The 72,089-nt window shown below is 43.8% G+C and overlaps 1 pseudogene; it reads right to left on the reverse strand.

The window, feature by feature from the left end:
• Positions 1-5,383: 5,383 nt before the first annotated feature.
• On the reverse strand, positions 5,384-38,712 carry LOC109900402 (polyphosphoinositide phosphatase-like; annotated as a pseudogene).
• Positions 38,713-72,089: the final 33,377 nt, after the last annotated feature.

Raw genomic sequence — 72,089 nt, forward strand, 5'->3', positions numbered from 1 at the left:
CCCTCCTGTTCTCCACTCATTACCTGTATTAACTGCACCTGTTTGAACTCGTTCCCTGTATAAAAGACACCTGTCCACACACAAACAGACTACAACCTCTCCACAATGGCCAAGACCAGAGAGGTAGTGTAAGGACATCAGGGATAAAATTGTAGACCTGCACAAGGCTGGGATGGGCTACAGGACAATAGGCAAGCAGCTTGGTGAAGAGGCAACAACTGTTGCCGCAATTATTAGAAAATGGAAGAAGTTCAAGATGACGGTCAATCACCCTCGGTCTGGGGCTCCATGCAAGATCTCACCTCGTGGGGCATCAATGACCATGAGGAAGGTGAGGGATCAGCCCAGAACTACATGGTAGGACATGGTCAATGACCTGAAGAGAGCTGGGACCACAGTCTCAAAGAAAACCACTACGCCGTCATGGATTAAAATCCTGCAGCGCACGCAAGGTCCCCCTGGTCAAGCCAGCGCATGTCCAGGCCCGTCTGAAGTTTGCCAATGACCATCTGGATGATCCAGAGGAGGAATGGGAGAAGGTCATGTGGTCTTATGAGACAAAAATAGAGCTTTTTGGTCTAAACTCCACTTGCCGTGTTTGGAGGAAGAAGGATGAGTACACCATCCCACCAAACACCAAGAACCCATCCCAACCGTGAAGCATGGAGGTGGAAACATCATTCTTTGGGGATGCTTTTCTGCAAAGGGGACAGGACGACTGCACCGTATTGAGGGGAGGATGGATGGGGCCATGTATAGCAAGAGTAAGAGCATTGAAGATGGGTCGTGGCTGGGTCTTCAAGTTCACACATCAAGTCTAAAAGCGCTTACAAACTGGCCGTGGTAAACGTAAAATTAGCTGTGACAAAATCCCCCTACTGCGTGTAGAGACCACTTGTCCTGGTTGTTGTCAGCTCCAATGTTAAAATATTGTTTGATCGGTTGACAAGATTAAGTCTGCTCCTTGGTCAACAATGCGCGGTGGCCACTCAAGACTAGTTTCATATTTTGTCGCCTCAAGCGCCAATCCATTGGCGCCACTCACGGCAGTGAGTACCTCGAACCGTGTCCCTTGCAAAACTGCTTGCTCTTTGCTGCATGCTGCTCTACTCCCATCGGTCCGTCTGCAAGCTCCTAAAAGTGTCCCTTTGTCTGCTCAGAAACAAACAAAAGCTCACGAACAGTGGTGGTGTGACAGCTTTCTACACAGCGGTAGACATGCACTTACGTGCGCATGTGTGCTCTCAGACATGCACACGTTCACACACACACACACACACACACACACACACACACACACACACACACACACACACACACACACACACACACACACACACACACACACACACACACACACACACACACACACACACACACACACTGCTGTGCTGCAGGAAAGTCCTTATAAGTCTCTGGTGTAAAAGCTGTTACAGAAACGCAGGTGCTGCTGGTAATCTTGTCTGAGTGATCTCCCACCAGGCCAGTAGAAAGAAACACACAGGAAGAAAAAAACATTCTAGGTGTGTGCCGCCGTGCCTCCGTGTGTGTGCGCGCGCGTCTACCGTATTGTGTGTGTACTCAAATGTCATACCTGAGTAAAAGTAAAGATACCTTAAAAAATACCTTTTTAAAATTGCTAACAAGCATCGTCAATACTGAAGCCACTTTTTCAAAACTCTTCTCACAGTCTGCATTACCAACATGCATCTTGGCCAAACAGTTCATCTCACCTCCAAAACTCATTCAATCCACCAAAACTCTTCATACATGTCTTAAAATAAGCTTGTTCGACCATAACACAGGTAACACCATTCTTACTCAGAAAGCATATATTGTCACTCATAACACACTGACCTAAAAAAAACACTAACAGGGAGCACTACATAAATGATTCACTTTTCTCTTTGAAGTTTAATGATTTTTCACAGTATTTCAGTATTTCATTTTCAGTATTTCATTTTAGAATAAGAATAACACCGTTTCACTTTATTGACTGTACTAAAGTATATGTCACAAGAATTAATCATAAATGCAGATATTTGCTTCAATAGCCTTTATTTTTTTCTCCTTTATAATTTACTTGTGAAAAATATAAAGTTTAAACAAAAAAACGAATCCTAAATTCTAGGGCTACAGTAATAATTACAAGAAAAACATCAACACGTATAGTATAATCACTCATACTGTACAGCACTGTGAGGGTTCTAGTTCTCCCTCTCTCCTGCATTTGGCCAGAAGTTCTCATCAACATCACATCTTATGTCTTCTCTAGTGATGCATCTTGGAAAGTATCTTCTGGAATGTCTAATCCAACCGTCAGGAGAAGTGTCTCCACACCCCGCATTCATGGCATCCAGTAAGGACATCTGGCCATGTGGATGGCGGTCATAAAACTTCCAGGAAGGGGAGTATAGAGGCAGGAACAGTACTGACATCCTGGGATGTGTAATAAACCAGTCTGTGACTGCAGCAGAGTAGTGGAATGTCACATTATCCCACACAACAACCAAGGTAGGGGAGTTTCTTGCCCCTCTCTCCTCTGCTGGCACAAGTCGATTATGCAGACTATGTGTGATCCTCTCCACAGCCAGGTAAGTTCAGTTCCAACGTGTTTGATATGTTTTTGGACATATAGAGGGACATTATCGAACAAAACAAACATTTATTGTCTAACATGGAGACCTGGGAGTGCCACCAGATGAAGATCATCAAAGGTAAGTGATTCATTTTAACGCTATTTCTGACTTGTGAGCCCTCTCCTTGGCTGGAAAATGGCTGTATGGTTTTCTGTGACTAGGCGCTGACCTAACATAATCGCATGGTGTGCTTTCTCCATAAAGCCTTTTTGAAATCGGACACTGTGGTCGGATTTACAAGAAGTTTATCTTTGAAATGGTGTATAATACTTGTATGTTTGAGGGATTTTAATAACGGGATTTCTGTTGTTTGAATTTGGCGCCCTGCAATTTCACTGGCTGTTGTCGAGGTGGGACGCTAGCGTGCTTGCAAGTTGAAGAGGTGTTTGATAGTTCCTTGGTTCGTTTGTTTGTGGTTGCAGAGGTGAGCATATTGTAGTTTGTCATCTTTAATGGATGTTTCCTCTGTGGATGAAATTATTGCATCAATCTGGGCAAAATGTATATAGCCTGACCAGTTCGGTTTTATACAAATTAACTTAAACCAGCAAAAAAGTGCAATCTGTAAGTGTTTGGGCAATGACAAAAAAATGGTTTTGGCTCTGTAGTCCAGCACATTGGATTTTAAAAGATATAATGACAATGTGGTTAAAGTGCAGACTGTAAGAATGTGTTTTTATTCATATCAAATGAAACATTTAGAAATTACAGCATGTTTTGAATAATGTCACTGTCCAAGTACATATGAATGTTGGGGAATATTGTTCTTTCCCGCAGTTACAAGAACTATAGTTTTAGCAAACATGATTTTTGGCTATTATTCGAAATTCAGTGATCCAACCATCCAACCAGCTAACGTAAACTCACCCCATTCCGTACAAATGTGCGCAACCGCGACATTCAAACGAGGCTGCAAAGAAAACTAATGGGACTGTAGCGACTGTGTTGACTTGAAAATATGAGGTGTGAACTACGTTTCTATTCAAGCGTTGATCGACATGGTAATGGCTCCATAGTATTGGAGAAAAGTTGAAAAAACTGACCCTCCATTACATCGTGACGTGTCATGCCGTAACGTACAGCACGCATAAGGCAACTATTTATGTCTTACAATCTCTCCACCAGGTGTAGCACTTCTCTCATCATTTAAAAACAAGAAATGGACAGTGACGGGGGTCATTTTTTGTGTCACGATCATGATTCTCAAAGCCGCTGTTTACTTCTAAGATCACTTTAGCACCGCCCTAAAAACCCGATTCATATTCGACACAAACCTTCAAATAGGTATGTAATGACACATTATATAAACTCTTTATAGTGTTTTATTTACATTTTAGAGGCGATAAGGTGATAAGTTGGACAGATCGAGTGAAAAAAAGCAGTTTTCCCACATGACATCTCTCCTTCTCACTACCACGCATTAGTTTCGCTTCCCCACCTGCCATTTTTTAGAAGACCCGACGGAGCTCATTGCCTTCTTGAATCATGCAGAGATGGGCATCATGAAGATCTCGGCATGAATTCTGTTGGAAAGGGGAGAAATTGTGCTTTACAATGGTATTGACATTACAGTTGATCTGGAAGTATTACGTTTTTGGGTGTTAAAATAAGGTCAATTGTATGGACCAAGGCAATGTACAAAAGTGAGTGAGTTTACGTTAGGTAATAAGCACGCAAAAAAACCATAATGCACATACCTAAAAATCCCAGGTCTCAAAATTTGTTATTTATTTTATCTTCCCAAGATCCTTAATTTAAATTTTAGCTATCCCCAACAACTTACCTTATGGGGATGGCTAGCTACTAGAGTCACCATAATGTAATTGCGGTAGTAGCCCACACTACAGCTTATAGTTCCTTCAGCTGTGTAAAGACTTTGGTCAGGGTTAGCTTCTATCTAGCTAGCAACAGTATGAGCTAGCTAAAGTTAGCATTATGCTACAGATTGAATGCAACTGGCTAGTAGCAACACTTTGTTAGCTACATTACATAACCTACACAACAAAATAACATATATATAAAACGTACTTTTCGTACCATTACATGCTTCCTCAAGTTTGACGCAGAGTTATTGTAGGCAGCCACCTCCACCCTCTTTGGTAAGCAGAGCTTACATTCCATAATTACACTGTCTCCTCTTCTCTGCTTGAAGCTGAAGTGTTCTTTGAGATGCGGCAAGGGATTTCCTTTGTCGTGGTCTTCAGAAGACCCGGCCACTCGCTCTGTCTCTGTGTGTCTGTATTGTCTGTATTGTCTCCTGAACCTGCTCAACCTCGTTAGGCTCCATTTATTTTCAAGTTGATTAGGAAACCTTTTTTGTCATGGCATGTAGCTACCTTTTTTTAACTTTTAGAAAATCCTGCTACGATGTGATTGGTCCGTTTTGGCACGATATGTGAAATTGAATTGTATTGGTCCATCTGGTCATGTTACTTGTCACTGACAAACAAGTGATCAGTTCTAGCTGCTACAAAAGGCTAACTTTATGTGCTTGCCATGATGATGCGTATCTGTTATGGTAAGGGGTTAGGGAAAATCGGATTTTGAATGGGACTGAATTCTGTGTTGCCACAAGGTTAGCTGTACAAAACTGTGTGTGTGTGCGTGTGTACTGTATGTGTGTGTGTGGCGTGTACCTGCGCCTGTCATGGGTGTTTCCCAAACCTGGTCCTCGAGTACCCACAACAGTACATGTTTTTTTGTATCCCTGGACAAGCACACCTGATTCAATTGTCAGCTAATCATCAAGCCCTCAATGAATTGAATGATGTGTGTTTGTCAAGGACTAGTTTGCCAACTAAACTGTGTCCTGTTGGGGGTACTCGAGGATCAGGGTTGGGAAACACTGCCATAGAGTTCCTCTGGTGCAGGTAGAAGTCAGTGGGCAGCTCTCAGAGGTGAGGCTTAGACTCTAATGGTTGGTACACCTGCAAAAACAGGTTGATGGCATCCTGCCGGTCTGAAACTGAAGGGGGGGGGGGGGGGGGGGGGGGGGTAGAGTGAGAGAGACAGAGGGAGAGAAAGAAAAGACAATATGCAGGGAGGTGTAACAGGGAGTCAAATTGGTCTATAGTGTTGGTCAGTTGAGCCTCTGCTGTGGTCAGTCATCTGAATGTCGATCTTATATCAGACCTTGGTCTGAGGTGCCAATGGAAGATGGGAAATGGAAGATGAGGCTAGAGAGAGAGAGACAAGGAAGATGTATAATCTAATCAAACTATATCTACATGAAAAGCTCCAGGGGCTCCTGAGATGAAAGCATCACTGAAAGGAAAACACAATTAAAACCAGACTACATCATGATGATGACTACACAGTTTGGGCATGTGGCAGGTGCGTGCTGTAGAGATAATAGTTTGGTTGGTGCAGGTGTGCATGTGTGTGTGCATTTAGCGTCTATGTGCCACATGTTGTATCATGTTGCGGTGGGGCGAGGTGTAATTGGTAAGATACACCTCCCTCTCTGCCCCGTAGCCATGTGGTAATGTACTAATGGCCATGGCGGGTAATTAGCCACTAAGCGAGGGTGTTTGGCTGCAATTACACACTCTCACTCTCTCTCCCTGGTAATTTCTACAGGCAATTTTCAGCTGAAGATTTGTTCAATAAATCAGTGGATAGGAATTAATGTCAAACAATAGAAGTACACACGCAGGCACACGAGTCCACATACGTCAATGAGAAGAAAATAAACATGTTTTTGTCATATTATTAGGGTGTGTCATCGATGTTTGTTAATTGTACATGGGAGACAGGTGAGGGAACTGTGTGTGTGTGTGTGTGTGTGTGTCAGCTTGTGTTCTTTTAATTAAACAATGCAGTTTCTCTGTTCTGTACATCCTCCACAGCTCCCAATGTAATTGATTACATGTGTACAGCACAATGTGATGTCAAGGCAATTTCTGTCCTTCTCCAAATAACATTTATTTAGGGTATAAAACTGAGAAATGGAGTGAAAGCTTCAAAGTTAGAAAACAGTTGCGGAGCTGGTGTGTGTGTGCGCGTACAGTCTCTATCACCGTCTCTAGACAGTTGCATTCATATTACGTTTTTTCTGCAAGAATATCGTCAAATCTGTATACTGGACTTTGATTTAGCTTTCCAGTATTAGTAGCCATATTATAAGTTCAACATTTGCAAAGCAATCAGTTTTCATAACTTCATAACTCTGAATATTCTGATAATTTTTGTGCAAAAGGAAAAGGCATGCTGTCGCAAAAGGTTAGCCCCTTCATTTTGCAACAGATACAGGGTTTCCAGATACTCCCATAAAGCCCAGCTCATTGGCTATCTAGCTAGCTTTGTTTGACACCGATTGGTGCTTATTTGATAAAGATACAGTCAATCAAATGAAGACCGGCCGCGTCATCGGCGTGCCAAGAAGGCGTCGCTCTCTGACCTAATTTGGTGTCCTATAGGATATACTACACCCCTAATTATATAGTGAAGTCTGGTTATGTTCTAGCATCTCTGAGGAATACATACAAATGTGATTTGACTGGTTGAAACAAAGTTTAGGGTTACATTTTCACAGATTCCTTTCTTTGCAAATTGAACGAGTGGAAATACAAAATCGATCGTGCATTCTATTTTTAGGATATGAAAAAGGATTTTATCTAACAAAACAACCCTTCATGTTATCTCTGGGACCCTTTGGATGATAAATCAGAGCAAGATTTCAGAATGTAAGTACACATTTGAACTTCAGAGGTGAATTTATCAAACCTATTTCTGTGAAAAAAAGTATTTTGTTGTTAGGAGCTCTCCTCAAACAATAGCATGGCATTTTCTCTGCAGTAATAGCTACTGTAAATTGGACAGTGCAGTTATATTAACAAGAGTTTAAGCTTTCAGCCAATAGAAGACACTTATATGTACCGACATTTGTTGTTTCTCTAAAATCTGCAATCGTGACAAAGCGCTGCATGTCCCATTGACGTGACACCAATCCTACTTTTTTGTCACTCTAAATTGAAAGAACTCAAGGAACATAATTATTTTCTGTGAAATAATCACTCGTCTTATATTTGAATCAAACCCAAATGGTTGTGCTCAATGGCTAGCGTTATAGTGGGTTTCTCTCTCCAGGGGACAGTGTGAGGTGTGGAACGTGCCAACACACACATAAAGACACACACACATGCAATGCACTAAGCTCACTAATGAAGACCTGGCCACCACACTGGGACATTGACCTGATTCCCACTCTCACTCAGCAGACAGTGAAGCTACAACATAGTGAGAATGCACTGAACTCAAGTGCATCACACTCTCAGGCCCCTGATCCACTCTTTTCTCTCACTCACTTCTCAAGCCCTATTTTTTTCTCCCACTCACTCCATACCAGCCAGGCCCCAGCAGAGCTCTTTGTGGATATCTTATATGACCCCTGGGGATCTAGTGCACGTCATTTCACTGAACCAAAGTTGCATTACCACCACAATCAGATAACTCACCTCCAAAGCCCTGTGTGTGTGTGTGTGTGTGTGTGTGTGTGTAGGGGCAGAGGGAGCAGATAGTGATGAGAAGACACAGCCAGACACTCAAACACACACAGACACACAGTGTGTATGTAGTCAACACACAAGGTCAATTACATCAACCTAGGGAGCCTCAAACGTTTTAATATGAAAAGACCATGATGCAATATCAACGATAATAATCTCATCTAAATAAACAATTCCCCCTATAATCCAATATTACCATCTCTCCCATCAGGCCTTTCTGTTGAGTGGATCAATCCCATTACTCACTAGGATTGAGATAAATCGATCAAGGCCCCCAGTAAAAAACTTCAGAGTCGCATTCCTCACTAAAGTCCTGAGTAGGAAATAATGTGTTGGTTAACGAGCTGAGAAGCCATTTTGTCATCTGTAAGATGGCAGTGTGACTGAAGGGAGATATGGGTTCTGTGGTAATGATAGAATGGGGGAGGTGGGGGAGGTGGGTGGGTGTACGCGTGTGTGTGAGAGAGTGAGAGTTTGTGTGTGAGAGTGTGAGAGTGTGAGAGTGTGTGTGTGTGTGTGTGTGTGTGTGTGTGTCTCCGCGCACATGTGCATGCGTGTGTGAATAAGTATTTTCACGTGGGAGTGTGTGAGGGTGATTCAGAAGAAAATTCTCTGGGAGACCCGGGGGAATTTCTACAGCTCTATTAAATCCTCCACTAAACAGGAGAGATATGAAACAGAGACAAGGGGAAGCTTTTCTAATCAACTCTGTGTCTACAATGTTCTACAATACCAGAGGTCTGTGAAGTAGGAAATAGAGCCATTGTGATTTGAAGGGATAAAGCCAGGAACATAACACTTAGTGCTCTGTATTGAAGATTTCCCCTGTGTTCTAGATTGGCTATTCTAAGGTACTCCAAGGCAACAACAATGGAGAGTTCTACCCCTCTGCTCTCTACTTTAACTCTTCCCTAGAATGTTGTTGGAAATGAGAATATGTCCTCAAACAACGGTGCCAGTAAATGCAATCAATAAATAAATGGACACATTTACAATGCATTGGAAAGTATTCAGACCCCTTGACTTCTTAAATGTAAGACGTTTATTTATTTAATCCATTTTAGAATAAGGCTGTAACATAACAAAATGTGGAAAAAGTCAAGGGATCTGAATACTTTCTGAATGCACTGTACATTTAGGGTTGATTTATGAGGATAATGTCCAGCTCTCTACAAAGTGTTTGTCTACCAGAATACTCTACAGCCATAGTATCCACTGTAATGCTAACAATGTGCCTTCACAGTGTGTGTGTGTGTGCATGCGTGTGTGTGTGCCAGGTCGTGGGAGAGAGTATGTACAATTCACTTGATGTATAATATTATTAAGAGGTCGCCACTCACCGTACACTGGGTCTACAAGCTCATCATTGATTTTCTTTGAAATGTAAAGCTTTGGGGAAATTAAAGATGATTGGAAAGGGAGGAGGGGGGAGAGCTGGATCTTGTTATGTAACAAGAGTTCAGGTCTGGATGACGAATCAGTGTTTCCATGGTAACGGGGAGAGGTTCATGGGGGGCAGGTGTGGGTGGAAGGACAGACAGATTAATTGGCAGGGCTCCCATTATCTGACAGAGAGAGCATGGAGGTAGTGGGAGCACTGGTTCAACAGTAGTGGGAGAAGGGGAGGGGAGTGAGGGGATGAGGATGGGGTGAAAGGAATTCACTAGTGGATAAGTTAAGCAGTGGTCTCATAATTACAGGGCAGGGGTGTGGTGTGTGGGCAGGGGTGTGTGTGTGTGTGGTGTCTACCTGAGAAAGCATTGCTGTCGTAGCAGGACAGGGTCTGCATGATGTCTTTCGAGTGCTGTGTCCAGGGGGTTATCTTGCGGTAGGTCTTGACCCTGTGGCCCAGCTGGGAGCCCCTGTACTGCAGAGACAGGGTGGCCCCCATGGTCCTCATACAGCTTCTCAAAAAGCCTACATGGGGGTAAAGGTCACACAGGGGGCACCGCAAGGTTAGAGGTTAGAGAACTGAAGTCAATGTATATTTGATGTACTGAATGCTTTAAGTTCTTATGTCAGCTTTCGGTAATGTTTAAATGAATCTCTGGCGAGAATAAGGAGTAGGGTAGGGTTTAACCTGACACAGTCCGTGTCAAACTGCAACCTTGGCTTGTCAATCATGCCCAGAGAGTAGAGCTGATAGACGAGAGCACACTTCCCCACTATGAACTGGGCGGAGTTAGTACGGTACAGACAGTCCACACAGTTATTCCTCAACACACCCGTCTGAGGTGAGGAGAGTGAATCTCAACAACAACAAAAAAACATCTCAAAGTAGGTGCTGATAAAAGTTGGGCATCATCTCCATCTTGAGGTTTCAATGTCAACAGCCACCATCGGTTCTGGTGTTCAATACCTTTCTAAAGCCCCTGACCCAGATCCACTGAAGATTCATTGGAAATAAACAAGACAACATACATGACAAGACAACATCTTTAATCCATCATTCCTCATTTATATAAGCTACAAAACAGTTTAGGGGAAAAAACAATCAATAATCAGGATAACTTGTTCTGAAACATTAAATGGATAAACATGCAAAACATTCTCAGCACTGCCTGGACTGCGCAAAAATGCAAATGCTTTCCGTTTGAGTTATATTAGGTTTTATTTTCATCGTCCTAGGAGCAGCCAAGCCACAGGAAAACAGTAAGTTGATATGTGCCCACTTGAGGTGAGACATCCAGCAAGGTCTCCCCATCCGAGGAGGGTATGTTTAGTATGTTTGTTGAACTTTTATACTCCAATTTTCTAGAGATGGCACAACTCTTAAGTTTCTGAATCTGAACACATTTAGGACAGGTGCATCAAGGAGTAATTCTCCAATTCCACAATGGCCTAAAGCACTGTATGATAACAACCAGAGGAACATAGGCTCTACTCATAGCATCTCTTTCATTACCATCCAGATTACCATCCAATCTTCTCTGCTTATCAATTTAGTCACTCTAGGCTTGCTTCATTGCCAAGTCCAGCCCGATGCTCTTATGCAAAGCATCATACGCTAATGTTTTTTCCATCCATGTCTTGATTTGATGGGGTTGAACTCAAGATGCAATCTAATCAAAGCTAGAGATACAGTATTAAGACCTAGCTGTACTAGCCTGATAACAGATTATATAAGCGGTCATGCTGACATCTCATACAGGAGACAAGGTTACAGGCCAACCAAGGCTGGCTGAGTAACCAGTATTGTCCTGCCTCTTCTCCAGCAGAGCCCAAAATCCTTTTCTTCCATTCTCTTTCCTGCTTGAATTTTTTTTTTGTGGTTGTCTTAGAAGGCTGGCCCTCCAGAGAGCAGCATGGTAGCCTCCAAGCGAGAAACCCCAGAGCTACTCAGAACGTCAGATGTCTGAAAGTAAGAAACAAATAGCAAATTAAGAAGTAAACAGAGGTCTCTTCATTTGAGAAGCACGTCCGCTCAGGAACTGAGACTAGAGTGGACTCAACAACCCCGCCGGAGACGAGAGTTTAACGGCTTTGTGTGTGTATGTGTGTGTGTGTGCATGCGTCTGCGTTTCTTAGGAGTGAGAGCTTGCATAAAAGCGAGGGAGTGGGAGGGTGTTTGATAATGTAACATAAGGCTAGTAAATACAGGCAGTATGGCTAGTAGGTTATGTAACCAGATGGAAATGTCAATGCATGTGATTAAGATATGCAGATATTGTGAGCAGAGCACCCCTCCACACCCTGATTCTGCATGAACTGTAATCTACTCAGAAAGTCAGGGAAACCCTGGCCATGAGCAAGACCAACTCCCATGTTACACACCCATCTACTCCCAGTACTGAATATAATTCATATTGGAAGGAAAGGTTCTACATTAAATTGCTATTAAAGCATGATTGTGAAATATGATTCGCTATCAAATGGAACTTTACAGCCCTCTGAGGAACTGTCTAACCTTAAAGTTCTCTCTTGTTATGTCAGTCAGCGACAGTCACTGAATTAGTCATGTCAGCTAAGACTTTTTAGATTGGTAATTTAGTCTAGCCAGCTATATAAACTGGTAATAATCTTGGCAGAATACCAGCCAGGCACGCAGGGCACGTACCCAGGTGCCCTGACCTCCATGGGACCCCCATTGATTTTGTTAGTCACTCTCGCTCAGATATCATATTAACATGGCAGCAACATTTTCTTTACACCCCATGGCAAAATGTGAAGAATTGCAGGAAATTAAATGTAAAACTAAAAATGTTCTCTCCGTCAAGTGCAGAGCAACTCTCACACAACCAAATCTTGCTTAGGGCCCCCAAAGGGAAGCACGTTTTCATGAGCTTGGGTCCCAGGAAACCCTGAATTTCTCATTTGGTTACCAGGCTGAAATTCTTTAAGAACTCTTGGTCTAACCCTTTAACCCTTTAAAACAAGCAATTATCACAACTGAAACCAATTATGACAATTTAACACCAACCCCGCCAACAAATCTAGAGGGTGGGTGAACATGTGAGTGTTAGGGGTGGTAGACATAGAGGTATAGGTTGTGTTTCCCCCTTAATTGGTTAAGGATAAAACTTGGGGAGGGAAAGCTGATCCAAGATCTGGGTTCCTCCATACCTCTTGCTGTACCGGGCCATGTCCCAGGCGATGTAGTCAATGTAATGTTCTGGAGAGAGGAACTGGTTGAGGTTGATGATGGCTGGGAAGAGCTCCTCAGGAAGGATCTTATCATGCTTCCTCTTCTCTCGTTTCTACATAAAAAATTAAAAAGATTATACATAAAAAAAAAAGAAAAAAAAAGAACAAGTTCTCATTTACAATTGCGACCTGGCCAAGATAAAGCAAAGTAGTTCGACAGATACAACGACACAGAGTTACACATGAAGTAAAACAAACATACAGTCAATAATACAGTATAAACAAGTCTATATACAATGTGAGCAAATGAGGTGAGAAGGGAGGTAAAGGCAAAAAAGGCCATGGTGGCAAAGTAAATACAATATAGCAAGTAAAACACTGGAATGGTAGTTTTGCAATGGAAGAATGTGCAAAGTAGAAATAAAAATAATGGGGTGCAAAGGAGCAAAATAAATAAATAAATAAAAATTAAATACAGTTGGGAAAGAGGTAGTTGTTTGGGCTAAATTATAGGTGGGCTATGTACAGGTGCAGTAATCTGTGAGCTGCTCTGACAGTTGCTGCTTAAAGCTAGTGAGGGAGATAAGTGTTTCCAGTTTCAGAGATTTTTGTAGTTCGTTCCAGTCATTGGCAGCAGAGAACTGGAAGGAGAGGCGGCCAAAGAAAGAATTGGTTTTGGGGGTGACTAGAGAGATATACCTGCTGGAGCGTGTGCTACAGGTGGGAGATGCTATGGTGACCAGCGAGCTGAGATAAGGGGGGACTTTACCTAGCAGGGTCTTGTAGATGACATGGAGCCAGTGGGTTTGGCGACGAGTATGAAGCGAGGGCCAGCCAACGAGAGCGTACAGGTCGCAATGGTGGGTAGTATATGGGGCTTTGGTGATAAAACGGATTGCACTGTGATAGACTGCATCCAATTGGTTGAGTAGGGTATTGGAGGCTATTTTGTAAATGACATCGCCAAAGTCGAGGATTGGTAGGATGGTCAGTTTTACAAGGGTATGTTTGGCAGCATGAGTGAAGGATGCTTTGTTGCGAAATAGGAAGCCAATTCTAGATTTAACTTTGGATTGGAGATGTTTGATATGGGTCTGGAAGGAGAGTTTACAGTCTAACCAGACACCTAAGTATTTGTAGTTGTCCACGTATTCTAAGTCAGAGCCGTCCAGAGTAGTGATGTTGGACAGGCGGGTAGGTGCAGGAAGCGATCGGTTGAAGAGCATGCATTTAGTTTTACTTGTATTTAAGAGCAATTGGAGGCCACGGAAGGAGAGTTGTATGGCATTGAAGCTTGCCTGGAGGGTTGTTAACACAGTGTCCAAAGAAGGGCCAGAAGTATACAGAATGGTGTCGTCTGCGTAGAGGTGGATCAGAGACTCACCAGCAGCAAGAGCGACCTCATTGATGTATACAGAGAAGAGAGTCGGTCCAAGAATTGAACCCTGTGGCACCCCCATAGAGACTGCCAGAGGTCCGGACAGCAGACCCTCCGATTTGACACACTGAACTCTATCAGAGAAGTAGTTGGTGAACCAGGCGAGGCAATCATTTGAGAAACCAAGGCTGTCGAGTCTGCCGAGGAGGGTGTGGTGATTGTCAGAGTCGAAAGCCTTGGCCAGATCAATGAATACGGCTGCACAGTAATGTTTCTTATCGATGGCGGTTAAGATATCGTTTAGGACCTTGAGCGTGGCTGAGGTGCACCCATGACCAGCTCTGAAACCAGATTGCATAGCAGAGAAGGTATGGTGAGATTCGAAATGGTCGGTAATCTGTTTGTTGACTTGGCTTTCGAGACCTTAGAAAGGCACAGTAGGATAGATATAGGTCTGTAGCAGTTTGGGTCAAGAGTGTCCCCCCCTTTGAAGAGGGGGATGACCGCAGCTGCTTTCCAATCTTTGGGAATCTCAGACGACACGAAAGAGAGGTTGAACAGGCTAGTAATAGGGGTGGCAACAATTTCGGAAAGAAAGGGTCCAGATTGTCTAGCCCGGCTGATTTGTAGGGGTCCAGATTTTGCAGCTCTTTCAGAACATCAGCTGAATGGATTTGGGAGAAGGAGAAATGGGGAAGGCTTGGGCGAGTTGCTGTTGGGGGTGCAGTGCTGTTGTCCGGGGTAGGAGTAGCCAGGTGGAAATCATGGCCAGCCTTAGAAAAATGCTTATTGAGATTTATCAGTGGTGACAGTGTTTCCTATCTTCAGTGCAGTGGGCAGCTGGGAGGAGGTGTTCTTATTCTCCATGGACTTTACAGTGTCCCAGAACTTTTTTGAGTTAGTGTTGCAGGAAGCAAATTTCTGCTTGAAAAAGCTAGCCTTGGCTTTTCTAACTGCCTGTGTATAATGGTTTCTAGCTTCCCTGAACAGCTGCATATCACGGGGGCTGTTCGATGCTAATGCAGAACGCCATAGGATGTTTTTGTGTTGGTTAAGGGCAGTCAGGTCTGGGGAGAACCAAGGGCTATATCTGTTCCTGGTTCTAAATTTCATACATACAGACACGGAGACACACACATCGTCAGCGTTACCCATTTAGACTGAAAGAAAAGTCTCTGATTTATCAAAAAAGGCATGAAAGTCTATGGCAATGTCTTACTTTTGTCTTTGGGCAAAATTGCTTCTGCTGCTAAACTAGGTTGTTTGAACATTTCGATCCATTAACTACCTAACTAAGTTCAGCTGGAGCTACGTTACAGAAGAGAAGAGGAGATGGGAGAACTGTGAATAAGGGGTGACCACCCTACCCTCCTCCCTCCCTAACACCACTCCTCAGTCCTCTGCCTGCACATGGCCAGAGCTTGTGCAAGCAATGGATGGTTGTGATAGGCTATTTCTGTCCTGCGCAGGACACCTGAGCTCAAGAGCAAGAAGGGGTGTGTGTGTGTGTGTGTGTGTGTGTGTAATGGCGTGTAATGGCGCCGGAGGGGATATGGCTGCCGTTTTACGTCTCCTAACCAACTGTGCTATTTTGTGTGTTTATTCACATTGTTTGTACATAATGTTTCTGCTATTGTGTTACTTTTCATTCAATGTCTTAGTTCAGCCTATTTAGTAAATATTTTCTTAACTCTATTTCTTGAAATTCATTTTTGGTTAGCTTGTAAGTAAGCATTTCACAGTAAGGTCTACTACACCTGTTGAATTCGGCGCATGTGACAAATAACATTTTATTTGATGTGTATTTAAGGTGGTTTTCAAACGGCTTATAACCACTAGCCCCTAACCAGTTTCATCCCTCCACAGTAACAGAGGCCTTTGAGTTTGAAGTCAGAGCAGCAACATATTGGCAACAAATAGGTGACCAAGAACAAAATGGTCACTCTGACAGAGCTCCAGAGTTTCTCTGTGGATGTGGGAGACCTTTCCAGAAGGACAATCACCTCTGCAGCATTATAAAACAGGCCTTAATAGTAGAATGGACAGATGGAAGCCAATCCTCAGTAAAAAGACAAGACAGCCCGCTTGGAGTTTGCCAAAAGGCACGTAAAGTCTCTCAAACCATGAGAAACAAGATTCTCTGGTCTGATGAAACCAAGATTGAACTCTTTGGCCTGAATGCCACGCGTCATGTCTGAAGGAAACCTGGCACCATTCCTGAAACCTGGCACCATTCCATCATGCTGTAGGCATGTTTTTCAGCAGCACTGGGAGACTAGTCAGGATCGAGGAAAAGATTAACAGAGCAAAGTACAGAGAGATCCTTGATGAAAACCTTCTCCAGAGTGCTCAGGATCTTAGACTGGGGCGAAGGTTCACCTTCCAACAGGACAGCCACCTTAAGCACACTGTCTCTGAATCTCCTTGAGTGGCCGGTATTTGGGAAATTTCTCCCATTCTTCTCTACAGATCCTCTCAAACTCTGTCAGGTTGGAAGTGGAGCATTGCTGCACAGCTATTTTCAGGTCTCTTCAGAGATATTCAATCGGGATCAACTCCGGGCTCTGGCTGGGCTAGAGGTTATTCAGAGACTTCTCCCGGAGCCACTCATGAAATTTGATTAACCACCTTCAAGTCCTAGGTGATGGCGATTCGATCAAATCGAATCAACCCCCCAAAGTATTTGTCACGTGCCGAATACAAAAGGTGTTCACCTTACAGTGAAATGCTTACTTATAAGCCCAACAATTTGGTTTTAAGAAGAATAAACTAAATATAAAAAGTAACACATTAAAATAACAATAATGAGGCTATATACAGGGGATAATGGTACCGAGTCAATGTGCAGGGGTACAGGTTAGTCGAGGTAATTTGTACATGTAGGTAGGGGTAACTATGCATAGATTAGTAACAGCGGGGGGGGGCAATGCAAATCAATGCAAATCAATGCAAATAGTCCAGGTGGCCACTTGATTAATTGTTCAGTAGTCTTATGGCTTGGGGGTAGAAGCTGTTAAGGAGCCTTTTGGACCTAGACATGGCACTCCGGTAATGCTTGCCCTGTGGTAGTAGAGAGAACAGACTTGGGTGACTGGAGTCTGACTTTTTTTTGGTCCTTCCTCTGACACCGCCTAGTATATAGGTCCTGGATGGCAGGGAGCTTGGCCCCAGTGATGTACAGGGCAGTACGCACTACCCTCTGTAGCGCCTTGTGGTCGGATGCCGAGCAGTTGCCATACGAGGTGGTGATGTACCCGGTCAGGATGCTCTGGATGGTGCAGCTGTATAACTTTTTGAGGATGTGGGGACCCATAACAAATCTTTTCAGTCTCCCGAGGGGGAAAAGGCATAGTCGTGCCCTCTTCACGACTATCTTTGTGTGTTTAGACCATGATTGTTTTTTGGTGATGTGGACACTAAGGAACTTGAAACTCTCGACCCGGTCCACTACAGCCCTGTTGATGCAAATAGGGGCATGTCCGGCCCTCCTTTTCCTGTAGTCCACGACCATCTCCTTTGTATTGCTCACATTGAGGGACAGGTTGTTGTCCTGGCACCACACTGCCAGGTCTTTGACCTCGTCCCTATAGGCTGTCTTACCATTGTTGGTGATAAGACCTATCCCCGTTGTCATTAGAAAACTTAATGATGTTGTTGGTGAGCCTCCCGACCTGTGGGGCGTTGTCTGGGTTAGGGGAGGATTTGACTGGCACACTCTATCGACTCCTGTGGAGGGCTGGGCACATGCACATTGACACGGTCGTCAGGTGTACGGTGTTTCCTCTGACACATTAGTGTGTCTGACTTCTGGTTTAAGTGGGCATTGTGTCAGTAGGTACACGTCTCTGTGTGTGGAGTAAAGGTGGTCTAGAGTTTTTTTCCCTCTGGTTGCATATGTGACATGCTGGTAGAAATGAGGGAAAACGGAATTAAGTTTGCCTACATTAAAGTCCCCGGCCACTAGGAGCACCTCCTCTGGATGAGCATTTTCTTGTTTGCTTATGACCATATATAGCTCTTTGAGTGCGGTCTTAGTGCCAGCATCGGTTTGTGGTGGTAAATAGACGGCTACGAAAATATAGATGAAAATTCTCTTGGTAGATAGTGTGGTCTACAGCTTGTCATGAGGTACTCTACCTCAGGTGAGCAATACCTCGAGACTACCTTAATATTATACATTGCATTCCAGCTGTTAATAACAAATAGACAATGCATGGAAAACACATGCAACTGTAAATGATCCGTGTCATCGTTCAGCCACGATGTTACATTTTTTTTATGTCCCATTGTTAGGATAGTCTCAAACAGCGTTCATCCAGTTTATTCTCCAGTGATTGCATGTTAGCCAATAGAATGGATGGTAGAGGCGGGTTACCCACTCACTGACGAATTCTCACAAGGCACCCTGATCTGCGTTCGACCAACCCTGCCAAGCTAAGCAGGCTCAGAATCTTGAGGGGGCTGTGCTGCTTTAGTCGGTCTCTGACCGCATTCACCTTTCTGATTTGGCTGCATATCGGCTACTTACAGAAGGCCCATAAAACAGATAAGGACTTCTCCTAAGTGTATGGGTCACTCAGGTGGGTGTCTAGGGTATAGGGTTGGGTACCGTTCCATCATGATAGGACAATAAATAAATAAACAATACTTATAATTTATTTTTAAATGTATATCCCATATCTGCACAAAATTGAAAGTTCTCTCTCACAACCCCTGCTCACAAACACACATGGGCTCTGGGATTTGCAACCTTTTTCCTTTTTTTCCTATTTTTAAACCATGTGAAGGAATGGCGTGATTAATGGTGAACCAACTACTTGTCTCCACAATGTCTGTGCGCCATTCACTCTCTCCTTTGGCCTTGAGGGAGATAAGGTCTGAAACAAGATGTGTGGGGTAGTATCTGGAACCATTGTATGTCATCTCTGATGTTGCACCTATCCTGGGATAGTGTATGACCTAGAGGCTCACTCCCCTCAGTGAGCTTGTCCAGGCGTGTGGTCAAGAAGGGGTTTTAATTGAGATGGGAGTATCTGGAGTTGACAATTGAGACGAGATTGGACCCTTGTCTTAGGGGCCAGACTCTGAACAATAAGAACAGTCTTCGTAGAAAATGATATCTGGCTGTGGGATATTTCTTTCTCATATATCAAGTTTCACCCTGTGACCCATTCCAATTTCAACATGCTTATAGGAAAGGACACTCAAGAAGCAAAGCACTTACACAAATGACTGATGATTGACTGAGAGAAATTGATGATAAAATGATTGGGGGGGCTGTCTTGTTAGTAGTAATCTGCTGCTGGAAATTGTATGTGTTATGGCTTTACAACCCCTGCTATAATGTGGATAGAGTTAATTGTCTACCAAAACACAAGAGGGCCTTCTTTAATGGAAGCCTCTCAAATATAATCCAGTTAGAATCAGGAATTCCCCAGGGTAGCCATTTAGGCCCATTGCTTTTTTCAATGTTTACTAATGACATGCCACTGACTTTGAATAAAGCCAGAGTGTCTATGTATGCAGATGACTCAACACTATACATGTCAGCTACTACAGTGACTGAAATGACTGCAACACTCAACAAAGAGCTGCAGTTATATGTTATATCGTATAGGTGGTTTAGGTATCATGATAGAGATAGAATATAGTAAAATAATGATACTGTAGTGTACATAGTAAATGTAATAACATTAATACAATAAATATCTTATGTCTTATGGGTGGTTGCGCATCATGGTGGAGATATCCGGGGACCAGTAGAGGGGTACGGAACCCCTGACCTGAAACGTACGAGGAGTAACTCCCCGCTGTGAATGACATCACCGACGCATCATGGATGATCTGCTCTGTCTCTACCTCATTGGCTACGTTGCCCTCTCCTCTGCATGATGAGCAAACCACCAATGTGACGTAAGATACTTATTGTACCACCTTAACCTCTGTTTGAAGAGCTCCTGATCTACATATGAGGGCAATTTACTTGAGAACTATACTCTTTGATGACCCCACATTGTTTTATTTATTAATTTATTTTTATTTTACAAAATCGTGCAAGTTTGGACCTGTAATTGTTTCATGGTCAGGACCATACAGTATACTGAACGAGAAACTCATCCCCAAAGGAAAACATGGGCCTAAGCTTAGCAGCATGGAGGGAAAAAGGCTTCACCACTGAACCTCAAAAACACAGCACGCTGACTCTGAACCCATTTATCATCCACTCGACACACACACAAAGAGATGCAGACAGAGATGTTATATTAACCTCATGCCCACTACATAACCCACCCAGAGTTTGTCCTGTTATCATGGCAACGGGATGTGGTGGAGGGGTACCTCGCATTGGCTCCTCTCTTGAGGAAGCGGGTGCCGGTGAATTTACTGAAGTGCCTGGCGATGAGGGTGACTCGTAAACCGGAGGACCATACTGTAGATCAACAGACGTTAAGGTGGAACACATAGGCATAAAATAATAATGGTTTCTAATAACAATTTGCAAATTATTGAATTGGAATTTACTTCCTGAATTGTAATGGCATTAACCCCAACCCTGCTAATCATCGTTCCCTTCTCTATACCCTCCATCTCTTCTTTAATCATGGAAAGGTGACCGGAAACATGACCGAATAAAAACAGTGCAGCTATTCACTCCACAAGGCAATCAAACAAGCAAGCAAAGCGTCAGTATAGAGAAAAAGTAGTCGCAATTCAACGGCACAATCACGAGAGGTATGTGGCTGGGTCCACAGTCAATCACGGATGACAAAAGGAAAACCAGCCCCGTCGCGGACACCAAAGTCTTGCTCCCAGACAAATTAAACAACTTCTTTGCTCGCTTTGAGGACAATACAGTGCCACTGACACGGCCCGCTACCAAAGCCTGTGGGCTCTCCTTCTCCATGGCCAACGTGAGTAAAACATTTAAATGTGTTAACCCTCAAAAGGCATCCTTAGCTGCTTCCTCAGAGCATGCGCAGGCCAGCTGACTGGTGTGTTTATGGACATATTCAACCAATCCCTATCCCAGTCTGTTGTCCCCACATGCTTCAAGATGGCCACCATTGGTCCTGTTTCCAAAAAAGCTAAGGTAACTGAACTAAATAATCTCCCCATTGCACTCACTTCTGTCATCATGAAGTGCTTTGATGAGTCAAGGACCACATCTCCACTCTACCTGATACCCTAGACACACTCCAGTTTGTTTACCACCCCAATAGGTCAACTGATGATGCAATCGCCATCACACTGCACACAGCCCTATCCCATCTGGACAAGAGGATTGCCTTTGTAAGAATGCTGGTCATTTACAACAGCTCGGCATTTATCATCATAGTACCTTCCAAACTCCTCATTAACCTCGAGACCCCGGGCTGCACAGGGCGGGGTCGACAAAACAAAGGAGATGATTGTGGACTTCAGGAAACAGCAGAGGGAGCAGACTATGGTTTGCAATTGCACATGGGGACAAAGATCGTACTTTTTGGAGAAATGTCCTATGGTCTGATGAAACAAAAATAGAACTGTTTGGTCATAATGACCATCGTTATGTTTGGAGGACAAATGGGGAGTCTTGCAAGCCGAAGAACACCATCCCAACCATGAAGCACGGGGGTGGCAGCATCATGTTGTGGAGGTGCTTTGCTGCAGGAGGGACTGGTGCACTTCACAAAATAGATGGCACCATGACATCAGTCAGGAAGTTAAAGCTTGGTCACAAATGGGTCTTCAAAATGGACAATGACCCCAAGCATACTTCCAAAGGCTAAATTAAGGACAACAGAGTCAAGGTATTGGAGTGGCCATCACAAAGCCCTGACCTCAATTCTATAGACAATTTGTGGACAGAATTGAAAAAGCTTGAGCGATCAAGGAGGCCTACAAACCTGACTCAGTTACACCAGCTCTGTCAGGAGGAATGGGCCAAAATTCGTATTGTGGGAAGCTTGTGGAAGGTTTCCCGGAACATTTGATCCAAGTTAGGCAATTTCAAGTTAATGCTGCTAAATACACTACACTTAAACAACACAATGTAACTCCAAGTCAATCACACTTCTGTGAAATCAAACTGTCACTTAGGAAGCAACACTGATTGACAATAAATTTCACATGCTGTTGTGCAAATGGAATAGACAACAGGTGGAAATTATAGGCAATTAGCAAGACACCCCCAATAAAGGAGTGGTTCTGCAGGTGATAACCACAGACCACTTCAGTTCCTATGCTTCCTGGCTGATGTTTTGGTCACTTTTGAATGCTGGCGGTGCTTTCACTCTAGTGGTAGCATGAGACGGAGTCTACAACCCACACAAGTGGCTCAGGTAGTGCAGCTCATCCAGGATGGCACATCAATGCGAGCTGTGGCAAGAAGGTTTGCTGTGTCTGTCAGCGTAGTGTCCAGAGCATGGAGGCGCTACCAGGGGACAGGACAGTACATCAGGAGACGTGGAGGAGGCCGTAGGAGGGCAACAACCCAGCAGCAGGACCGCTACCTCCGCCTTTGTGCAAGGAGGAGCACTGCCAGAGCCCTGCAAAATGACCTCCAGCAGGCCACAAATGTGCATGTGTCTGCTCAAACGGTCAGAAACAGACTCCATGAGGGTGGTCCGACGTCCACAGGTGGGGGTTGTACTTACAGCCCAACACCGTGCAGGACGTTTGGCATTTGCCAGAGAACACCAAGATTGGCAAATTCGCCACTGGCGCCCTGTGCTCTTCACAGATGAAAGCAGGTTCACACTGTGCACATGTGACAGACGTGACAGTCTGGAGACGCCGTGGAGAACGTCCTCCAGCATGACCGGTTTGGCGGTGGGTCAGTCATGGTGTGGGGTGGCATTTTTTTGGGGGGGGGGGGGGGGGGGTCGCACAGCCCTCCATGTGCTCGCCAGAGGTAGCCTGACTGCCATTAGGTACCGAGATGAGATGTTCAGACCCCTTGTGAGACCATATGCTAAACCAAGGTGGCGTAGCAGTTCAGACGTATTTTGTCCTCGTCTTGTCGTGTCCTGTATATATATATATTTACAACTTTTTTCACATACATTTTATTTTTATTTTCCATCAACTCATCTTCAAAATACTCTCCTACCTCAAATCTGTAATCCTCCAAGAAGCTAGCCAGAAACTCCAAGAAGCTAGCCTGAAACTAGCCAGAAGCTAGCCAGAAGCTAATCAGAAGCTAGTTCGCTCCTTTACTGGCAAATCGTTAGTATTCAGCTAACCACGGTTTGTGGTCATCAGCTATCCTTTAGCTCGAAAATCCATCGCCAGTTCTGTACGGCGCAGCGCGGCTCGGAACAGAACATACCGGACCAATTTTTCTCTCCATGTCCCTGGATTTCGACTGCTCTCTGGACATTCATACCCGGATCTCACAGCTAGCTAGCTGCTATCCGTGTGACTGTCGGCCTTCGTCGATTCCGGAGCAAACATAAATTATTCCGGAGCTAGCCAGCTCCGTCAATCACTCCTGAGTTCCATCAATCACTCCTGGGCTGCAGTCACCTATCCGGACCCGTTTTACTGCCTGCGCGGAGCCCCACCGGGCCTTCACAACTGGACTGCCGACGTTATCTACCCGAAGGAGATCCGGCTGGCTCCTCCGTCGCGACGTTACCTGAACGCCCATCTGCGGCCTGCTAACCGTTAGCTGTCTTACCAGCTGCTATCTGAATAGACAATCGGACAATTTATTTATTTGTATTATTATTATTATGTTTTCTTCTTGGGCCTCTATAACTATATCTATTGTTTTTATTTTTGTTGTTGTTGTGTGATTTGGATTAATCCCCTCTACCACACGGAACCCCACTAATCTACTGACGGAACGCAAGAGGTGGCTAACAACAGACCTCCATCCTATGCTAGCTTGCTACCGATGGCCTGGCTAGCTGTCTAAATCACCGTGACCCCCAACCAACCTCTCCACTCACTGGACCCTTTTGATCACTCGACTAAGCATGCCTCTCCTTAATGTCAATATGTCTTGTCCATTGCTGTTCTGGTTAGTGTTTATTGGCTTATTTCACTGTAGAGCCTCTAGTCCTGCTCACTATACCTTATCCAACCTATTAGTTCCACCACCCACACATGCAATGACATCTCCTGGTCTCAATGATGTTCCTAGAGACAATATCTCTCTCTTCATCACTCAATACCTAGGTTTACCTCCACTGTATTCACATCCTACCATATCTTTGTCTGTACATTATACCTTGATGCTATTTTATCGCCCCCAGAAACCTCCTTTTACTCTGTGTTCCAGACGTTCTAGACGACCAATTCTCATAGCTTGAATCCAGGACCTGCAGTGCCTAGCTCCACTCCTATTCCCCAGGCGCTCTCTTTTGATGACTTCTATAACCGTAATAGCCTTGGTTTCATGCATGTTAACATTAGAAGCCTCCTCCCTAAGTTTGTTCTATTCACTGCTTTAGCACACTCTGCCAACCCAGATGTTCTAGCTGTGTCTGAATCCTGGCTTAGGAAGACCACCAAAAATTCAGACAAACTGCAACATTTTCAGACAAGATAGAACTGCCAAAGGGGGCGGTGTTGCAATCTACTGCAAAGATAGCCTGCAGAGTTCTGTCCTACTATCCAGGTACCCAAACAATTTGAACTTCTACTTTTAAAAATCCACCTCTCTAAAAACAAGTCTCTCACCGTTGCCGCCTGCTATAGACCACCCTCTGCCCCCAGCTGTGCTCTGGACACCATATGTGAACTGATTGCCCCCCATCTATCTTCAGAGTTTGTGCTGCTAGGCGACCTAAACTGGAACATGCTTAACACCCCAGCCATCCTACAATCTAAACTTGATGCCCTCAATCTCACACAAATTATCAATGAACCTACCAGGTACCTCCCCAAAGCCTTAAACACGGGCACCCTCATAGATATCATCCTAACCGACTTCCCCTCTAAATACACCTCTGCTGTCTTCAACCAAGATCTCAGCGATCACTGCCTCATTGCCTGCATCCGTAATGGGTCAGCGGTCGAGCGACCTCCACTCATCACTGTAAAACGCTCCCTGAAACACTTCTGCGAGCAGGCCTTTCTAATCGACCTGGCTGGGGTATCCTGGAAGGATATTGATCTCATCCCGTCAGTAGAGGATGCCTGGATAATTTTTTTTAAATGCCTTCCTAATCATCGTAAATAAACATGCCCCATTCAAGGAACAGATATAGCCCTTGGTTCTCCCCAGACCTGAATGCCTTTAACCAACACAAAAACATCCTATGGCGTTCTGCATTAGCATCAAACAGCCCCCGTGATATGCAGCTGTTCAGGGAAGCTAGAAACCATTATACACAGGCAGTTAGAAAAGCCAAGGCTAGCTTTTTCAAGCAGAAATTTGCTTCCTGCAACACTAACTCAAAAAAGTTCTGGGACACTGTAAAGTCCATGGAGAATAAGAACACCTCCTCCCAGTTGCCCACTGCACTGAAGATAGGAAACACTGTCACCACTGATAAATCCACCATAATTGAGAATTTCAATAAGCATTTTTCTAAGGCTGGCCATGATTTCCACCTGGCTACTCCTACCCCGGACAACAGCACTGCACCCCCAACAGCAACTCGCCCAAGCCTTCCCCATTTCTCCTTCTCCCAAATCGATTCAGCTGATGTTCTGAAAGAGCAGCAAAATCTGGACCCCTACAAATCAGCCGGGCTAGACAATCTGGACACTTTCTTTCTAAAATTATCTGCCGAAATTGTTGCCACCCCTATTACTAGCCTGTTCAACCTCTCTTTCGTGTCGTCTGAGATTCCCAAAGATTGGAAAGCAGCTGCGGTCATCCCCCTCTTCAAAGGGGGGGACACTCTTGACCCAAACTGCTACAGACCTATATCTATCCTACTGTGCCTTTCTAAGGTCTTCGAAAGCCAAGTCAACAAACAGATTACCGACCATTTCGAATCTCACCATACCTTCTCTGCTATGCAATCTGGTTTCAGAGCTGGTCATGGGTGCACCTCAGCCACGCTCAAGGTCCTAAACGATATCTTAACCGCCATCGATAAGAAACATTACTGTGCAGCCGTATTCATTGATCTGGCCAAGGCTTTCGACTCTGACAATCACCACATCCTCCTCGGCAGACTCGACAGCCTTGGTTTCTCAAATGATTGCCTCGCCTGGTTCACCAACTACTTCTCTGATAGAGTTCAGTGTGTCAAATCGGAGGGTCTGCTGTCCGGACCTCTGGCAGTCTCTATGGGGGTGCCACAGGGTTCAATTCTTGGACCGACTCTCTTCTCTGTATACATCAATGAGGTCGCTCTTGCTGCTGGTGAGTCTCTGATCCACCTCTACGCAGACGACACCATTCTGTATACTTCTGGCCCTTCTTTGGACACTGTGTTAACAACCCTGCAGGCAAGCTTCAATGCCATACAACTCTCCTTCCGTGGCCTCCAATTGCTCTTAAATACAAGTAAAACTAAATGCATGCTCTTCAACCGATCGCTACCTGCACCTACCCGCCTGTCCAACATCACTACTCTGGACGGCTCTGACTTAGAATACGTGGACAACTACAAATACTTAGGTGTCTGGTTAGACTGTAAACTCTCCTTCCAGACCCATATCAAACATCTCCAATCCAAAGTTAAATCTAGAATTGGCTTCCTATTTCGCAACAAAGCATCCTTCACTCATGCTGCCAAACATACCCTTGTAAAACTGACCATCCTACCAATCCTCGACTTTGGCGATGTCATTTACAAAATAGCCTCCAATACCCTACTCAACCAATTGGATGCAGTCTATCACAGTGCAATCCGTTTTATCACCAAAGCCCCATATACTACCCACCATTGCGACCTGTACGCTCTCGTTGGCTGGCCCTCGCTTCATACTCGTCGCCAAACCCACTGGCTCCATGTCATCTACAAGACCCTGCTAGGTAAAGTCCCCCCTTATCTCAGCTCGCTGGTCACCATAGCATCTCCCACCTGTAGCACACGCTCCAGCAGGTATATCTCTCTAGTCACCCCCAAAACCAATTCTTTCTTTGGCCGCCTCTCCTTCCAGTTCTCTGCTGCCAATGACTGGAACGAACTACAAAAATCTCTGAAACTGGAAACACTTATCTCCCTCACTAGCTTTAAGCACCAACTGTCAGAGCAGCTCACAGATTACTGCACCTGTACATAGCCCACCTATAATTTAGCCCAAACAACTACCTCTTTCCCAACTGTATTTAATTTTTATTTATTTATTTATTTTGCTCCTTTGCACCCCATTATTTTTATTTCTACTTTGCACATTCTTCCATTGCAAAACTACCATTCCAGTGTTTTACTTGCTATATTGTATTTACTTTGCCACCATGGCCTTTTTTGCCTTTACCTCCCTTCTCACATTGTATATAGACTTGTTTATACTGTATTATTGACTGTATGTTTGTTTTACTTCATGTGTAACTCTGTGTCGTTGTATCTGTCGAACTGCTTTGCTTTATCTTGGCCAGGTTGCAATTGTAAATGAGAACTTGTTCTCAACTTGCCTACCTGGTTAAATAAAGGTAAAATAAATAAATAAATAAAATAAAAATGCTGGTGCGGTTGGCCCTGGGTTCCTCCTAATGCAAGACAATGCTAGACCTCATGTGGCTGGAGTGTGTCAGCAGTTCCTGCAAGAGGAAGGCATAGACTGGCCCGCCCGTTCCCCAGACCTGAATCTAATTGAGCACATCTGGGACATCATGTCTCGCTCCATCCACCAACGCCACATTGCACCACAGACTGTCCAGGAGTTGGCGGATGCTTTAGTCCAGGTCTGGGAGGAGATCCCTCAGGAGACCATCCGCCACCTCATCAGGAGCATGCCCAGGCGTTGTAGGGAGGTCATACAGGCACGTGGAAGCCACAAACACTACTGAGCCTCATTTTTACTTGTTTTAAGGACATTACATCAAAGTTGGATCAGCCTGTAGTGTGGTTTTCCACTTTAATTTTGAGTGCGACTCCAAATCCAGACCTCCATGGGTTGATAAATTTGATTTTCATTGATAATTTGTGTGATTTTGTTGTCAGCACATTCAACTATGTAAAGAAAATAGTATTTAATAAGAATATTTCATTCATTCAGATCTAGGATGTGTTATTTTAGTGTTCCCTTTATTTTTTGAGCAGTGTACTAATTTAGTGTATTTAAACTTCTGACCCACTTGGAATGTGATGAAAGAAATAAAAGCTGAAATAAATCATTTTCTCTACTATTATTCTGACATTTGGCTAAGGTATATGTAAACTCCCGACTTCAACTGTACCTGCTGGAGCGTGTACTACGTGTGGGTGTTGTTATGGTGACCAGTGAGCTGAGATAAGTCAGAGTTTTACCTAGCAAAGACTTGTAGATGACCTGCAGCCAGTTGGTCTGGCGTTGAATATGTGGCGAGGGACAGCAGACAAGAACATACAGGTCGCAGTCGTGGGTTTGGTGACAAAACGGATGGCACTGTGATAGACTGCATCCAGTTTGCTGAGTAGAGTGTTGGAGGTTATTTTGTAAATGACATTGCCAAAGTCGAGTATCGGTAGGATAGTCAGTTTTAAGAGGGTATGTTTGGCAGCGTGAGTGAAGGAGACTTTGTTGCAAAATAGGAAGCCAATTCCAGATTTAATTTTGGATTGGAAATGCTTAATATGAGTCTGGAAGGAGAGTTTACAGTCTAGTCAGACACCTAGGTATTTGTAGTTGACCACATATTCTAAGACAGAACTGTCCAGAATTGTGATGCTAGTCGGGCGGGCAGGTGCGGGCAGCGATCGGTTGAGCATGCATTTAGTTTTACTAGCATTTAAGAGCAGTTGGAGGCCACAGAAGGAGTTTTGTATGGCACTGAAGCTCGTTTGGAGATTTGTTAAACACTGTCCAAAAAGTGCCAGATGTATACAGAATGGTGTCGTCTACGTAGATGTGGATCAAGGAATCACCCGCAGCAAGTTCGACATCATTGATATATTACAGAGAAAAGGGTCTGCCTGAGAATTTAACCCTGTGGTACCCTTAGAGACTGACCGACTGCCAGGTCCGGACAACAGGCCCTCCGATTTGACACACTAAACTTTATCTGAGAAGAAGTTGGTGAACCAGGCGAGGAAGTCATTTGAGATACCAAGGCTAGCACAGTGCTATCTAGCACAATGTTAGCTGAGCACAGTGCTAGCTGAAGAGAAGGCTTGAGAGCCTCTTTTGACCATACTACCGTGCGGTGTAACTGGTCAGTTAATCCTTAGCTAGTAATTTCACATATTCGAGTGCCTGGCTTAGTTTGCCCAGTACGGGGAAGCAGTAGCTGTAACTTCGGGTGAAAAGGTTCTATCAACCGGGTTATACATGTCCTACTCAAAGCCTGACTGTAAGGTCTGTACAGCTTAGCTAGCTAGCAGTAGCCTAGTGGGCTAAAGCCTGTAGTTAACACTTCGTTAGATGGAGAACCGCACACATTGTGCTACAGGCTGAAAATCTCCCATGACTGCAGTAACGAGAGGCAAAACCAGTCAGCTTAGGCAGCGAGGGCTCTGGTAAGCTAAATGAGGGATAAAGAAATGCTACCAAGTGTAGGTAGAAAGAACTAGCAGAATGAGCTCTAAGCATGTTCCGGCCTACGGTAGCTAAAAAGCTATTACTGGCGTTAACTAGTTAGTGTTCAACTCATGGGCTAATAGCCTAGCTACTAGCACACCGCTATCTGAAGAAAAAGCGTGTGGCATAAGTCTTCAGTGAGCTAGGTAACCACATCTCCAGAGGCTCTTTTCTCTCTTCCAGCGTGGTCGGAAATAGCAGCACTAAGCTGGTAGCTAAGTGGGCTAGTAGGGCGAAGGATAGCCGTGTGGTGCTAGCTTCAACTGGAGACTGGCTTCAACTGGAGACTTTTTCCTTTCGGCAAAAGTACTCAATCCTCTAATCGAAAAGCTGTAATCCTTAACTGGGTGGCAAATCCTAGTGGATCAAGTTGTGCTGAGAAGAGCTAGAGACAGCTTGTGATCTCCGTAATAAAGAAACGATAATGAGTTAGAGGGCAGGAGCGTGACACCTTATAAGGAGTGGGGTTCCCCACTATTCACCAGGCTTCCTGTCTAGGAAAGACGTTGTGTGATTGGAGCTTTCTGGTGATACCGCCTCGAAGGGCGTGTCCCCATAGTGAGATACCAAAATTAGTATTTGAAAGAGAACCAAATGTAACATACAATAAATGTTTTTCGTGATAAGAAATGGAAACAAACGTATTTATTCACATGTTTTGAAATTGTAAAAGCAGCTGTTTTGAAACTGTTAAAACTGGGAAAATAAATGAGGTATAGTGTGAGAGGGCGGGTGCCATCTGACCTTGTGTGGGCAGGCCCTTGTCCTCAAAGATGTTGAAGCTGTCCTGCCTGCTGCGCTGTATGTGCACCTCCTCCATGGTGCCCGGGTCGCATGGGCTATGCAGCAGGGTCGGGTTGTACTGCAGAAATGGCTCGGGTCAGAGCTGTAGCTGGGGGTCAAAGATCATAGGTGAAAAGGCCAATGGGGATGGCGAGAAGAACAACAGTTGTTAATCAGAGAGTAAATCGATGAGATGGATGAATGGAGTGATGGGTAGAAAGAATAATATTATAGAGGAATGACTGAAGACCCGATTAAATTAAAAATATTAAGCAAGCAGACAAACTGACTGACAGACAGACACTTTTGAAAGGAGTCCAACTGTACTTTGATGTTACATAACTATTCTTTCCCTCAAGCAGAGATGGCAGTGATGTCATTGTGTTTTTTTCCACTTAACAAGAAGTGGTTAGTACTACTTTTCAATGAAAGAAAATACATACAATTCAATGGATGGATGGAAATACAAGATAACCTTTTGTTTTAATGAAATTTGCATTTGTGTATACATTTAATGAGGAGGATAGTACTACATACACAATTCCACGGCAATGAAAGATTCAGTCTTGAAAGTGTGTGTGTGTCAGTATGTAAGAGAGATATGACCTCATATATATCTGTGACATTTGTTACAACAAACCAAGAGGCATATTGTATCACGTAATAAACATTCAGGGAAAGGACATAAAGTCAGGCATACTCCATGCGAATATACACCCACACATTGCAGCCATGCCAATACCCCAGTGGTGACATTGGGCAACTGGATAGACTGTGCTTGAGGTGACACATGCTGCCACCAAGATCCTTACCTCATGTGACACATCACAACACACCATTGGGATACGCATTACTACGGAGACCCTGGAGACTGCAAGGCAAGCTTACCTAAAGTAGAAGTTACTGGACAGGTGCATGTTCTGAAAGATCCTCACGTATCTACAAGGGGAAAAATAAACAGTCACAACCTTATAGCTATGGCCAAGACCTAATAGTAGTGTCAAGATTTTTCCTGTCTCATCACCAGTCCCTGGTCAGGTCACATAGGAAAAAGTCCTGGAGATATAACATTATACAGTAAGAGCATGTTACCTTATGTCATCACAATTAAAAGGTGAGAGTAGACAAGGCAATATTAATTTCCTGTGCACTGCATATATAGACCCATGTACTGAGTGACCCTTATCCCTTTGCTGGCCACACTTGGTTAATGGGTCGGTGAAGCCGTCACACCGCATAGCCATGTGTGAAACGTTGATTACCTAATGATCTCATTGGATGCTTGGTGTGTGTGTGTGTGTGTGTGTGTGTGTGTAGTGCGTGCGTAAATTGAGTGAGAGAAAACATTTAGGGAAAGAGGAAAGTGGAAGGAAAGAAGAAAGTCTCCAGTGAAGTATAGGGTATTTAACTGTCTGTTGTACCTGGCCTCATCAGGATGCATCACCCTCACTGAGTCATTGGGGATATAGATCACGTTGGTATTGTCGATCTCTGTATCAGGGTGTCAAATTCATTCCACGGAGTGCCGAGTATCTGCAGGTTTTTGCTTTTTCTTTTCAATTAAGACCTAGACAACCAGGTGAAGAGAGTTCCTTACTAATTCGTGACCTTAATTCACCAATCAAGTACAAGATTGGAGCGATAAACCCTCATACACTTGGCCCACCGTAGAATGAGTTAACACATGTTGTGTATGGATTGACCACCAATGTCTGCCATCTTCCTTCGCTTGGTGATCAAGACGATGTAATACCCCTCTAGGAAACAGACAAAACCTGCAAGACCAGGATAATAAATACACATAAATAGCACAAATAAGCCTATTATTACTGTAGCTTACAAGGACACCCCAAATCACCCAGATAACTTATACAACTCGTATGCAACTTTTACCATGAATTTCTCATCCACAATGCTTTTTTCAGGCCACCTTTTTATATACAGTATCTATTCTCATCTCAACAAGCAAATGAGTGCCCATCTGTGTGCGTGTGTCTTTATGATACATGAGACCACTTGTTTTTCATGCTGCATGATCACGACACACTCACAGCCTTTTCATCGTTCTTACATAATTCATTATAACCTTCAAAAGCTTTTTGTGAAATCATATTTTTGGTTCCAAAATATGGTTTCAGTCCTCGAATGTGTATTCACTATTGTAGTACACTTTATTTACTCACAGAGAAGCAGAATATATGTTCTCTGAGAGCTCATTATTGTTTCTCAATCATATTAGTCAGGCTCTTTCACTTTTATCTCCTATTTTATCTCCTCTTAGAAGTCATTGACAACAGCTAGAAACAAAAACTACTACCGCTGTTTCGCTTAGATTAAAGCTGTGTATAAATGGGGTGGTTGAGACCAACAAGTAGTGATGGGAGGGGTGTAACGGTTTTCCTCCTCTTCTGAGAAGGAGTAAGAAAGATCGGACCAATGCACAGCGTGGTTAGTGTCCATATGTTAATGAAAGATAACCGAACACTGAATACAAAAAGAACCAGAGAAATAAATTAAAACCGAAACAGTTCTGTATGGTAAAACACAGAAAACAACTACCCACAAATCATAGTCGGAAAACAGGCTGCTTAAGTATGGTTCTCAATCAGAGACAACGATCGACAGCTGCCTCTGATTGGGGACCATACAAGGCCAAACACAGAAATACATAACCTAGAATACACAACATAGAATGCCCACCCCAACTCACACCCTGACCAAACTAAAACAGAGACATAAAAAAGGAACTAAGGTCAGGATGGTTACAATCGATACGGTTAGATGTTGGATACGATTTTTGAAGATATGGTATCGTATTGTTTTAACAATATCACAATATTATTATTGTGCTAGTTGGCTGTACCTGCATCAAAAAAAGTATTTTTCCTCCATAGTTCTCCAATGTCGTTTTATATAGGGAGCCAATTTGTTTTCAGCACTTGTATATCCATTACTGGTCAAAACTTGTTTGCTCATTGCTGTCTTGTCCCTCTGCAGAAGACATATTGTGAGCAATATGTTTGGAACATTGAATCGCAATACAGTATCGAATTGCAATACATATAAAATCGTGAGAATCACAATATGTATCGTATTGTCACCTAAGTATCGTGATAATATCATATCAATTTCCTAGCCCTACCAACAAGTGGGTCACACTTATTATACCCTTTTCACAATACTGAACCGAGCTGAGATGAACCAAGCTATACTTGGGTTTTAGATAAGATTTTATTGTCCTCAAAGGAGGAAATTAATTTCCGCATGCTCGTACATAGACATAGAGACCGCCAAGAAACCCACACACCCAGTCATTACATTTACAATGCCAAACTTCTCTACACCCAGGGCAGATAAAACAGACAGAAGACAGACAGCACATAAACAGTGGAATATAGTCCTTTAGCTGTCACGCTCTACCCCCCTGGTGCTCGAGGGGGCCAGGCTGCCCTGCATTACGCACTCCTGCCACCATCGTTTACGCACACCTGCCTTCCCTTGTCACACGCTTCAGTGATATTGGACTCACTCAATCACCTGTTTATTACCCCCCCTATATTTGTCAGTTCCCCTGCTCTGTTCCCACTGCTGCATTGTTTGTCGTCTGTCTTTCTGTTTCCCAGTTCTGACGCTGTTCCTGTCCTGTTGCATGTCCGTTCCTAATTAAAATGTCAACTCTCCGTACCGTCATTCCTTACATTAGCTGTTGAGGGTGTTTATGGCTGTGGGGAGGAAGCTCCTGCTGAACCATGTATATGTGGCTAGAGGGGTCTTTAGTGGTAGAGTGAGAGGCTATGGTAGTTTAAACTTGTTGACATCTCCTCTATAGTTGCTGGAACTTATCAAGGAAGGACAATGTGAACACACTGGGCTGGGGACAGAATCATTATTCTTTATGTTGAAAATAATCTGGACAGATACTGATATGCCAGGATTTGTGTGTAGTTAGGACATAATAGTTGTTTGATGTTGCAATGGATGGGGAGGTGACCATTGACAGCCTGACCCAATTCTGCTGTGCTTATATGATTTGAATTACGGTAATGACAGGGGATGAGACTATAAAATATTTTACAGGCTACACATGTTCCTGGAGGAAATAGCCTACAGGAGATAAACAAGAGGGAAATCATTTGCAGGAGCAGAACAGCATATGACATAAATGCATATGGATATGGATAAATTATATGAAGCATAAATTGTATGAGGAATGGGAGGAGAGAGGGGACATTGTGTACATCACAAAGATACCCTAACCCATTTTCCACCATCACAACCACTCATTTTCTGTCTGTGACACATTGACATGTTTTAACGTTTGCTCATGAAATGACAAGCCGTACAATACGTCAAATTTGACCGCTTAGGTATCCGGCGTCAGAATCTGGGTCGGTTTCCTAGATCACCATCCAGCTCAATACAGATGACTTCCAAGAAATGTTTATCTGAAGCCCATATCATGCCATGTTTCCAATGCAATTTGCATTTGTGATTTCAGCAAAAACAAATCAAATCAAATGCTATTTTCATAAACAACAGGTGTACAGGTGTAACAGTGAAATGCTTACTTATGCATCCTTTTCTAACAATAAAGAGTTAAAGATAAAATATAAATAATAAATAATACACAGTGAATAACAAATAACAATAACGAGTAAAAATAACACGGTATACAGGGAGTACCAGTACCGAGTCGATGTGCAAACAAGATTGGGTGTGTGCGTGCGTGTCCTTGCTGGTGCACATCTTTGTGTTGTCCTCCCCATTACTGTCTGTAGGTCAGTGCTGATAGGAAGATAAGTGGCATTCAAGCTACTGTCACACCAATTATCTGTTTGTTTAATACCACAAACACACTGGCCTGGATAGGGGAAGAGTGACGCAAAGCACCATGATCAAAGCCTCACAACATTGTCAGGTCAAACTACTGACATCTGACCCTCCAAATAAAAGGATTTGAGTGTGCGGATTTGAGTGTGCGTGAACGAAAATGTGAGAGACGGATCATTAGCAAAATGTGAGAGATGCTCCCCTCTCAGGATCCCTTTTTTCCCCTCTCTCCTCCGTTCAGTGTGACCTTGATCTCAAAGCTTGACATTTCTCCTAGCAACATCATCCAAACCCCACAGCAGCAGCCATAATACAGCAGAGAAAATTAGCCTCTCTCAACTCTTCACCGTGATATACTTATTCTTCCCAGGGAAAAAGCTGAAAAAAGGTTCAGACACCGAAATGAGCAATTAAGTAACAAAATTGGCTATTCAGAGAAAAAAGGTTGAAAACGGCCTGGCAGGAGGTTGGTTCTCCAAATCACTTCAAGTGGGCAACCGAAGGTCTTGAGAGATCAGGTATCGGCGTGTGCTGATGAAAGTAGAAATAGGCATAGAGAGGTGTAAAAGATCCTTCGATTGGAAATCTGTCATTCCTCGTTTAGCCTCTCTTTGCCTCAAAGATTTGATGCTATTCCTAAAAAATAAATACAAATTAAGTATACCAGTCCAGCATCAAAACACATTTTATTCCACCTGGGATCCGATGGTATCCTATTTTGAGCATCTCCAAACACTTCATCCAGGTTAGTACTATAGGCCTCACCCCCACCCCTTCCCTTGAGGTTACTGCTAGGATCACCTCTCAACTGAAAAAGTTAGGCTGTTGTATGTTTGCTTTAAGTAACATTATGCTGTATACTTTAAAAAATATATGTTTGAAAGCATCGGTGGGGGGAGTGAGAACTTCTTGCGACTCTCAAACCCGGATCCGGGAGCATAATCATCGCCTGAAATGAATTAGCATAATGCAGCGGACATAAATATCCCTAGAAAATCTTCCTATTCATGAAAATCACAAATTAAATATATTGAGACACAGTTTAGCCTTTTGTTAATCCCACTGTCAGCTCAGATTTTCTAAATATGCTTTACAGCCAACGCTAGACAAGCATTTGTGTAAGTTTATCATAGCCTATCATGGCATTATGCCCTCCTAGCAGCAGGTAACATTTTCACACAAAAAAACAAAAAAAAATACATTTGAAGAACTTCGGATGTTTTCACTCAGGAGACTCCCAGTTAGATAGCAAATGTTCCTTTTTTCCAAAAATGTTATTTTGTAGGCGAAATAGCTCCGTTTGTTCTTCACGTTTGGCTGAGAAATCGACCGGAAAATGCGGTCACTACAACGCCAAACTTTTTTCCAAATTAGCTCCATAATATCGACAGAAACATAGCAAACGTTGTTTAGAATCAATCCTCAGGGTGTTTTTCACATATCTATTTGATAATATATCCACCGGGACAATTGGTTTCTCATTAGAAGCGATTTGAATAATGACTACTTCTGTACTTTACGCAAGATTTTCTGCGGGAGTCATCATGTGACCACTTGCTCAATGTGGTCCCTTACGGCTATTCTTCAACATATATGCGTAAAAAGACATCACAATGCTGTAGACACCTTGGGTAATACGTAGAAAGCGTAAGCTCATTCATAGCCCATTCACAGCCATATAAGGATGCAGGATTGGCATGCAGCGCTTTCAAAATATGGGGCACTTCCTGATTTAATTTTTATCTGGGTTTCACCTGTAACATCAGTTCTGTTGCACTCACAGACAGTATCTTTGCAGTTTTGGAAACGTTAGAGTGTTTTCTATCCAAAGCTGTCAATTATATGCATAGTCGAGCATCTTGTTGTGACAAAATATCCCGTTTAAAACAGGAACTTTTTTATCCAAAAATGAAATACCGCCCCCAGAGTTCCAAGAGGAGGGAGAAAAAGGGGTAAAATGTACAATGCCTTAATGTTTTATGTTACATTTTCTATGAATAAAAATATATAATAAAAATTATAAAAATAGGCAGATACTAACGTGTCTGTCATGTCTATGGCCAGAAATACATTTGAATGGTGGTGGATTACTCAACCGATTAATGGGTCAACTAGGAGAGAGAATAAAGTAGACGGCACGGGTCAAATTAATTGATTTATGACCCTGTGTCCATGATGACGTGTACATGTCCAAGTATGGGCCTCCGGCCAGGCCATCCTGTTCCTGTGGTCACGTGTTAGAGGGTGTGTGTTATTTTATATCTATATTGCATCCTTTGAAGTAGTCATGGTGATTGATGGGAGGGTTGAGTGTTTGAACTTTTGAACGTGTATGTCCCCCACCCCCAGTTATTGCCCCCAGTTATTGCCCTTATGGATGTTATCTGATGAAGCAGGAATGTCCTGGGGTATTGGCTGTGGCATACGCATTATAAATGTCCAGAACAAGGCCTGCGATTTTTAAAATCAAGGCCCGAATATTAAACATAAAAAATATGTCTCCTAGGCCAATTCTCGGGGTGCTCTGCAGCTCATGTCATGAACCCAATGACAAAAGCCTGGAGGATGTTTTGCGTGAGGCTCCAGAATGTTTTAAAGGATTTTTGGGTACGAGTGAGGGACATATGTCTTACATATTCCAACCTGAGGAATCTACGGTTAAGATATTCACAGACAGTGGCCCCAAACCCCTTTATCGGGCAGAACCCGAGAGTTTTTCTCCAGCGCTAAGGATGAGAGAATGGCTTAAAATAAGACTCACGCTGTGTCAAATTGAACAGGCCCTGAGTGCTTCAAGTCTACCCGGATATGCGTTGGAAGAGCTGGTCTGCGGACGAAATTATCTGATGGCCCTAAGAGTCGCTTCAATGGCGTATACCCCGGACTCCAGAGTGACAATTTTAGCATGTGAACAATTTGATAGTGCAAATGCGACGAAAACTGTCAGTTCATATGTATTTTCCAAAGCATGCAAGGATGTAAATTGTTTTTCAAATAATGTTCCGTTTTAAATGGCGCAATTACCATATTTTCCGAACACTGATGAATAAGCTGGACAGTCTTTTCGAAAATCGTGAACAATTACGGCGATGGCCGAGGTTATCGTTGAGACATACCCAGGACCCACAAGGCCGAAGGAGGATCTTTCCCTGGAGTGAAAACGTCCGGAGCTTCGATGGGCAAGCGACTTTGCGATGGTGAATTGGAAACGGATAATGGTCAGGGCTAACCAGCCCCTTTATCTGTAAGAAATAGTAAAAAAAAAAATGAATTATAACGTGTGTTAAAATGTATGTACTAAATATTCTGGATTAAATCATTGGTTTTGAAAATGTATCTCACCATTTAACGAAAGGGGAAGCGGTCTTTTCTCTCACGCCATGGTCTGTCGCAGAGAAATGTAATGTCTGAAAAAAACATGTATTATTTTGTAGTCTTTCCTACAATGGTATGTTATAAACATTACTGGTTATTAAAGTTTGTAATAATGTACACCTGCAGGCCTCCAAGGTTTTTTACATAAAACACTCGTGATGCATGTTTAAATATTATTCAAACTTGTTAATGAATTCTAACATGTCTTAAAGGTTGTACGAAATATTTTGGAATTCAATCAAATTAATTTAAAAACTGTATCTCACCCCTTAACTATGGGAAAATGTATTTCACATCATCACCCAGCTCTGTCGCGAGGGAAAAAGCAACGGAAAATCAGGGGGCGTGTGTGAGTGTGAGTGTGACGGAGCAGCAGGTGTGTGTGTGCGTTTCAGAAACAAAAGGGTGTGTGTGTTCAACAGGGGGACCCAAGCATTCTATCTGTAGAGAATCATTTGAAACCAAGGTTTGCACTATCATGCATACGGCATGTCCAGATATCTGCCGACCGCCCGGGGTTAAACATTGATATCTAATCAGCGCCCGGTGCCCCCCACCCCGGTTGTAGACAGAATGCCTCTTTGAATTCACCGCCTTTGTTCTCTAAACCAAATATACATACAGGATATCTCCCTTTAAACTCTTTCCGTACTTTCGCAAGTTAGGGACAGAACGTGGAGCATATATTTTAACACTGTTAGCACAGCTTTAGCGCAAACCCACAGGCCCGAATATTTAGCTGCATTTAGCATCTCTCCAAATGGATATTTCTGGAGGTGAGTAAGTGAAAAATATATTTTACGTTTTTTTTTGTGAATATTATCGGGATATTATTGTAATATTAAACCCAAGTTATTTGTGTATTTCAGGCCAAATGCCAATATAAGTTAAAAGTGTATATATAGCGTATAACTGGTAATATTATCTAAAGTTTGTTAGGATCCCAAACATTTATGCAGCTTTTACGAGGTTTAACGGATCTGGAACAACATGAGGGGGATTCTCAGTCTCAAAACCCCGACAGTCAATCGCCATCATAATTTTTTTGCGGTAAGTCCTTATAATTAATCACATACCCAAGAATATTTATACATAAAAAATAAAATAAAAATAGTGTGTACTATTTTAAAAGCTACTTTTTGTATTTACAGCTGACATACAGCCAAGAATGATAAAGGATTCGTTATGGACAACTGACACATCGGGTGACTTGGATGCAATTCTCCCGTTCTGTACGAACGTTTTTTCAAACACACCGCGAATCCCGGGAACCTCCACCACCTCACGACATATTCCAGACCCCAACAAGCAACGCACAACACGGGCTCTAGTACATTGCTCAGAATCCACCCCTCCAGAAAAGTACTACTGGGCAGGGAACTTGCGGCTTCACGAGCCGGCGCTCCATGGACACGGTATGAGACCATTACACATATTGTTATTAGTTATACGTCTTTTTATTAGTTATACCTCTTTTGATAGAATATGTTAAAACAAGGACAAATAATGTTTTTTCAGACTGCCAGGAGACCGGCCCTGCAGAATCGGGAACACTAGATGAAAAAAGTCACACCCCCCTGGTTTCTGCGATTCGTCAGAACAGCCAGCGCCAAAAAAGCCGAGGTATTTTAACTATGTATTGTTAATATATAGTATTATACCTGAAATGTATTTGACATTTTATGTATCTAACATAATTAATATTTAATAACCTATTTTGTATGTATTATTTTCTTTCAGACTCCTCCCCGGCGAAAAATGGCACAGAAGGACACATACATCTAGAGCTGGGGTATTCCGGCGCACCGAACATTCCCGATGAAACAACCAAAGCGGAGGATAGACCTGTTTTTAATGACATTTCAGATGTTGACGATCAGTTATTCTGTGATGCGGCCAACCTTCTTGACCCCGTCAATTCTATGGCATCAGGATTTGCAATAGAACAAGCAAGGTTTTTCACATTATTTTCCAGGGCTTTGAAATCGAGGAACGTTTTGCTATACAAACGACTGGGGGTTTAAATTGAGAGACAGTACCGAGACGATATGTTATTCTGGCATAGAACAATTCCATGCATGTTAAACAGCAAACCGATTAAAAAACGCAAATACAGGCGCTAAAATCATATATGTAACACGTATCATTCCAGAAATACCCAAAAACACACGTCCTTAATTATCCAAATGGCAGAACCACAGGAACAAGGTGAGACAGTTGAAAGCCTCTTAGCACAGATACCGCCAGAACTCCTAGAAGTTATTAAACGTATGAACGAGTCAGGGACGCCCGATGAAAGCATATTATCCCAGATTCCAGCCGAACTCCTAGAAATGATTAATCGTATGAACGAGTCAGGGACGCCCTATGAACACCTGTTATCACAGATTCCCGAAGCCCTCATAACCTTAATTAATTGGATGAACGAGAGTCAGACATTTTCGGCCTCCGCCACCCCAACAGCGATAGACCAACCATTAACGCCCATATCCGTAGAGTCTGACATGTCACATGATGTTTTTTGGGAATTGGAAAATTGTCTAATAAATCTGGAGGGAGATGGTATTGATAGACGTGTCCGGGTTGTGTACCGCAATAAATTCAACAATACAGAGATTCGACAGTTTTTCAATTTCCTATGGGCGAGGCAGAATCTTGACTATGCTGTGTTTTACGTAATGATAATTGACACTCTGAACGATCTGTTAGAGACGGCAAGAGATTATGGCGAAACACGTGATATCTTACAATTGGAGATTTGTGGAGATAGCCTGTATAATACAGTATCTCTTATTTTACCCAATGGCGAAGCAGATCTTGAACAATTTATCGCGCTGCTAGAACGCCTTGTTCAGTCAAATTTAGCCGTCATAGCAGATCGGACCCTGGATCTTGTAGTGCAAATAATACGTCAACCCCAGGGTGGTGGTGGGCAGAGAAGGAAGCTTGATAGCCTAATGCAGTCAGAAATCATAAGCAATAAAAGGGCCTACCTCATAAACGTTCACAATCCCGATAATAAGCTATGTTTTGCAATAGGCCTAGCGCATTTACTTAACCCAGGATGTACTGATCTGACGGCAATGCAGAAGGCTAGAGAGCTCCAAACGGCCGTGGGTCTCGGTATACAGGATGCTGTGGCTTTCTCTGACATAGTAAAATTTGAAAACTTTCTGAATATCAAGATTGTGGTTTTGTACCACAGTAGAGCTAATGCTGCTTGTTCCAAAACAATCCCCAACCGCAACCTCAGATTCTGTACTTTTATGTGCAAAACGAACATTACTACGCCGTTACCAACATCACTGCATTTTTAGGCGCCCCATCTGTGTGTCCATCCTGCCATACCGGCTACACCCGAAAGGGGTGGCACTCGTGCCGTTATAACTGTTTAGTATGTCAGGATGCAGATTGCCCAATGCAACCCATAAATTTGACACCCTGTGAGGATTGTCACCGCACATGTCGTTCGACCTACTGTTACGAAAAACACAAAATTGAAACATGGCAGCCCAAGGCATGTAAGTCTGTAAGCATTTGTGACATTAACAAGAAATGCTCAAAATGTCATTGCAATTACAACCTTAAAATAGATAGCCCTAAACCGCATGTGTGTGGAATCATACATTGTCCAATCTGTAAAGGGCCTTTGAAAAGCAGAGACGCTGAAGTGGTTCAAGAAGTGCCACACGAGTGTTATATTCAACCCTTGGCTGAAGATGAACATTCAGAGAAATATGTGTTCTATGATTTTGAGACAAATCATCATCATTTTCCTATTTTTGTATCTACCACGACTTTCAAGGGGGAAAAGTGGTCTGCAGAAGGATCCAATTGTGCACTACTCTTTCTAAAACATTTTAGAAAGCCACAGTACAGAAACTTCACATTTATAGCCCACAATGCTAGAGCCTACGACTCTTACCTTCTTCTGAACCCATTGATACAGCAAGGCGTGGCACCCAGTGTCATAGCTCAAGGTAGGAAAATCTTGTGTTTTGTAGACCCAGCCTTCAACCAGAGATACATTGACAGTTTAAGCTTCTTACCCATGCGATTGGCTCAAATGCCAGAGGCCTTGGGTTTTGAAAACTCTGTGAAAGGCTGGTTCCCCCACTTCTTCACATCTACATTATGTCGGATCATATCCCAGCCCAGAAATGTACGGGTGCGATCAAATGTCTCCCAAAGAGCGTAAGAGATTCATGACGTGGTACGAGACAGTAAGACATGGCACCTTTGATTTCCATAAAGAGATGGAATCACACTGTGACAATGATGTGGTTATACTTCGTGAAGGATGCCTCAGATTCAGAGAAGAGGTAATCAAAGATGCAGGCATTGACCCCTGGAGTTGTACAACTATTGCATTGGCATGCATGAAAACCTATCGTACACACTGTCTGCCTACATCCTCTATAGCTATCCCCTCGCCTGACAACTACCGACGCCAATTCAAGTCATACTCTAGTGGGTCCATTCAATGGTTGGAGTATTTGGCCCAGGATAAAGACATTTTTATTTAACATGCTTTGAATCGGGGGGAGAAGGCGTTTGGCTCTTACCATGTAGATGGCTACACCCAGATTGACGGGGTTGAGACCGTGTATGAGTACAACGGTTGTTTCTTCCATGGTTGTAAATATTGCTTTGTGCCCCAGACCATGTGTGTCCTAACCCAAAAGACTTTTGGGGAAATGTACCAAGAGTTTCAAGACAAATTGGATTCTTTACAAGGCTACTTTACGGCATACGTCATGTTCAAGCCTTCCTTTCCAGCTATGACACCCCAGAACCCCTGGAACCCCGACAGGCCTTGTATGGCGGCCGTACCAATGCTTTGACATTGCGGTATGTAGCGCAACCCGACGAGACAATAGGATATGTAGATTTTACATCCCTTTATCCTCATGTAATGAGTTCCTCATGCTATCCTATGGGGCATCCGGAAATTATTCATCGTGATTTTGACGTAACTCAAAACTATTTTGGTCTGATCGAAGCAACTGTCTACCCTCCTAGGGGTTTGTTTATACCAGTGTTGCCTTACAGGGGCCCTCAAGGAAAACTTTTCTTTCCCCTTTGTCGCACCTGCAGTGAAAACAAACAACAAACCCCATGTGATCACTCAGATCAAGAAAGAGCCCTGACAAGGGTGTGGGTCACAGTTGAATTCTCTAAGGCTTTAGAGATGGGGTATGGTATGGCCAAAATCTTTGAAGTGTGGAACTTTTCTTTTTAAAGAGACCTTCTTGAGATGCAAGCAAATGGCTTCAGGCTATCCTGCATCGGTCACAGATCAAGAGAGAAAAGACAGGTACATTCAAGACTATCACGACAGAGAAGGCATACTTCTTGACCCTGACAGAATAGAGGTCAACAAAACCAAACTAAATGTGTCGAAATTGTACTTAAATTCGGTTTGGGGCAAATTATCGCAGAGATTTAATATGCTAACAACGTCGATTATTAAAGACCCCAAAGAATTTTTGGAATTTGTTTTTTCGGACCAATACGAAATATTGAGTCAAGACATTGCCATGGTGCAATGGCGACGTAACAAGAAGTGGGTTCTACCCCCGGGTAATGTAAATGTGTTTCTTGCAGCATTTACCACGGCCTATGGCCGACTTGAACTGTACAAGCTCATGGAGCAGCTTCAGAGGCGGGTTCTTTACCACGACACAGACTCTGTGGTCTATGTAAGCAAACAGGGGGATTGGAGCCCCCCACTCAGCAACTATCTGGGTGGCTTAACGAGTGAACTCGCAGAGGGTGACCATATCACAGAATGGTCCTCCTGTGGTCCCAAAAGCTATGCTTTTAGGCCTAAAAAGAATCACGTGGTGTTGAAAGCCAAAGGCGTGACTCAAAACTATGAAAATGCCCCACGTGTAAAACTTGGAATCAATCACACGCTTGGTCGATGGGTTCCTAAATGACAGGAATATTGACTTGGAGATTTTGAGCTCCTACAAAAAGACTGTTAGGGATAAAAAGGGCTTCCATCTGAGGAATGCCCCACTCACTAAAAGATTCAGGGTAGTCTGTGACAAGAGACTGCTTTTGCCTGACGGGACCACATTGTCCCTTTGGCTACTGACTTATGCTACAAGCCGCAGTGTGTCATTAAAGCTTAAGATATAATGACTGCTGTAGAAGGTTTTGACCCCCGGTTGCAACTACCATTTTCAGTAATCGCAGGGCCATCTAATAGTGGTAAAACTTGTTTTGTAAAAAGTATTTTAGAGAATTCTGAACATGTGTTATCTCAAAAGCCTGATAATTTTGTGTGGTGTATGATCATCAACCTCTGTATGATGAATTGTTGAAGACAATAAAAATCAAGTTTGTTGAAGGAATACCTGAATCCCTGTCTGATGAACTTTTACCTGCTCATAAAAACAATCTGCTGGTTTTGGACGATATGCTATTTGCAGGTAGCGAACATCCCGAAATTGCCCGAGCGTTTACCCAATATACTCATCATAGAAACCTGTCCGTGCTTTACTTGGTGCAGAATGTGTTTCACCAAGGTAAAAATAGCCGCACCATCAGTTTGAACGCCAATTACATGGTTTTGTTCAAAAATCCTAGACACAAACTACAAATTAACACTCTAGCTCAGCAGATGTACCCGGGAAGGAAATCCTACTTTATGGAAAGCTACGAGGACGCTACCAAAGCGCCATTTTCTTATTTAATCGTGGATTTAAAAGCAAATACTCCAGAACACCTGAGGCTACGAACAGGTCTGTTCCCGTGGGAGTGGCCGGCTGCGTACATTCCTAAAAAGTAACCGCTATGTCTGCGTTTAAAAAGAAACCTGCCCCTCTTGAGAAGCCTAGTTGGGGCTACATCTAATGAACGGAAGGCCATCTTGGGTCACTGTTCTTCAGATTTCATATTATCCCTATGTGAGATTGCTTTGAATCTTCTCAAAGGACGCATTCCACTCACCCTGACACAATTGAAAAAATTTAAGAGACAAAAGACAGCGATCAAACTCTTTGCCAATAAAAGGCAAAGTCTTCAAAAGAAACGACATAGCATACAACAGTCTGGCGGTTTTATTCTACCTTTACTAAGTATAGCCGTGCCCTTCATCACCAGCCTTATTGCAGCCAGACGTGGGGGTTGAACACAGAGGGTGATGGCCAATTAAATGTATCTGGTGCAACAACAAGAGTTGGATAGACTTAAAAAACAAGTGCAGGGTCCTGAAAATATCAGACAAACAGCAGAAAATGATTTGGATACGGCCATGAAGGATATTTTGAATCAAAAAGGATTGAACCCCTATGAAAAGGTCCAAAAATACACAAACCTCTTGCAAAGGTATTTGTCCTTGGTGAAACAAGGGGAGAGAGAGACAGGCCATTTAACTATTTCCCTACAGGACCCTTTAAAAGATGACGAGCCTAGCGAGAGCCAAGCCCCTGTAATGCCTGTACCTGTGAGCTTACCGTCTGAAGATCAAATGCCTGTTGAAGATAAAGTTATGCATGACTTGTTAACCCATGTTCCGGCACGTAACAGGAAAAATGTTAGATACATTATGAACAAGATAAAAGACTCAAATGGGGCAGCTACTTGGAACGACAAAGGAGAGTTTATCCTTCAGGGTTCTGTTGTCAAGGGTTCACATATGCTTGACTTGCTTAAAAGTACCACATCGGCCCACAAGGTTGCTGATGACAGAAGACCTCCAGGGTGGCTTCAGTTTCTTAAGGCCCTGGCCATCCTCAACATTCCCCTCTCGGGTGTACCCAACTATAAGCTTCGGCAACAGATTCACTCTTTAAAACACAAACCTTCAACGAGATACAGGACCCCTAAAGATGCCCCAACAGCCCCGCATCCATATGAAATGAATGATGATAACCCATTTACTCCCCTGGACGCCTCCGGACCTTTCCCTAATCCCAATCTCTCTGGGTGGTTAGACTTTTGAATGACTTTTGAATGACTATGATTAAATTCAATACATTTTATTTGAAAAAATAAGCAATTTAACATTTGTGGCATTCTTGAAACATTTGACGTGAGCATACGCCTTGATTACACGGTCTTAAAGGATACACATTTGAACACTTTTGATATTTTCTAACAAAACAAGCTACAACGTTATCATTACTTCTTAAATCATCCTTATATAAAGAGACATGACATCTTCATGGCATAGGTAGAAAACACAGTGTTGACCGCATGTAGTGGAAAGGTTATCCTGCACTTGTTTGATGTTGTAGTATATCTTTGAGCAGTTTTGGTCAAAAAATCTTTAATAGGGGGGAAGTGTGAAAAACCGGGAGGAAAGCCATAGGAATCATAAAAAGTTTAGATTTTTCTTCCTCCTTCCTCTTCTAATGTCACAGCTAGCCAATGTTTACCCGGCATGTGTTTAGGATGGGTATTGACAATAAACATGGCAGGCATTTCTCCATAGGTAATTCATCACAAGCCAACACTCCACAAAATTGTTTTCCAATCAGTCGGCTCATGAGCCCTTCCAACTCTTGGGTATTCATGTCTTTGCTCAACGATCCTTAATAATAATCTACTAAAACCTGTCTTCGGCTATTCACCTCCAAGATTGAATCAGAGCATGCATAAACAATCATGCTAACAGTACAGGCTAAAGATGTACGGAAACGCATTTCCAGCCTGAGGTTACCTTGGGACACCACCGAAAGATTTCCTGAGGTGTCATCATCAGGGGATAAATTGAAAGCATACATTGTGTAACCCTCTGCAAAATCATTTCTGTCAATAGCTAAAGAGAGATCTTTTAGATGCCTCCCGGTAGCCAGGAATAGATTGTAAAATTCTCGCACAGATATGTTGTTATTAAATTGCGGTTGGAAAGCCTTAGCAGGGACCTGACGTCCGTCCTGACACAGAGCTACATACTCTGCATTGAAGTGTTGAAAATTAAATGGGTTTTTATTTAAGCTGCCCGTATTGGAGGCGTGATCAACCAAACCTATAACCACGTGTCACAGTAAAGGGCCTAGAAATAGGTTTTCTTGACTGCAGATTCTGCTGCCCACACGTATGCTAAAGGTTTTCATGGTAATTCTTTGGAGAGGTTAAAGGGCGTTTCCTTTAGTCAAAGCCTGTGAGTGACCCAGACGAACTGCCAGAGATACAGACACTTTTTTAATAAAAAGCGTGGCCCCCAACACTTTTAAACTAAAGTCCCTGTCCTGTGCAGACATTAGGCAAAACTCATCCTTGGCCCTGGTTAATTTTAGTCTTAAATCAACCGCATTTAAGAGTAAACGTTCTTGAAAGAAAATGTCAGAGTGTATAGGGCCTAGCAGATGAAACTCTCGAGATTCTGCACAGTAGCGAGCGCGTGCCTCCAGTCCTTTTTTTGCACCGGTGGATGGGTCTGTCGATTCCATAGAGCCTCCTGCAGTATCCTTGCTAAACAGCCCTGCGCTGAATTGGGTCTTGAAAGTGTCTTCAGAGTAGTTGAGTAAACACTCCATGATGGCCCGGTATGGGTATGTGGCACTGCATTGACTGATTAGACGTTCCCCCAAAGTCACATCCACTTGGGAGAAGATGGTGGCCACTGGGTAATTAATTAGACTCACTTTGGCATCGTTTGCAATATTAGTACCATCTCTTTTGGTCACTTTTAGACGCAAATGCACCAAGGTGTTGTTGAGGTCCAGATAGTTGTCACCGTGGCCTGGTATGAAAAACTCTATGGGACCGTTGTCTGTAATGGCAGAGAGTGGGGCTGTCTCCACATAACTGGACCTCTCTACTGAATGTTGGGTTAAGGGGGCCGTGAAAAGATCGAGCTCTGTCTTTATAGCTTCAGAGGACATGCGGTGTAAAAGAGCCATGGTGCTTGTTCTTTTAGAAAATACTTCAGAGTATTCTTTTTACCGTTTTTGGTCCAGACCTCCTCACTTTACCCCTTCTTTGACTAACTGAGTTTCTTTTAACCGTTAACCTCTGTTTTTTTCGAGACAACATCATCAGCCCCGAGCCTTCTTGACGCTCGACCTCTGGTGACGCCCTTCTGGTCAATAGCATTGGCTACAACCTCACTTACTATATTTTTTGCTGCTGATTTTAAATGCGGTTTGGCTATGCTGAGGCCTCTCTTCATAAACGGTAAAACCATCCTAAAGAGGTTACGAAATATACCTGTAACGGCGTTCTTCGTTTGTAGAAAGAGAGTCGGACCGAAATGCAGCGTGGTGGTTACTCATGTTATTTAATGAAAAAAGTGACGGTACATGAAATAACGAATAAATACAAAAACAACAAACGGAACGTGAAACTTATTACAGCCTATCTGGTGACACTACACAGAGACAGGAACAATCACCCACGAAAGACAAAGCGAAACTCAGGCTACCTAAATACGGTTCCCAATCAGAGGCAATGAGAATCACCTGACTGATGATTGAGAACCGCCTCAGGCAGCCAAGCCTATACAACACCCCTAATCAGCCGCGATCCCAAATACAACAAACCCCAACACGAAATACAATAACATAAACCCCTGTCACACCCTGGCCTGACCAAATATATAACGAAAACACAAAACACTAAGACCAAGGCGTGACAGAACCCCCCCCCCCCAAGGTGCGGACTCCCGGACGCACCTCAAAACCAAAGGGAGGGTCCGGGTGGGCGTCTGTCATTGGTGGGGGCTCCGGCTCGGGACGTGGACCCCACTTCATTAATGTCCTCGTTCCTCCCCTTCGCGTCCTGGGATAATCCACACTCGCCGCCGACCATAGTCCTCACCCAGAACCCCACAGAACTGAGGAGCAGCTCGTGACTGAGGGGCATCTCGGGACTGAGGGGCAGCTCGGGACTGAGGGGCAGCTCAGGACTGAGGGGCAGCTCGGGACTGAGGGGCAGCTCGGGACTGAGGGGCAGCTCGGGACTGAGGGGCAGCTCGGGACTGAGGCAGCTCGGGACTGAGGGGCAGCTCGGGACTGAGGGGCAGCTCGGGACTGAGGGGCAGCCCGGAACTGAGGGGATGCCCAGTACTGAGAGGAAGCCCAGTACTGAGAGGAAGCCTAGTACTGAGATGAAGCTCAGGTAGGTAGTAGGCTCCGGTAGATCCTGGCTGGCTGGCGGATCTGGAAGATTCAAGTTGACTAGCAGATCTGGAAGATTCTGGTTGACTAGCAGATCTGGAAGATTCTGGTTGACTGGCGGATCTAGCTGCTCTATGCAGACTGACAGCTCTGACTGCTCCATGCAGGCTGACAGCTCCTTGCAGACTGGCAGCTCTTTGCAGACTGACAGCTCTGACTGCTCCATGCAGGCTGACAGCTCCTTGCAGACTGGCAGCTCCTTGCAGACTGACAGCTCCTTGCAGACTGGCAGCTCCTTGCAGACTGGCAGCTCCTTGCAGACTGACAGCCCCTTGCAGACTGGCAGCTCCTTACAGACTGGCAGCTCCTTGCAGACTGACAGCTCTGGCTGCTTCATGCAGACTGACAGCTCCTTGCAGACTGGCAGCTCCTTGCAGACTGACAGCTCCTTGCTGTATGTATTTTATCATGCATGTGGGTTTAAATTAACCCCCGATGCCTCCACCACATCTTGCTCTAATACCCAACTGTTGGACTTTTGGGGACAGTTTTTCCAGCGGACCAGCACCCATTTTTGACCCTTTTCTCTCTTTTGATCTAGAATCTCCTCCACGTGAAACACTTTGTCTTTACCCAACTGTACCTTCTGTAATTCCTTCTCATAAAAAGATCCCTCTATAAGTTCCCCGTCATAATCTTTTAATGTGTAGACCGGGGGTATGCGCGGCAGACATTCTGTAACCGTGAATAGCTCATCACTTAATCCTTGCTCATATTTTTGGTCGAAAACACCCCTCAACTTGGATATACGAACCAAGTCCCCCACAATGAATTTAAAATGTATTTTTTTCTTACGGCGAAGGGGGAACAATCCATACAGATTTTAAAAGACTTGAAAAGAGTTTTCAGAAGAGACCTCGGAGGGTTTCATCCGTATACTCTTATGATAACTATTGTTATACCCAATTACTAAATCTTGAACTATATCGATATATCTATGCGTGTTGTGAGCTGTAAAATAGCACCACATCCGCTCCTTCAGAGTTCTGTTAAAAAGCCTTCAACAACTGAAGCTTTCAAACCCGAGCCTGTAGCAAAATGTACTATATTGTGCTTCTTCATGAGTTTCTGAAAAGTATTATTAAAACATGATTTTCCACCATCAGTCTGCACTTTCTTGGGGGCTCCTCCTTCCTTCAAGATAGAGTCAAAGGCCCGGGTCACCTCTGCCCCACTCTTATTTTTTAGACCCTGACAAAAGCTATTTTAGAGAAAATATCTATAACCGTTAGCATGTAGGGATTTCCATAATTTTTATCTGCAAAGGCCTGCATGTCACATAGATCAGCCTGAAATTGGGACAATGGTTGGGTAGAAAAAACTCTATTTCTTGGAAATGGTTTTCTTACAGGTTTATGTAGAGTGTGCGCATCCTGCTCTGATAGCCACTCATTCACTTCAGCATCGCTTAACCGGCTACCTGTTTCTTCGGCTAAAGCTCTCTGTAAACGTTCCTTACCCCCATAAGACCCAGGATTAGAGGGATTATAATAAATGTTTTTCAACATCTGCTCTGCCATCCTTCTTGCCTCTCTGAGGTACAATAACGTTAATGAGCCACTTTCAAATAACGACAACATTTCATTTTCATTTTGGGAATTTTTATTTTCAAGAAAACATTCTTTATTACGTATACAGACAATTCAGAATTCGTTGCAGGATACATGTCCCCGTTTTCTCAATGATCGCATCATGCAAACCCTGTATATTTGGTTTAGATTAACAGGTTTGTTTCGCTGAATTTTTACAACACACACATCCGCTGTAAAAGTATATAAACAACAAATATGATACATGTTACAATTAAATGGTGTTTCAAACAAATAAAGTATAATCTTAGACAAGGTTGTTTCTAGTTCTTCAGAATCACCACCAAGCCGGGATACCATTTGTGTCCATTGTAGACACTCGCCTGCATGTCGTACATGATTCATGATTTGTTCCATTTTCAACACACGCTCTACATTAGTCCCGGAATTGTGTGTTGTGTAGAACAATACATTGTTCACTTTATTTTCAATAATTTGATGCATAACATTTGTAAGTTCTCTCAAAAGAAAAAATGCATTTATTCTCTCTAACATCGTATACACATAGTTACCCATTGCTTTACATCTAAATAACAAAAATGTCACTCGGTCTCTTGGGGTTTATTGAGCCAGAAAGTCATCACATCAGCCACCACAGCCTCCCTTTATTTGTTATCATCCACCAGGATGTGTCGGAGTTTCTCGTGGATGTAGATCGCCTCCTTCAGTTCATGTAGGAATGCCTCGGTTACCCCGTAAACTCTGGGGATAGACAGCACAAGGCCCATAGACTCCAGGGCTCTGACCAGCGATGGTATAAACCTGCAGGACCAAAGTCTTTTCACCAGCGCCTCAAAATGGTTGAATAAGTAGTATCTTGGGCTGGCTGGCTGGGGTGATTAATCTCACAACCGATGCATTTTTCTCGTATATATTCTCCAATCACCACGTCTAAAAGCGTGGCTACAGAGGCCTTGATGGTGTCCACAAAAATAGTACTGACCACCACATCAAGCGTCCTCAGGCTGTGTACATGTAGGGGGTGTCACGGGTCTTGCCAGGGGGGAGTAGAATGTTGGGCTGCGCGGCATACAATCCTTAGGGTCTGGTCCCCATGACATTTCGGAGTTCTGGTATTCGGTAGGAATATCCATGGTTAATGCGTAAGTGAAGAACTGTAGGTTTTAAGGACCCTCCTTTTATTGTTGAACCAGCCCTCGGGGTATCTGGGCGTGGTTAACACAGCCGCGTACTTAGTTTTCTTTGTGGGGTGACCCTTCTGACGGAGTACCTTCTTGGGGCTCCTTTGAATCATAATCCTCAGGATTCGTATATATTATGCACTTCTTTAGCCGAACAATGCTCTGGCGCTGTTGGCTCTGTACAAACAGAGCGTCCAACAACTCCAACATTTTCAATTCCATTAAATCCCAACTTTTAAAAGGAATAAGCATGCGCAACCTAAAATCACCGACCAAGCCTCCATCCCGGATGTTTTGGTTGCGGTTTTCCTCGGTGCTGATAAAGAACTCCACGCAGCCACAGGGAAGTCCATTCTTTCTCTGTATTTTCACCCTGTGAAATACTCTTCCTGAGGAGTCAGGGGTACCTTCCCAACGGGTCTCGTAGCCTGTGAACAAGCTGTACCCCTTGGTGATACGTCTCAGTTCGGGACACAAAACCTGGCGAAAAACCGTCTTCAACCCCATAGTCCACTCCTAATGTCTGGTCGGTATATTCTTCTCCTTAGGCAACCGTATAGAGTTTCACTCTACAGGCCAAGTAATCAAACAGATACCCCCATTGCTGTCCATTAGACATCAGCACTTCATCTTTCAACGCAGTTGCGGGCGGTATCTGGGTTGTATACACACTTAGAAACCGCTTTTTTGGAGCATTGTATATTGCGGCAGTATACTTTGCCCTTTCTCTATGTTTCAGCCGCGGTCCTGCTTCCGTTGTTACAGTCATCACAGCTTTGCCACTGATTGCAAAATCCATGTTTAAAAATCGTGTTTTCTGTTCTGGGTTCGCACGCCTTGTTCTGGACATTTATAATGCGTATGCCACAGCCAATACCCCAGGACATTCCTGCTTCATCAGATAACAACCATAAGGGCAATAAAACTGGGGGTGGGGGACATACACGTTCAAAAGTTCAAACACTCAACCCCCCCAGTTCAACCAGGCCCCTAGACATCAATCACCATGACTAATTCAAAGGATGCAATATAGATATAAAATAACACACACCCTCTAACACGTGACCACAGCAACAGGATGGCCTGGCCGGAGGCCCATATTTGGACATGTACACGTCATCATGGACACAGGGTCATAAATCAATTACTTTGACCCGTGCCGTCTACTTTATTTTCTCTACTTAGGTAACCCAAAACTTCAGTGACAGCATTGATTAGCCTCTTATAAAATAGAGCCTGCTAGGAGCCCTAACTGTGTGTCATCTCAGAACCCTCCAAAAGCTGGTTCCCACAGCAACACAAGTACACAAAATGCACATTTTGTCCCTAACAACTGATTCAGAATCAGCTCTCCTTGCTTCAGTCTTAGTAGCCTTCACATCTCAGCCAAAACCCTTATGTACAGTACTCACTAGACAAAACATGCCCTGACAGGCTCATGGCCATTCTTACGGCAACTGGTAGAGGAGAGCAGTGCCGTTTTGTCTGGACTAGCATTTAGATTTCAGAACACAGAACATTGATAATGGCCATACATTTTAAAATAGATGGACTGTAAAGTCTCTGCTTGTTTGCATCACAAACAGTAAATAAATTCCCTCTGCAGAGAACAGAACAGTACATACTGTATCATGTGTATTATGAACAGTAGCCTACAGCCAAAGGAGACATAATGGATGCTCTTCTAAATCAATCAACTCCAGAACTGCATCACGTTCCCATAGCAGCCAGCTACCGTGTACCACATATGCATTGGCCATTTAGCAGTGCACCAACACAACCCAATCAAATGTAAATACGATGCACATTCCCCACTCTAGGCTTTAGTATTTACAGGAATGGATGGGAGCATTGGGAGGATGATGATGGATGCAAAGGGAGCTCTCCAGTTGCCACTCTGTACTGTAATAACAAATTAATCGGAATTCTAATCGTTTGATAACAAATCAATCTCCTCCACTCTCATACACTGTGGAAATGCTGACTGCAAGGGAGGCATGTTAATGTACAGTACAGGCTCTCAGCCCTCAAAAGCATGGCTGTCCCCCGTGCACACCTGGACAGATGACAGATTGTAAATTTTCCCTGAGGTTTGCTGTGAAACATAAGGGCCGTGGTCGATGCTACTGTAAAGCAGTTGCGTGGCGTGCAGCAACTCAATCATCAATAATTGCCAGGTCGTTTGGCTCAGTGTGGTTGATTTTCAGAACATGGTTTTTGGTTTGGGTATGATTGCTCCCCACAAGAAAATATCTCTGGAATCAAATAACACATTGAAGTGTGTGAAAAACGAGAAATCGATAGATAGATACAGTAACATTATGAGCCTCACTCAACAGCGGGATAAAAGCAGTGCTTCGGTCGATGAACGAAGTCAGACGAAAGAAGTACAATTTTTGTTTTGTTTTATACAGACCATGCTTTTCTCCTGAACACAATTAAGATGAAAGTTAGGAGTATCTTTCTTCTGACCATTATGTGTTTCTGTATTGGTGTGAGATTTGGTGCGGGGACATCCAGTATGTCTGGCCACAATGTCCTGTTCTACCTATCATCTACACCTCTATGTTGTTCATGTCTGAACATCAGTGAACCAATGAAAGGAGCAAGGCTAAACTGAAACTCTTCCAGTGTAATCAAAGCTGGTTCTTTACAAAAGTGATCCTCAACCCTAGGCCGTTCTGCTGAGGGCAGGGTTTGCAAGCCCTTGTCTCAGACCAGTACACATATGTGGTGTATTCTTTAGTCAGATTCCAAAATGTTTAGTCTGTTGCAAAACGGTTTACTCAAAAACACTTTCCAGTTCTGTTTTCAAATCAAATCAAACTTTATCTGTCAAATGTGTAGACCTTATCGTGAAATGCTTACTTACAAGCCCTTACCAACAGGGCAGTTCAAGAAAGAGTTAATGTAGTGAGGTGCGTACAGGCGGCAGAGAAGTCAGGCGCAGGAGAGCGAAAACTGATTTACAACGGTGTCATTTAATATCCATAAACCACAGTCAATAGAACAATAAATGGGTCAAACAAAACACGGTAAATACCAGCATACCGTGCATAAGCACAAGAAACAATTACCGACAAGGACATGGGGGGGACAGAGGGTTAAATACACCACATGTAATTGATGGAATTGGAACCAGGTGTGATGGAAGACAAGACAAAACCAATGGAAAATGAAAAGTGAATCAGCGATGGCTAGAAGGTCGGCGACTTCAACCGCCGAACGCCGCCCGAACAAGGAGAGGGACCAACTTCGGCGGAAGTCATGACAGTTAAGAAAATATTTACCAAATAAACTAAAGTAAAAAATAATAAGAAAGTAACACAATAAAATTACAAAAACGAGGCTATATACAGGGGGTACCAGTACCGAGTCAATGTGCAGGGGTACAGGTTAGTTGAGGTAATTTGTACATGCAGATAGGGGTAAATTGACTATGCATATATAATAAACATAGAGCAGCAGCAGTGTAAAAACAAAAGGAGGGGGGTGGGTCAATGTAAATAGTCAACGTAGGTCATTTGATTAATTGTTCAGCAGTCTTATAGCTTGGGGATAAACGCTGTTAAGGAGCCTCTTGGTCCTAGACTTGCAGCTCCGGTACCGCTTGCCGTGTGGTAGCAGAACAGTCTTTGACTTGGATAACTGGAGTCTTTGACAATTTTGGGGGCTTTCCGCTGACACCGCCTAGGATATAGGCCCTGAATGGCAGGAAGCTTGGCCCCAGTGATGTACTGGGCCGTACGTACTACCCTCTGTAGTGTATTACGGTCAGATGCCGAGCAGTTGCCATACCAGGCTGTGATACAACCGGTCAGGATGCTCTTGATGGTGCAGATGTAGAACTTTTTGAGGATCTGGGGACCCATGTCAAATCTTTTCAGTCTCCTGAGGCGGAAAATGTGTTGTTGTGCCCTCTTCACGACTGTCTTGGTGTGTTTGGACCATGATAGTTCGTTAGTGATGTGGACACCAAGGAACTTGAAACTCTCGACCCGCTCCACTACAGCCCCATCGATGTTAATGGGGGGCTAAATTAGCCTGCCTTTCCATGATAAGCTCCTTTGTCTTATTCACATTGAAGGAGAGTTTGTCCTGGCACCACACTGCCAGGTCTCTGACCTCCTCCCTATAGGCTGTCTCATCGCTGTCGCTGATCAGGCCTACCGCTGTTGTGTCGTCAGCAAACTTAATGATGGTGTAGGAGTCATGGGTGAACAGGCATTACAGGAGGGGACTAAGTACTCACCCCTGAGGGGCCCCAGTGTTGAGGATCAGCATGGCAGATGTGTTGTTGCCTACTCTTACCACCTTGGGTGGCGGCCCCGTCAGGAAGTCCAGGATCCAGTTGCAGAAGGAGGTGTTTAGTCCCAGGGTCCTTAGCATAGTGATGAGCTTCATGGGTACTATGATGTTGAATGCTGAGCTGTAGTCAATGAACAGCATTCTCACATAAGTGTTCCTTTTTTCCAGGTGGGAAAGGGCAGTGTGTTGTGCGATTCAGATTGTGTCATCTGTGGATCTGTTTGGGCGGTCTGCAAATTGGAGTGGGTCTAGGGTATCTGGGAGGATGCTGTTTATGTGAGCCATGACGAGCCCTTCAAAGCACTTCATGGTTACCGACGTGAGTGCTTCGGGGCAGTAATCATTTACGCAGGTTAACTTCGATTCCTTGGGCACAGGGACTATGGTGGTATGCTTGAAACATGTAGGTATTACAGACTCAGGCAGGGAGAGGTTGAAAATGTCAGTGAAGACACTTACCAGTTGGCACCACACTGCCAGGTCTCTGACCTCCTCCCTATAGGCTGTCTCATCGCTGTCGCTGATCAGGCCTACCGCTGTTGTGTCGTCAGCAAACTTAATGATGGTGTAGGAGTCATGGGTGAACAGGCATTACAGGAGTAATCTGAGTAATCCGTCTGGCCTCGCAGCTTTGTGAATGTTTACCTGTTTAACCTCTCTTGGGTAGGGGGCAGTATTTTCATGTCCGGATGATTGCATTTTCCTTTTCCAAATGGGTGGTAATTTAGAATGCATAAGATACTGTATTTACAATACCATAGCTTCTCCCTTTGTTCCTCAGTCTTCCCGCTCTTTCACTCAACCCCCCCTTTTCTTTGTGTAACCATCCGCTATATCGGCTCCGTTCACCAGGTCCATCAATGTATGATTCATTCTGTGTATATGTAATTCTGCGTGATTAGTTAGGTATTTAGTAAATAAATAATTAAACCAAATTTTGTATTGCTGATTCAACTTGTTAGCCAGGGTTCGTGACGATAACCAAGAATTTACAACTTTCAGATGAGACTGAAATAAGGCGAGGATTAAATATTGACTGCTATTGATGTAAAAGATTACTAGGTCTTTAAGAGTTTATTCGGAAGATAACAGCTCTATAAACATTCTTTCATGGTGCCCCGACTTTCTAGTTAATTATTTCCCTGATTTGCTTAATCAGGTAATATTAATTAAGCGAAATTATTTAATAGAATAGCATATCATATCACTTAATCCGGCATAGCCAAAGACACAACATTGGTAATCAAGCCAACCACTGTAATGTCGACTGCAAACTTGATGACTGAGTTGGAGGCGTGCATGGCCACACAGTCATGGGTGAACAGGGAGTACAGGAAAGGGCTGAGAACGCACCCTGGTTGGGCCCCAATGTTTAGCATCAGTGGGGTGGGGATGTTGTTTCCTACCCTCACCACCTGGTGGCCCATCAAAAATTCCAGGACACTGTTGCACAGGGCGGGGTCGAGACCCAGTGTATCGAGCTTAATGGTGAGTTTGGAGGGTACTATGGTGTTAAATGCTGAGCTGTAGTCAATGAACAAATCAAATGTTATTTGTCACACACACATGGTTAGCAGATGTTAATGCGAGTGTAGCGAAATGCTTGTGCTTCTAGTTCCGACCATGCAGTAATATCTAATAAGTAATCTAACCTAACAATTTCAGAACAATTACCTTATACACACAAGTGTAAAGGAATGAATGAGAATATGTACAAAAACTAAAAATATATGAATGAGCGATGACCGAACGGCACAGGCAAGATGCAGTAGATGGTATAGAGTACAGTATATACATATGGGATGAGTAATGCAGGTTATGTAAACATTATATAAAGTGGCATTGTTTAAAGTGGCTAGTGACCAAGTTTTTCATTATTAAAGTGGCTAGAGATGAGTCAATATGTTGGCAGCAGCCAGTCTATGCTTGTGATTGCTGTTTAACAGTCTGATGGCCTTGAGATATGATGGCCTGATGGCCGTGCTTCTACACCTGCATTGCTTGCTGTTTGGGGTTTTAGGCTGGGTTTCTGTACAGCACTTTGAGATATCAGCTGATGTACGAAGGGCTATATAAATAAATTTGATTTGATTTGATTTGAGATAGAAGCTGTTTTTCAGTCTCTCGGTCCCCGCTTTGATGCAGCTGTACTGACCTCGCCTTCTGGATGATAGCGGGGTGATAAGGCAGTGGCTTTGGTGGTTGTTGTCCTTGATGATCTTTTTGGCCTTCCTGTGACATCGAGTGGTGTAGGTGTCCTGAAGAGCAGGTAGTTTGCCCCCGGTGGTGTGTTGTGCAGACCTCACTACACTCTCGAGAGCCTTGCAGTTGTGGGCAGAGCAGTTGCCGTACCAGGCGGTGATACAGCCCGACAGGATGCTCTCGATTTTGCATCTGTAAAAGTTTGTAAGTGTTTTTGGTGACAAGCCGAATTTCTTCAGCCTCCTGAGGTTCCTTGTGGGACCCCAGTGTTGAGGATCAGCAGGGTGGAGATGTTGTTACCTACCCTCACCACCTGGTGGCGGCCAGTCAGGAAGTCCAGGACCCAGTTGCACAGGACGGAGTCAAGACCCAGGGTCTCGAGCTTAATGATGAGTTTGGAGGGTACTATGGTGTTAGACGCTGAGCTGTAGTCAATGAACAGCATTCTTACATAGGTATTCCTCTTGTCCAGATGGGTTAGGGCAGTGTGCAGTGTGATTGCGATTGCGTCGTCTGTGGACCTATTGGGGCGTTAAGCAAATTGGAGTGAGTCTGGTCAGGTAGGGTGGAGGTGATATGGTCCTTGTCTAGTCTCTCAATGCACTTCATGAGTGAGTGCCATGGGGCGATAGTCATTTAGCTCAGTTACCTTAGCTATCTTGAGAACAGGAACAATGAAGCATGTGGGAAAAGCAGACTGGGATAAGGATTGATTGAATATGTCCGTAAACATACCAGCCAGCTGAGGACGCGGTTGGGGATGCCGTCTGGGCCGGCAGACTTGCGAGGGTTAACACGTTTAAATGTTTTACTCATGTTGGCTGCAGTGAAGGAGAGACCGCAGGTTTTGGTAGCGTGCCGTGTCAGTGGCACTGTATTGTCCTCAAAGCGAGCAAAGAAGTTGTTTAGTTTGTCTGGGAGCAAGACATTGTGGTCCGCGATCGGGCTGGTTTTCCTTTTGTAGTCCATGATTGACTGTAGACCCTGCCACATATCTCTCGTGTCTGAGCCGTTGAATTGAGTCTCTACTTTGTCTCTATACTGACGCTTATCTGGTTTGATTGCCTTGCGGAGGGAATAGCTACACTGTTTGTATTCTGTCATGTTTCCGGTCACCTTGCCTGATCAAAAGCAGTGGTTCGCGCTTTCAAGAATGCTGCCATCAATCCACGGTTTCTGGTTGGGGAATGTTTTAATCTTTCAGCTCCCCCCCTACTTTGTGCAATTTCCGCCTGAAGACATACCCAACTCTAACAGCCTGTAGCTCAGGCACAGAACTAAGGATATGCATTTTCTTGGTACCATTTGAAAGGAAACACTCTGAAGTAAGTTTGTGTATATGTGAATTGAATGTTGGAGAATATAGCACAATAGATAAAACAATGAAAAAAAAACATGTTTTTTATTTTTATAATCATCATCTTTAGAATGAACAAGATAAAACAAACATTCAGATAGGATGATAGGGACAATTTCAGTGAAAAATATAAGAGGGCAACAGTACTTGTCAACGTTTCAGAATGCTAACTTCCAAAATGAGTGTGCTACATGACATTTATCATGAAGTCACCCAGGTGTCCCACACAAGTAGCCCAAATGTACCCAAGTGGCCAAATTGGTGGTATACATTTTGAAACAAATAACTATATACAAAATACCAAAAATGGATTTGATAGAGGACTGGTGGTCTTCCAAATATTGAAAGTGTGTAAATATTTACCCATGTTATTTTGTAAATGGAAATATATATTTTTTTTCATATATTTTTTTATCAATAATTATTATTATTTTTTGTCATTTTTTTTTAAACATTTTTTTTCTCAATTCTTTTTTGGGGGGGAGGGTGTTAGAATACACTCTCCATACAAATGGAGAAAAATAAATGAAATAAAAAATGGAAAAATATAATAATTATTGATAAAAAAAAAAAATATATATATATATATATATATATATACACACACACACACACACACACATTTACAAAATAACATGGGTAGCTATTTACACACTTTCAATATTTGGAAGACCCTCAGTCCTCTATCAAATGAATTTATATAGCCCCAGCCTAAAACCCCAAACAGCAAGCATGCAGGTGTAGAAGCACAGTGGCTAGGAAAAACTCCCTAGAAAGACAAAAACCTAGGAAGAAACCTAGAGAGGAACCAGGCTATGAGGGGTGGCCAGTCCTCTTCTGGCTGTGCCGGGTAGAGATCACAGTGGTTGTAGAGGGTGCAACAGGACAGCACCTCAAGAGTAAAAATGAACAGTTTAGGGTTCCATAGCCGCAGGCAGAACAGTTGAAACTGGAACAGCGGCAAGGCCAGGTGGACTGTGGACAGCAGGGAGTCATCATGCCAGGTAGTCCTGACTTATGGTCCTAGGGCTCAGGTCCTCCGAGAGAGAGAAAGAGAGAATTAGAGAGAGCATACTTAAATTCACACAGGACACCGGATAAGACTCCCATTCGGAGTCAGTGTCACTGTGAAAGAAAATGTTCAGTTAGAATAGTTTCACATATGAGCCCTGTATCAACAGGTATAATAAACAGATATATATAGAGAGTACAGGGAACATAAGGTTGAATATATTATTATGACCTGCTAGATCTACTGTCTCTTTTATATTATGACATTTCAGCTAGATCTACTGTCTTTGTTATATTACAACAGACCAGCTGTATCTACTGTCTCCATTTCACTTTGGCCATTGATGTGGTCCTGCCCTCTCCTCAACAGCCTCAAATAGGCTATTTCATGTGGGTTGGGGTGGGGCGGCAGACACACGCATCTCACATTTCATGACATTACATGTTTATATATTGCTTCTAAAATAAAAAATCACAAATATTTTATATTATTAATTTCAAACAAGGGTATTAGCATAATAAGAACTTACCAGTCCAAAACGATGTCCTCTCCCATTCAAAAAAATATTCCTTCACAATCGCTAAATGAATCGTCCTACAACAATCTCACCTTCCCAATCAATTTATTCTAAAATTGTGTGTACATCTGTAAATCTAGACTTAGATTTAGCTTTCCCTGACTTAGTCGCCATAATGATTGATATATAAACAGCTGAATCTGCGCGTTTACCAAACAATGCAGTGCGTAATATGTGTTTCTCCTTCCGGTATGAAACTTCAAAAGCGAATGACTCACTTTACGCTGGAGCTTACTACATGGGTTGGTCTTGCAACACATAAACATGGAGTTTTGCCGTTTACCTCAGCTCATTGGCTATCTACCCAGCTAGATTTCAAGACGATCAGTGGACATTGGGTTAAAAGACAGTCAATCAACAAAACAGCAAATCATTGGTGCACAATGATGTCATTGACTTGTTGTCTTCAAATCGGTTTCTTTCAGTCAATACGTCCCGCGAAATGGCCCATCAGGTTTGATTGTGTTACAAACAAACCAGTTGATTGCAGTGAAACCAAACATGACTGGAAAAGTCACGTTCTGTGTGGGTTATTTACCTGGAATGTGTCGTCAAAAATTGGAATGAGACAGAATTCACAACACAAGCAGTGTTAGGCTATAAAAACGGATTTTATCAAACAAAAGATCATTCATTGTGTAACAATGAGCATTGGAATTGCAAACAGACAAAGATCGTCAAAAGTAAACAATTTATTTTAATGCAGTTTGTGATAATGTTACGCCTGTGCTGGTTAAAAAATATTTTTATGGGGCTCTATGCTCAGATAATCGCATCGTATTCTTTCGCAGTAAATCCTTTTTCAAATCTGACAACGCAGTTGAATTAGCAAGATTCTAGGCTTTCGATACATGTGAGACACTTGTATTTTCATGAATGTTTAATATGACTATTTATGTAGCGATCACCGTATGTTGTGGAATTTCAGCCTGCTAGCGGGTTCCGTGCGCAGAGAGCTAATAGATGCTGTGGGTACAACATCACCGATGCACTTGCTAATTAACTCGCTCACAGAATCAGCGTATTCATCAATGTTATTGTCCGACGCTATGCGGAACATATCGCAGTCCACGTGATCGAAGCAATCTTGAAGCGTGGAATCCGATTGGTCTGACCAGCATTGAACATACCTGAGCACGGGCGCTTCCCGTTTTAGTTTCTGCCTATAGGCTGGGAGCAACAAAATTGAGTCGTGGTCAGATTTTCCGAAAGGAGGGCGGGGGATGCCTTTATATGCATCGCAGCAGTTAGAATAACAATGATCCAGGGTTTTGCTAGAGCATTCAATATGCTGTTAAAATTTAGGGAGCCTTGTTTTTAGATTAGCTTTGTTAAAATCCCCAGCTACAATAAATGCAGACTCACAGGATATGTGCTTTCCAGTTTACATAGAGTCAAATGAAGTTCTTTCTGGGCTGTCGATGTGTCTGCTTGGGGGGGATATACACGACTGTGATTATGATCGAAGAGATTTATCTTGGTAGATAATGCAGTCGGCATCTGATTGTAAGGACTTCTAGGTCAGGTGAACAAAAGGACTTGAGTTCCTGTATGTTGATATGATCACACCACGTCTCATTAATCATAAGGCACACACCCCCACCCTTCTTACCAGAGAGATGTTTGTTTCTGTCGGCGCAATGCGTGAAGAAACCAGGTGGCTGTACCGACTCTGACGTATCCCGAGTGAGCCACGTTTCCGTGAAACAAAGAACTTTACAATCTTTCATGTATCTCTGGAAGGCAACCCTTGTTCAGATTTCATCTACCTTGTTGTCAAGAGACTGGACATTGGCGAGTAGTATACTCGGGAGCGGTGCGCGATGTGCCTGTTGTTTTGGGTCGCCGGCTGGGATCCGATCCATTGTTCTGACTGGTGGACCAAACAGAGGATCCGCTTCGGGAAAGTCGTATTCCTGTTCGCAATGTTGGTAAGTTGACGTTGCTTTTATATATCAAATAGTTCCTCCCGACTGTATGTAATAAGACCTAAGATTTCCTGGGGTAACCACGTAAGAAATAACACAAAGAAACTAACATTCTTACATAGGAATTCTTCTTGTCCAGATGGGATAGGACAGTGGCAATTGTGTCGTCTGGGGACCTATTGGGGCGGGAAGCAAATTGGAGTGGGTCTAGTGTATCAGGTAGGGTGGAGGTGATATGATCCTTGACTAGTCTCTCAAAGCTCTTCATGATGACAGCAGTGAGTGCTGATAGTCATTTAGTTTAGTCACCTTGGCCACCTGTTCACAAGAAAGCTATCTTGAAGCATGTGGGGACAGCAGACTGGGAAAGAGATTAATTGAATATGTCTGTAAACACACCAGCCAGTTGGTCTGCGTATGCTCTGAGGACGCTGTTAGGGATGTCATCTGGGCCAGCAGCCTTGCGATGGTCAACAGGTTTCAATGTTTTACTCATGTTGGCCACAGTGAAGGAGAGCCCAGAGGCTTTGGTAGCGGGCCGTGTCAGTGGCACTGTATTGTCCTTCAAGCGAGCAAAGAAATGGTTAATTTGTGGGAGCAAGATGTCAATGTCCGCGACGGGGCTGGTTTTCTTTTTGTAATCCGTGATTGACTGTAGACCCTGCCACATACGTATTGTGTTTGAGCCGTTGTATTGCGACTTTACTTTGTCTCTATACTGACGCTTTGCTTGTTTGATTGCCTTGCGGAGAGAATAGCTACACTGTTTGTATTCGGTCATGTCGCCTTGCCGTGATTAAAAGAGGTGGTTCGCGCTTTCAGTTGAGCGAAAGCTGCCATCAATCCACAGTTTCTACTTAGAAAGGTTTTAATCGTCACAGTGGGTACAACATCACCAATGCACTTGCTCATAAACTCACTCACCAAGTCACTGTATACGTCAATGTTGTTGTCTGAGGCTACCCGGAACATATCCCAGTCCACGTGATCGAAGCAATCTTGAAGCATGGAATCCGATTGGTTAGACCAGCATTGGACAGACCTGAGCACGGGTGTTTCTTGTATTAGTTTCTGTCTGTAGGCTGGGAGCAACATGCATCACAGAAGTTAGAGTAGCAATGGTCGAGAATGCTACCAGCCCGTGTCGCGCATTCAATATGCTGATAGAATTTAGGACGCCTTGTTCTCAGATTAGCTTTGTTAAAATCCCCAGCTACAATAAATGCAGCCTCAGGATGTATGGTTTCCAGTTTACATAGAGTCCAGTGAAGTTCTTTCAGGGCCGTCGAGGTATCTGCTTGGGAGGGATATACACGGCTGTGACTATAATCGAATAGAATTATCTTGGAAGATAATGCGGTCAGCATTTGATTGTAAGGAATTCTAGGTCAGGTGAACAAAAGGACTTGAGTTGGGTGGTCGACTCTGACAACATATGTGAGCAGTGTTTCTGTAAAACAGAGAATGTTACCATCTCTGATGTTTCTCTGGAAGGCAACTCGTTCCCTAATTTTGTCCACCTTGTTGTCTAGGAATTGGACATTGGTGAGTAATATGCTCGGAAGCGGTGTATGGTGTGCTCACCTTCTAAGTCTGACCAGAAGGTCGCTCCGTCTGCCTCTCCTGCGGCGACCACGTTGTTTTGGATTGGCCTCTGGGTTTAAGATCCCACGTCCAGGGTGGAGGTCTGAACAAAGGATCCGTTTCGGGAAAGTTGTATTCCAGAGGATAATGTGTATGACCCAGTATATCACCAGGGCCAAGCTTCCTTTCATCCAGGACCTCTATACTAGGCTGTGTCAGAGGAAGGCCTTCAAAATTGTTAAATACTCCAGCCACCCTAGTCATAGACTGTTTTCTCGGTTACCGCACGGCAAGCGGTACCGGAGCATCTAGGTCCAAGAGGCTTCTATAAATGGCTTCTACCTCCAAGCCATAAGACTCCTGAACATCTAATTGTCACGATCGTGGTATTGAGTAGACCAAAGCGCATGATTTTTAATAAAGGACGAAAAAACACGAAGTACACTAACTAACTAGACGACCGTGACTTCTATCAAACCACTGTGCTAACATGCAACGTAACATAGACAATAACCCACGAACCACAATACAAAACAGGCTACCTAGATATGGTTCCCAATCAGAGACAACGACAAACACCTGCCACTGATTGGGAACCATATCAGGCCAAAACACATAGAAATAGACTAACTAGACATGCAACATAGAATGCCCACTCATATCACACCCTGACCAAACAAAACATGGAAACAAACAACGCAAATAATGGTCAGAGTGTGACACTAATCAAATGGCTACCCAGACTACTTGCATTGCCCCCCCCTTCTACGCTGCTGCTACTCTCTGTTGTTATGTATGCATAGTCACTTTAATAACTCTACCTACATGTACATATTACCTCAATTACCTCAACCTGCTGTATATAGCCCCGCTATTGTACATGTTTTACTGCTGCTCTTTAATTATTTGTTATTCTTATCTCTTACTTTTTTGGGGGTATTTTCTTAAAACTGCATTGTTGGTTAAAAACCTCTCTGGACGCAATCGTCCCACCTGGCCAATAGCCAGGGAAATTGCAAAGCGCCAAATTCAAATAAAATACTATTAAAATCAAACTTTCATTAAATCACCAAGATACCAAATTAAAGCTACACTCACTGTGAATCCAGCCAACATGTCAGATTTCAAAAAGTTTTTTCGGCGAAAGCATAAGATGCTATTATCTGATGATAGCACAACAGTAAACAATGAGAGAGTAGCATATTTCAACCCTGCAGGCGCGACACAAAACTCAGAAATAAAATATAAATCATGCCTTACCTTTGACAAGCTTCTTTTGTTGGCACTTCAATATGTCCCATAAACATCACAAATGGTCCTTTTGTTCGATTAATTCCGTCCATTTATTTGGCGCGTTTGATCCAGAAAAACACTGGTTCCAACTTGACCAACATCACTACAAAATATCTCAAAAGTTACCTGTAAACTTTGCCAAAACATTTCAAACTACTTTTGTAATCTATTTTTTTTAAACGTAAATAATCGATAAAATTGAAGACGGGATGATCTGTGTTCAATACAGGAAAACAACAAACTCAAGCATGCTTTCTGGTCTTGTGCCTCTATCAAACAGTACACATGATGTGACACTTGTTCAAGATGGCCGTACTTCTTCATTACACAAAGGAATAACCTCAACCAATTTCTAAAGACTGGTGACATCCAGTAGAAGCGGTAGGAACTGCAGACAAGTCCCTTAGAAATCTGTTTGTGATGTGCCAGAAATATCTCTCATTTGTGTCTGGAAGTAGCTAGCAAGCTAGCCAACTTTAGCCAGTTAGCTTGGGTGCTTGACTGCCATTGTGAGGTCAGAATGCTCTTATTGTGCTCTGAACACTTTGAGAGCGAAACGCTCTGAATTTATGAACAGACAATCTGAAAACACTCTGAATTTCCGAAGCCCAGAGCGCACAGAGCCAACTCTGGCACTCCAGAGTGAATTTACAAACACACCCTTTGTCTCTTCTCATTTTAATCAACTGAAATTAAAAATAATTAGTTTAGTTGTAGTTTTTCTGCATCTATTTAGGCATTAAAGAGGTCAAATCATGACATCAGTGATCTTCAGGTCGGAAAATCGGAGCTCCAGGAAGAGGGCAGAGTTCCCGAGTTGGAATTCCGAGTTGGATGCCAGTTCAAATAGTTTTTTCCCAGTCGGAGCTCATTCACATTTTGAGCTCCCAGTTGTTTTGAATTCATTGAAATCATAAAATCCAGAAATGGTGCCAATTGTTTTTCATAATTAATTTTCCATCTGGGATTTTAGAACTACTTCATATCAGATCTGTTTCGTGTAGGTTACCCTAGGTTGTTGTTTTGATGTTTTGAACTGCCCAAATAAAAACGTCACACCAAGGTAAGCCTACACCAAACACACAATTAATTTGATTTTTCTTTTGTCTTGAGATGTTGCTTCAATATAGCCACATAATTTTACTTCCTCCTGATGCCATCTATTTTGTGCACCAGTCCCTCCTGCAGCAAAGCACCCCTACAACATGATGCTGCCACCCCCATGCTTCATGGTTGGGATAGTGTTCTTCGGCTTGCAAGTCTCCCCCTTTTTCCTCCAATCATAACGATGGTCATTATGCCCAAATAATTATATTTTTGTTTAATCAGACCAGAGGACATTTCTCCAAAAAGTATGATATTTGTCCCCATGTGCAGTTGCAAACCGTAGTCTGGCTTTTTATGGCGGTTTTGGAGCACTGGCTTCTTCACAAGGTCCTTTGCTATTGTTCTGGGATTGACTTACACTTCCTGAGTGGTATGACGGCTGCGTGGTCCCATGGTGTTTATACTTGCGTACTATTGTTTGTACAGATGAACGTGGTACCTTCAGGCGTTTGGAAATTGCTCCCAAGGATGAACCAGACCTGTCTACAATTTTTTCTGGGGTCTTGGCTGATTTCTTTTGATTTTCTCATGATGAAAAGCACTGAGTTTGAAGGTAGGCCTTGATATACATCCACAGGTACACCTCCAATTGACTCAAATTATGTCAATTAGCCAAGCAGAAGCTTCTAAAGCCATGACATATTTTTCTGGAATTTTCCAAGCTGTTTAAAGGCAGTCAATTTAGCGTATGTAAACTTCTGACCCACTGGAATTGTGATACAGTGAATTATATGTGAAATAATCTGTCTGTAAACAATTTTTGGAAAAATGACTTGTGTCATGCACAAAGTAGATGTCCTAACCGACATGCCAAAACTATAGTTTGTTAACAAGAAATGTGTAAAGTGGTTGAAAAACGAGTTTTAATGACTACAACCTAAGTGTATGTAAACTTCCGACTTCAACTGTACATTCTGTGTCCGTTTTCTGAATGCTGCAGCATGTAGCTTTGTGTCGTAAAAATGTATGTCACGCCCTGACCTGAGTATTCTTTGTTTTCTTTATTGTTTTGGTTAGGTCAGGATGTGACATGGGCGATGTATGTGTTTTTTGTCCTGTCTAGCAGTTTTTTGGGGTTGTTTACTATCTAGGTGTGTATATATGTCTATGGTTGCCTAGATTGGTTCTCAATTAGAGGCAGGTGTGTATCGTTGTCTCTGATTGGGAACCATATTTAGGCAGCCATCTTCTTTTGGGTATTTCGTGGGTTATTGTCTATGTCTAGTTGCCTGTGTTTGCACTTTTGTATCATAGCGTCACGTTTGTTTTGTTATTTTGTATAGTTTGTTTAGTGTCTAACTTTATTAAAAGTATAATGTATTCACATTCCGCTGCGCCTTGGTCTTCTCACTATGACAGACGTGACAGAATAACCCACCTTAAAAGGACCAAGCAGCATGATTGGGAGGAACAGCGCTTAATGGAGAGATGGACCCGGGAGAAGGACGAATGGGTAACAACCTGGGAAGAGATTGAGAGTTGGTCAATCGATTCAGGGAGAGTGCCAGAGCCTGCATGGGATTCTTTGGAGCAGTGTGAGGAGGGATACAGGAGAATGGAGGAACGGCGAAGATATAAGGGTACATGGCTAGCACGGAAGCCCGAGAGGCAGCTCCAATAATTATTTTTGGGGGGGGGTCACACGAGGAGATTGGCTAAGTCAGGTAGGAGACCTGAGCCAAATCCTCACGCTTACCGGGGGAGTGTGTAACTGGTCAGGCACCGTGTTATGCAGAGATGCGCACGGTGTCTCCAGTGAGCATTTCTAGCCCAGTGCGCTATATTCCAGCTCCTCGCATTGGCCATCCAGCCAGGATGGGATGTGTTAGCTTTAAACTCCAGACCTCCAGTACGTCTCCATAGCCCAGTACGTCCTGTGCCTGCTCCCCGCACTCGCCCTGAGGTGCGTGTCCCCAGCCAAGTACCACCAGTGCCGGGACCACGCACCAGGCCTATCGTGTGCCTCAGCAGTCCAGTACGCCCTGTTCCTCCTCCCCGCACTCGCCCTGAGGTGCGTGTCCTTGGCCCAGTACCACCAGTGCTGGCACCATGCACCAGGCCTACAGTGCGCCTCGCCAGTCCAGAGCTTCCGGCAACAGTACCCAGTCCAGAGCGTCCGGCTACAGTACCCAGTCCAGAGCGTCCGGCTACAGTAGCCAGTCCAGAGCGTCCTGCTACAGTACCCAGTCCAGTCGTCCTGCAACAGTACCCAGTCCAGAGCGTCGGCAACAGTCTACAGACCGGAACCCCCTATGACTGGCCGCAGACCGGAACCTCCTACGACGGGCCGCCAGAGTCTCCCTCCAGTCCGGATCCGCCCGAGTCTCTCTCCCAGCCCGGATCACGCCCGAGTCTCCCTCCAGTCCGGAGGCGCCAGAGTCTCCCTCCAGTCCGGAGGCGCCAGAGTCTCCCTCCAGTCCGGAGGCGCCAGAGTCTCCCTCCAGTCCGGAGGCGCCAGAGTCTCCCTCCAGTCCGGAGGCGCCAGAGTCTCCCTCCAGTCCGGAGGCGCCAGAGTCTCCCTCCAGTCCGGAGGCGCCAGAGTCTCCCTCCAGTCCGGAGGCGCCAGAGTCTCCCTCCAGTCCGGAGGCGCCAGAGTCTCCCTCCAGTCCGGAGGCGCCAGAGTCTCCCTCCAGTCCGGAGGCGCCAGAGTCTCCCTCCAGTCCGGAGGCGCCAGAGTCTCCCTCCAGTCCGGAGGCGCCAGAGTCTCCCTCCAGTCCGGAGGCGCCAGAGTCTCCCTCCAGTCCGGAGGCGCCAGAGTCTCCCTCCAGTCCGGAGGCGCCAGAGTCTCCCTCCAGTCCGGAGGCGCCAGAGTCTCCCTCCAGTCCGGAGGCGCCAGAGTCTCCCTCCAGTCCGGAGCCGCCAGAGCTGTCAGCCAGGAGCCGCCAGACCCGTCAGCCAGCCAGGAGCCGCCAGACCCGTCAGCCAGCCAGGAGCCGCCAGAGCCGTCAGCCAGCCAGGAGCCGCCAGAGCCGTCAGCCACCAGGAGCCGCCAGAGTCGTCAGCCAGCCAGGAGCCGCCAGAGCCGTCAGCCACCAGGAGCCGCCAGAGCCGTCAGCCACCAGGAGCTGCCGATGCCGCCTGTCACGTTGGCGATGCTGGAATCTCCCTCCTGTCCGGAGCTGCCAGACCCCCTCCTCAGTCCAGTGACGCCCTTTACGATGATCTTCAGTTCGGGGCCCGCTGCGAGAGTCCCTGCTCCAGAGGCACCACCTAAGTGGGCCAAGACTGAGGTAGAGCGGGGTCCACGACCTGCACCTGAGCTGCCGCCGTGAAAAAGGCCCCCTTTAGATTAGGTTTTGCGGCCGGAGTCCGCACCTTTGTAGGGGGGTACTGTCACGCCCTGTTTTCTTTATTGTTTTGGTTAGGTCAGGGTGTGACATGGGCGATGTATGTGTTTTTTGTACTGTCTAGCAGTTTTTTGGGGGGGTTGTTTACTATCTAGGTGTTTATATATGTCTATGGTTGCCTAGATTGGTTCTCAATTAGAGGCAGGTGTGTATCGTTGTCTCTGATTGGGAACCATATTTAGGCAGCCATCTTCTTTGGGTATTTTTGGGGTATTTTGCACTTTTGTATCATAGCGTCACGTTTGTTTTGTTATTTTGTATAGTTTGTTTAGTGTCTATCTTTATTAAAAGTATCATGTATTCACATTACGCTGCGCCTTGGTCTTCTCACTACGACGAACGTGACAGTATGTCTTGGGCAATGATTGTATATGAAGGTCTTGAGGCTACACCATACTCTTAAACACACTGCCACCTAGTGTTAATGTACTGTAAACAATAGGTCATAAGATAAGACATGATGAGCAAATGGTCTGCTGAATATACTGTTTTCCATTTGAGATTTTAAAAAGAAATATCCAACATCTTGTATTAGTTTATAAATGTTCCATGTAATATGGCCATACTAACCCTATCCTTCATGTGGAAAGAAATAAGCATGTATGCATTGCATTATGACTGAGCAAAATGGATGGAAGGTATCCTCCAGCTGTCCAAAGGCTATTTGTTGCTTGAGAAAATGCATTAATCTATTCTAGAACCAACTTCTGCACTCCACTGATGATGGTTGCTGACAGAGGCATGGTGAAGATTTGATGATCTTCAACTTTACAGATGCGATGGGTGAATATGGCAGCTGCTTT

Source organism: Oncorhynchus kisutch, linkage group LG12 (genome assembly GCF_002021735.2).
Source record: "Oncorhynchus kisutch isolate 150728-3 linkage group LG12, Okis_V2, whole genome shotgun sequence".
Taxonomy (NCBI): Eukaryota; Metazoa; Chordata; class Actinopteri; order Salmoniformes; family Salmonidae; genus Oncorhynchus; species Oncorhynchus kisutch.